This window comes from Nelumbo lutea, chromosome 4 (genome assembly GCF_056320005.1).
Source record: "Nelumbo lutea isolate HS-2025 chromosome 4, American lotus-T2T, whole genome shotgun sequence".
NCBI classification, from domain to species: domain Eukaryota; kingdom Viridiplantae; phylum Streptophyta; class Magnoliopsida; order Proteales; family Nelumbonaceae; genus Nelumbo; species Nelumbo lutea.
In genome coordinates this window covers 72,086,594-72,158,682 of record NC_142687.1, presented here as the reverse complement: position 1 = coordinate 72,158,682, position 72,089 = coordinate 72,086,594, and the positions used below count along the sequence as shown (strand labels likewise).

Below are 72,089 nucleotides of genomic sequence, written 5' to 3'. Positions count from 1 at the left end.
TTGCTTTTTTATCAGAAAATGGCAAACGGATCATTTGCAAAGCTTCTTGACGACAACAAGCTTAAGGGCCCAAACTATGCCAACTGGTACAGGAACCTTATGTTGGTCTTAACCTCTGAAAAGTTGGATAAGGTAGCCAAGAATCCTACCCCGGATCGTCAGGGAGATAGGGCTTCTGAGACCCGTAGACGAGAATACCAAGAATGGGAGGAGAAAAACTCCCTTGCCCACTGCTATATCATTGCCTCTTTGGACAATCCAATTCAGAGGCAGTTTGATCAGATCGAACTTGCCAAGGACATATTGGATATTCTTAAGACAATGAACAAAGAGCATAATCATTCTACTCGGCAGAAGGTCTTGAAACAGTTCATGACCGCGTAGATGTCCAAGAACCAACAAATTCACGACCATTGTCTCCGGATAATGGGTTATATCAATGAACTGGAGGCTCTTGGATCCGGGTTGGATCCGGTAACACAGATCGATGCTATTCTCAACTCTCTGCCTCCATCCTTTAATCCATTCATCATGAACTACAACATGAACAAGCTGAAGGTCAGCTTGCAAGAGCTCAGCAAAATGTTGCAAAGAGCTAAAGAATTGATTAAAATGGATGAGCCCATTGCCATGCTTGTTGAAACTGGCAAATCAGGCAAGAAAAGGAAGGCAAAGAGAAAGCCCCAGAAGAAGGCTGCCAAACCCAAGAGGCAGAAGAAAGACAAAGCATCGGATGCCTGTCACTTCTGCAAGAAGACCAACCACTGGAAAAAGAACTGTCCTGCCTACCTGGAATCCAAGAAAGATAATTTCGAATCTTGAGTTATAGAAACCAATTTATTGGTAGCTTCTGTGTCCTGGTGCATTGACTCCGGGGCTTCAACTCATGCGTGTAACTCACTGCAGGGGTTCAAGGTAAGCAGAAGGCTGAGTGAAGGAAAAGTTACACTTTACTTGGGGACTACTGCAACTGTTGCATCCGCGACAATAGGAACCGTGGAATTAATTTTTAGAGAAGGAATAATTGTACTCAAAGATTGTCTTTATGTACAAAATTTAAGGAGAAATTTGATTTCTATTTCAAAACAGTGTGCAAATGGTTATTCTGTCTTCTTTATTAATACGATTACTATTAAAAGAAATAGCATATTCATCGCATACGGAGAACTGAAGAACGGTCTCTATGTTCTACATCCTTCTCTAGAAACTAGCATAACTAAAACTACATCAGCTGAAATCCCCAAGAAGAGAGCCCCTGATACAGTTAATCCCACGTGTTTGTATTGACCGAATCACAAGGTTGGTAAAGGATGGTCCTTTGAATTTTCTAACTGTAGAAGATCTTCCCACCTGTGAGCCTTGCCTACAAGGCAAGATGACAAAACGGCCATTTAACGGTAAGCCTAAAAGATCTACAGGCACACTTGACCTAATACATACTAATGTATGTAGTCCCCTGAGTATTAGGACACGAAATCAACACGTGTATTTCATCACCTTCACAGATGATTTCTCACGATATGGTTACATGTACCTAATGAGACACAAGTCTGAATACTTTGAAAAGTTCAAAGAGTTTAGACAAGAGGTCGAGAAATAGTTGGGGAGAGAAATTAAAGCCCTTCAATCTGATCGAGGTGGCGAGTATCTCTCTGATGCATTCAAGGAATACTTAAAGGACAATGGGATAGTATCACAATTAGCTCCTCCTGCTACACCACAACTTATCAGTGTTTTTAGAGATGAGGAATAGGACCTTATTGGATATGGTTTGGTCACTTCTCATACACTCAGAGTTACCCACATCCTTTTGGGGTTACGCATTAGAGACTACGATTTACGTGCTGAATCGGGTTCCAACCAAATTAGTTCCGAGCACTCCATATGAACTTTGGACCGGAAAGAAACCAAGAGTCAGACACTTGAAGATTTGGGGTTGTCCAGCACACGTTAAAAGAACGAGTGCAGACAAGTTGGAATCCAAGACCAGTCGTTGCTTATTTGTAGGCTACCCAAAAGGCTCTGTAGGTTACATATTCTATGACCCAAGTGAGCAGAAAGTGTTCTACAGTCGAAATGCCCAATTCTTGGAGACCGATTACATCTTGGACACCCATCATCAGGAAATTGTTCTTGATGAGGAGAGCTCAGGAGCAGTGGGAGATCTCCCACAAGTTCTAGGTAGTGACTAACCTAGAAAATCCACTCGGGTATCCAGGCCACCAGTCCGTTATGGTTATGACCAGGATAGTTACCTGGTGAAAACCTTGACTAGTGAGGAGGATCCCATGACTTATGCGGAAACTATGTTGGACATAGATTCCCAGAAGTGGGTGGAGGCCATGAGAGCAGAGATGAACTCAATGGAGACCAATGGAGTCTGGACTCTAATAGATCTGCCCTCCGGGGTAAAAGCAATCGGTTGCAAATGGATTTACAAGAGGAAGAAGGGCACTAATGGTAGGGTTGAGACCTTCAAAGCTCGTTTGGTGGCGAAAGGGTACACTCAGAAAGAGGGCATCAATTATGAGGAAACCTTTTCGCCTATGGTCATGCTTAAATCCATTAGGAACCTGCTACCTATAGCAGCATACCATGATTATGAAATTTGGCAAATGGATGTCAAAACTGCATTCCTGAATGGTGATCTTACTGAAGATATCTATATGCAGCAGCCGCAAGGCTTCATAGATGCGGGTTAGGAAAACATGGTATATAAACTCAATAGATCCATTTATGGACTTAAGCAAGCTTCTAGAAGTTGGAACATCTGTTTTGACTCTGCTGTCAAATCGTTTGACTTTGAGTAGAATTCGGATGAACCCTGTGTTTATAGGAAGTATAGTGGAGATAAGGTTACCTTCTTGGTTCTGTATGTAGATGACATTCTACTCACCGCGTCAATGCCCTCGACCAGCGGGCTGCGAACAAGAAGATCCAGGGCGAGCTCGACCGGATCTGGGGTGAGCTCCCTCACACTCGCAAGGGGAGCGAGTCTCAAGAGCTGCTTGTCCATGACTAGGAGGCTTGAATAGTTTAGCTTTCTAAAGAGAGTGCGCGTTACAGGGAGGAGTCATCGAGGATGGCGGCGGAGAGGGAGCTCCTCAGGCAGTAGGTGCGAGACTTGGAGTGCACTCTTCTAGATCAGACTCGAAACTTTGATTAGATGGTGGAGGATGAACGAGAGAAAGTGGTCTGGGATTTTAAAGACTCTCAGGAATATCATGACCTCCAGGTGGAATATGGTTTGAGTTTTTACTACTTTGGGTTTAAGCTCTGCCGGTGGCTAGTTCAGAATAAGTTCTCCGGGCTCAATCTCGATGGCATCACTATGAAGGGTCTGTCTCCTGAGATGGTAGACCAAGCGGAGGAAGAGGAGCCTGACTCGCCAGAGGATGAGGAGGCGGATCCCTGAGGTGGTGTTTCTTTGGACTTCTGGTGGATTTTGGGTGCCATAAACCCGGTCTTTCAAAGGTCTTTGGTTGGGCGGTTGTGCCATATGACAGTCAGACTTTCCCGAGTTGTTTAGCTCGACTATTGCATTGTCATTTTTCTCTCTTTTTTTTCTTTTTTTTTGAAATGATAATGAAAGTTCTCCCTTTTTTCTTCCAAGTATGATGTGGTCTCTTTATCTTTGCTAAGGTGATCTCAACACCCAAACTATTAGAGCTACATACCCGAAGTTGGACTCCTTGATAATCGTTATCTCAAAATGTTCCTTAAATCATTTAAGGCGTCTCTATGGCGCACGACAAAGTGACTACCATGTGTGCCCAAACTATATGCTCGTTAGTTATTCTCTAGTTCGACCATCATACTAGAACAAGCTATGCTTGGTGGGGTTTAAGCCTGAACTGCTTACACTCATCACTTGAAGTTTGCCCATGTCATGGAGACGACGGGGTCTGATTGCACCAAGATCTTGTTAGCTCGGAATTTTGGCCCTTAGGCTCTGGGAGTGTCTTATAGTCCACTTTTGAAGTTTGCCCATGCCTCAAAGGTGACCGGGTCGTATTGTGCCGAGATTGTGTTAGCTCGGCATTTTGGCCCTTAGGCTTTGGGAGTGGCTCGTGGCCTACTCAGTTGTTACAGATAATATTGCCTTAAGTTGACAATATTCCATGCCCGAGGTACTTGTTTCCCTTCAAGGGTCTTGAGCTTGTACATTCCTTCCCTGAGTACTCGTTTCACTTGGTAAGGTCCTTCCCAGTTAGACCCAAGCTTTCTAGTGCCGAGCTCAGGTACCATAACCTTTTGAAGAACCAGGTCTCCAACGCGGAGGTTCCGCTTATTGACCCTGGCATTATAGTACCAAGCTACTCTCTACTGGTAGGCTACAGTACTGATATACGTGAGGTCCCTTACTTCGTCGAGTAGATCAAGGTTGGTACATAGCTCATCTTCATTTGTCTGATCACTATATGCTTCTAGTCGTAGCGTAGGGACTTTGATCTCTACGGGGATAGCTACTTCGGTACCGTAGGTGAGGTTGAAGGGTGTTTCTCTCGTGGCGGTCTTCTCTGTGGTCCAGTAGGAAATAGGATGCTAGGTAACTCATTTGCCCACAACCCTTTAGCCTGATCCAGCTGTGCCTTCAGTCCGCAGAGGATGGCTCTGTTCGTGACTTCTGCCTGACCGTTTGCTTGAGGGTGTGCGGTTGAAGTAAAATTCTGTCGGATTCCCATGTCTTGGTGCCAGTCTTGGAATTTGATGTCTTCGAGTTGCTTGTCGTTGTCAGAAATCAATACCCGAGGTAACACGAAGCGGCATACGATGTTCTTCCAAAAGAAGTTTTGGACGTTTCGGGCTGTGATCGTTACAAGGGGTTCAGCTTCTACCCACTTGGTGAAGTAGTCCACTGCTACTACTAAGAACTTCCTCCCACCCATTGCTAGAGGGAATGGCCCGAGTAGATCGGTGCCCCATTGTGCGAAGGGCCACGGGCTGGTGAGATACTTGAGATCAACGGCAGGTTGGTGTTGTATATTGGTGTGCTTCTGGCATTTGTCACATTTTTTAACAAGCTCGATAGCATCTGCCTTCTTTGTTGGCCAATAGTACCCCTGTCGAAGTGTCCTCTGGGCGAGGGCCCTACTCCCCAAGTGTCCGCCGCACAATCCCTCATGAGTGTTGTGGAGTATGAGCTCGGCTTTGGTGGGTCGCAAGCAATGCAGGTAGAGGAGCGTATATGATCTGCGGTATAGCCGTTCGTCTATCATGACATATTTGACTACCTAGCGCTGCACCCTTCTAGCTGCATTGTGATTTGTAGGGAGGGTCCTGTGTAGCAAGAAGCTCATGAGTGGATCAATCCAGCTTGGCTCTACTTGAACGACGGGAGCAATCTCCTCTGCCTCCCCGAGAATGCTAGGCCGAGGCAAGTCCTCTATGTACACGGTTCTCATGGTGATGTCGTTGGCGTTGGTTAATCTTGACAGGGCATCGGCCTTAGTGTTCTCCGACCTTAGGATTTGCCTGACAAAGTGTGACTGGAAGTTGAGCAGGGCCTCTTAGACTTTGGCTAAGTAGGCTATCATGGTTGGCTCGTGAGCTTCGTACTCACCGGTGACCTGGTCGACCACGAGATGGGAGTCGCTGTAGATAACGATGTGCTTTGCTTTTACTTCTCTGGCTAGGGCTAGTCCAGCTATCAATGACTCATACTCCACTTCATTGTTAGATGCCGTGAACTCAAAGCATAGCACATACTTCAGTTTCATGCCAATTGGGCCGTGCTGAACCATTCCGGCTCCACTGCCCTGTTGGTTCGAGGAGCCATCTACGTGAAGGATCCAGGGCTCCTCATCCCAGCTCGCGCTTGGCCGAACTAGGAGAGATGCCACACTGGCTATTACCTCACGGAGTTCAAACTCGACTGGCCTGGGAGCTTCGGGCTCACCCGAGCTGGGAGCCTCGCGCTCAACCGACCTGGGGACTTTGGAGCTGAATGTGCATTTGGCAATGAAATCTGCTAAGGCTTGGGCCTTAATAGCAGTTCATGGCTTGTACTAGAGGTCATACCCGCTGAGCTCAACAGCCCACTTCATCAACCAACCAGAGACCTCGGGCTTAAATAAGACTTGCCTCAAAGGCTTGTAAGTGAGAACAATAACAATGTGAGCCTGGAAGTATGGGCGGAGCTTCTGAGCTGCAATTACCAGTGCATATGCCAGCTTTTCTATCTCTGGGTATCTCGTCTCTACTCCTTGCAATACTTTACTAACATAATAGATGGGTCGCTGAACCCAATCTACTTCTTTTATTAGTACCGAACTTACTGATGTGTTGCTCATTGTGACACTAGCAAGTGCACTAGCCGTTCAAGTAATAAAGTAGAGAGTGAAGTATCGTTCCCACGAGGATTTAGGAAACAATTACCAATACTAAATTGAGCACTTCTTATCTGATCAACAAATAAATCAAAACTCTAATGAAAGCTAAGAAATCCTAAATTAAAATCTATCTAAATCATTGGCCCAATTGCCTTCAAATCAGGTTAGAAGAATAAGCAGTAAATGTCAATCTTAGAATTCAGCAATCTATCAATTTGGATCATTCGAATAAATCATGATTGAGCCTTGGTTTGGTGAAACCCCAAGGTCATGAACAGCCTCTCTCAAGCGCATGTTCATCCTATGCATGAGTGATGGTTCTTCTATCTCTAGCAAGAATCTAATCCCCATGCATGCATTTCTTCAAACACTTCTAAGGCATCGATTCAAATCTGAATTGATCACCAACTGAATTGTGCAAATTATCTCTAACCTTGCACTCAATTCAGTTCTTGAATAGTAGATCTGAATTCATAGAGTCTCTCTCAAGCACTCTAGGAATTCCAAGCTGTAGATTAATTCGCCCAATCTGAAATTTGCAGATCTGAATTCTCTTTCAAGCAATTCAGATCTTGCAATCTCAGATCTGAGAATTCAGATCTGAGTTTTGAAGGTTAGTTGGCCGAATTGATCTGCAATAACACCCTTATTCAAGAAACTTCAAGTACAATCCATGATCATTTGAATGAATAAAAAAGAATTAGATTGCTGAACTGAAATTTTACAAGCTGAAATACATCAAGGAAGAATGGAAACAAGGAGAAAGAAGAAAGAAAATATAACTAAGAAACTGAATTCAAATCAAAAGAGAATGAAACTACAAATGATTTATTACAAAAGATCTTTGAATCACAAACCCTCAATTCGAACTCACCTTCTTCTTCTTCTTCCTTGCGCCTAGCCTTCTTCTCTTCTCTTCTCTCAAGGTGGTCGAACCTCTAAGAGTGGGAGAGCCTTCCTCTCAAGCAATTGAACAACCTTCTCCCCTCCTAGAGGCCTCCTTATATAGTTTTTCAAGGGGGCTCTTGCCCCTTCTTGAAGCCTCTAGAATGGGGTGTATTACACCCCTCATGAACCTTCTAGAGTGCTCCTTCCTTCTCTTCAAGAAACATCTAGGAGTTGCCGCCCCTAGCTCCCTTTGGGCTGCTATTTGGGCTACAACTTAGCTTGCTTTTGAGCTCATGTGGGCTACACTGTAGGCTGTTATTTGGGCTAAAAATGGGCTGGGCCGAAATTTTCTTCTTGCTAGGCTTCTTCCTTTGGGTTTTCCAAAGAGTTAGCTTGTACTACTTGGGCCGAATGAAATTCTCTTGCTCTCATGGTTGGGCCAGGCTGAATTTGGTCTTTTTGAACCTTCTTTTCTTGCCTTTTTCCTTCATTTTCTTGGATTAATTATCCCTGAACTTATTCTTAGCATTAAGCTAAATTAAGGCAAAAATTAATAAAACCGGCATAAAAATCCATGCTAAAGTCCTCAAAAATTATAGATAAATTGTAAGTTCATCAAATACCCCCACACTTAAGCTTTTGCTTGTCCTCAAGCAAAGACATCAGCCATAAACTTAATATTCCCCCCTTCTGTTCTCACCATTTACCTAGTGAACTTTTTAGATAGAAATGCATTGAGTAGTCGGGGAACTTTTGTATGTGCTCAACTCTTATTCTTGTAAATTACCATTTAAGATATGTATCAGATCCAAGGAAAGGAGAATATGAATTTCACCATAGTCTAGCCTTTACTTCTAATTCATATATAAATCAGCTCCTTAATTGTCAAGGTTAATAATCAAATTTCACTAAGTTTCACATCTGTAACTAAATCTCAATGAGAGTTCAACTTTAGAGTGCCCCTTTGAACCTCAGCTATCACCACAATTTCTTAATTCTAGGGGTGAGTGCATCTTATGCTCCATCTCACCCTTTTCTTTTTTTTTTTTCGGTGTGAGTGCATTTTATGCTCCATCTCACACACTTTTCTCTCTCTTTTCTTTTTTTTTTTTCTTTTGGTGTGAGTGCATCTTATGCTCCATCTCACACTGGTCACTTGCTTGAGGTAGGTAAATAGGACTCATGTTCTAAGCTGCTAGTTTTACTATTCAGCTCAGAATAGCGGAGTCAATTTGGGCTTTTGTCCTTCTTTGCAATTATTGAACCTCAAGAATCAGCACTTCAGATGTGCACTAGCTCTCTTGACCATTAACCATGAAATCAAGGGCTTCCATACACATGAAGATAGTTAGGGCTAGTCATGCTGAAAAGCATATTCAGCTCCCCTTTTCTCATGCATATATCAAATTGGGTCATTCACAAGAATAAAAACTTAACAAGTACATCAGTCTCCCTCAACTCATTGAATTCCTTCTTAAAAATCATCAAATAAATAGTAATGAAATTGAGGGGTTCCAGTCTTTTTTGGTTATGTCATTGCCTGCATATGTGTGTTGGGGTGCATGGTTTCAGCCCTCATACCCTAGCCTCGGGCTCACTGCCCCACACTTAAGATGAACATTGTCCTCAATGTTCGTAGTGTTAGGCAGTAACAATAAAACTAGCAAGAGCATCATCAAGTAATAGGAGGTATTTAGAGGACTTCCCTGAAGATCATTCTTAAATTCTGCAATATGTTGTTGGTGGAAAACTTCTTCTGCTAGAAATCACTTGCAAACTAGAAGAGGAGATCAGTATCTTTATTCAATTAAATTCTAAGAAAAACTAACTAAACTTAAATGCTATGAAAAATAAAAACAAAAAGAAAGTAAGACAGTTTATGACTAAGTATCTGAATTGGGAATTCTCCCAACAGCCTCTTGTTCCCTTGGGTTTACCATGGTGTTACTAGGTAAGGTACCCGGAGCCCTTTCTGAAATCATCTGTGCCAGCTGCCCAACCTGAGTTTCCAAGTTCCTTATCGATGTTTCGTTATTCTGAAATCTATTTTCCGCACTAGCTATGATCTTGGTCATTAGCTCCTCCAAGTTAGATTTCGGTTCCGGCTGATAGAAGTTTTGGTGGAAAGGTTTAGGTGCATGCTGATTCAGGTGGCCTCTCCATCCGGGGTTATAGGCATGATGGTACTGATTTCCTGGCTGTCTTGTAAAGTTGCCTACAAAGTCTACTTGTTCTGTGGACTGAAAAGACTGACTGCCAACTTGGAATTCAGTCCTATCATGGCCTCCCCCACACTTATCATACTGTACATGCATAGCTGCCATCTGCATATCATCAATTTTTTTGCTAAGTGCTCCTATTTGTGCAGAGAGAGCTGTGTATGTATCCACATTATGAAGGCCATGCTGCTTTCTAACTGGTGTCCTTTCTGAATGCCATTGGTAGTTATTGGCTGCCATCTCCTCGATGAGTGCATGGGCAACCTCGGGAGTCTTATTGTTTATGGAGCCCCTAGCTACTGCATCTAAGATGGTCTTGTTTGAATCGATCAGACCATTATAAAATGTTTGCACTTGCAGCCAAATCGGAAGGCCATGGTGAGGAACTCTCCTTAACAGCTCCTTGTATCGTTCCCATGACTCATATAAAGATTCCCCCTCTTGCTGGAAAAAAGTAGTGATGTCATTCCTCATTTTAGCAGTTTTAGAAGGGGGAAAATATTTAGAGAGAAAACGGCTGGCCATTTCATCCCATGTGGCTATAGATCCTGCCGGTAATGAGTTCAACCAAGCTTTGGCTTTATCCTTCAAAGAAAATGGGAATAACCTCAGCCGGATGGCATCATCACTTACCCCATTGTGTTTGAAGGTGTCACAGATTTCCAAGAAGTTAGCAATATGGGCATTCGGATCCTCATGGGCCATACCACAAAACTGAACCGTATTTTGTATCATTTGGATTATGGCCGGTTTAATTTCGAAGTTATTGGCAGCAATAGTTGGCCTGATAATGCTGGAGACAGTCCCGGTGAGGGTGGGCTTGGCATAATCCATCATAGTTCTTTGTTCAGCCATTTCTTGTGCTTCTTGTCTGACTTGCTTAGCAGCTCTCAAACGGACATGGAGAGTCCGTTCAATCTCCGGGTCGTAAAGGATCTCTTCCAGTTCAGGTCTGCTTGTCATAAACTGTAAAGGTCAAAGCAATATAAAGGCCAATATTCACAAAAGAAAATAAATAACTAATCCTATTACAATTGAAAATGTAAAGTGAAGTATTGGAATATACAAACCTACATCCTAAAATAAATAAATGCAGCTAACTAAAAGCAGATCAACATCTTATTCAATATACAGAATTCAGTAGCAATTTTCAAACAGGTCTGAATTCAGTAATCTCTGATTAGAACAACAGTTTACAAATTCCTCTTCTTTATATTGCTGAAATCAGGGACGGGATTTAATTACACAGATCTAAACTACTGAGAGCTGAAATCTCAGTAGCTACTGAGAACAGTAATATACAGTTATGAAATCTTAGCAGCTACTGAGGACAGCCAAGTGCGGATCAGCAGTGATTGTGTTCAGGTCTGAGTTTCATATTAAAAGGCTCTTCTGTGCTACTGAAGGTCAATACACTAAACTGAAGTCAATGTACAAAGGATTGATAGCAATTCAGACATCAGTTCTACACAAAATTGAGATCAGCTCTGAAATCTCAGAAGCCACTGAGAACAATAATAAATATAATAGCAGCTGCTGATAACAGTACAGTTGTGCTCAGGTCTGATTTCCATATTGGAAGGCGACTAAATATCAGATCTGAGCCCACTGTTTTGATGAGCTATGCATCACCAAACACCAGATGGAGTAGCCATACTAAAACTGAGCAATTCAGCAGGATAACCTACTGATATCAGCAATGAAACATGCTGTATACAGATTTGCACAAAACCGAAATCAATCAGTAGTAAAAAGATCTGAAATCAGACCTGTATTCACCATGGTGTGGCTGCTGGGATCTGATTTTCTTTTTCTTTTCTTTTGAAATGAAATAAAACACAAAGCAGTAATGCAACTACACTACTGAACAAAATCTCCCTTTTTTTTTTTAAAGGAAGAAAACTAAAACAAAATACAGCAATGCAACCAAAATCTTTTTGGATGAGTGCAGGTCTGATTGATGAATGTAATTTAGATCTGAACTCATTTTGAGATTTATTTATTTATTTATTTATTTTTTTTAGAACCAAAAGAAGAAGAGAAATTTGATTTGCATAAGCTACATTAAAAACTGAAACTAAGGATGGAACAATCAAGTATCAAGAGAAGAAACATGGCTCCATCAATGTAGCCCTTGATGGAGTATACACTTATTGGAATGTAGTACACACGGCTGCACACACCCATTCAGATCTGCTAGACTTTCTATTCATGCACAGCTGAAATCAGAGCTATCTAACTTAAAAAAAAAAAAAATCAAAGATCAGCCCAGGACAATTCACAATGCCAATTTAGTAATGTTAATTGTAATACAAACCTGTTCAAAACCTGCCCTGGTTCAGTCTTGCTGTAGCAGGTCTGCTATAGTAGCCCTGCTATAGGTTTGAACTCTAAAAGAAAAATGGTGTGGAAGTGCCACTTTTCATGAAATCTCTTGAGGCATAAAAAAATTCTCAGATTAAATATACTTTTCTTCAACCAAATCAGCTCAGATAGATCGGAGTACAAGTTATTTAATACAGCAAAGTATGCCCTGTATCCTGCTCTGTTCACAACCCCAGTTCAGATCTAGGTAATTGCAGATCCAAATTTCTTCAACCATGACTATCCAATTGTTTTTGGGAGATAGCAGATTTTTTTTAGGGTGTATTGGGGTGAAGATAACCCCCAATTACCCTTTGAATTTATATTAGTTCAGGTCTGAGTTCAAGGGAACTCAGATCTGAACTGTTGCAAATCTGCTACAGTAAAGCTCAGATCTGAACTCAGATCTGAGTTCTAATCCGAATCCTTGGTTTCCATTCTTTCGGTTATATGGTTCTCTCTCTCTCTTTTTTTTTTCACTATCTAAATATATATTTTTTTTCTTTTTGTAATGAAAGAAAAGAATAATAATGGTCTGAGAACAGAATTTTTTTTTTCTGAGTATTGCAGTTCTGCTATAGCAGAGTTCAGGTCTGAACTCAAGTCTGAGTTCGGATCTGAAATCTCAATTGCCTTACCTTCAGTTATTTCTACCAAATTGCCTTTGAGAATAGCAGAAGTGCCCTAGGGTGAATTGGGGTGGTTATGACACCCAATTCCCCTCAAAATTGCATCAGTTCAGGTCTGAGTTCAGAGGAGCTCAAATCTGAACTGTTGCAAATCTTCTGTAGCAGAATTCAGATCTGAACTCAGATCTGTATTCTGATCCGAATTCTCAATTGCTCCTCTGGTTGTTCAAAAGATCTCCTTTTTTTTTTCATTTTATATATATATATATATATATATATTTTGTAATGGAAAAAGAAATAAAATTCTGAAACACAAGCAATTCTTTTCGGCTGAGTGCTGCAGATCTAAAATCTGCTGATCTGAGTGCCGAATGCAACTCAGATCTGCAACACTCATGTTTATGTGAATTTTTTTTTTTTCTTTTTGAAGGGAACAACACCAAGATTGAATAGAAATCAAATATGTCTTTATTAAAATGAAACTGAAACCAGAAAAAGAAAGTAATCTACTTAAGAAAGAAAAAACATAACTACAGTAGTACAGCAGTTGCAGTCCAAGCTGAAATGAAAAAAGTTAGCAAATTAACCCAACTATGAATGCAATGCGGAATGAGATCAGATTAAGAATGCTCAATGTTTCCTAATATTGCTTCTATAAATCCCCGGCAATGGTGCCAAAAACCTGATGTGTTGCTCATTGTGACACTAGCAAGTGCACTAGCCGTTCAAGTAATAAAGTAGAGAGTGAAGTATCGTTCCCACGAGGATTTAGGAAACAATTACCAATACTAAATTGAGCACTTTTTATCTGATCAACAAACAAATCAAAACTCTAATGAAAGCTAAGAAATCCTAAATTAAAATCTATCTAAATCATTGGCCCAATTGCCTTCAAATCAGGTTAGAAGAGTAAGCAGTAAATGTCAATCTCAGAATTCAGCAATCTATCAATTTGGATCATTCGAATAAATCATGATTGAGCCTTGGTTTGGTGAAACCCCAAGGTCATGAACAGCCTCTCTCAAGCGCATGTTCATCCTATGCATGAGTGATGGTTCTTCTATCTCTAGAAAGAATCTAATCCCCATGCATGCATTTCTTCAAACACTTATAAGGCATCAATTCAAATCTGAATTGATCACCAACTGAATTGTGCAAATTATCTCTAACCTTGCACTCAATTCAGTTCTTGAATAGTAGATCTGAATTCATAGAGTCTCTCTCAAGCACTCTAGGAATTCCAAGCTGTAGATTAATTCGCCCAATCTGAAATTTGCAGATCTGAATTCTCTTTCAAGCAATTCAGATCTTGCAATCTCAGATCTGAGAATTCAGATATGAGTTTTGAAGGTTAGTTGGCCGAATTGATCTGCAATAACACCCTTATTCAAGAAACTTCAAGTACAATCCATGATCATTTGAATGAATAAAAAAGAATTAGATTGCTGAACTGAAATTTTACAAGCTGAAATACATCAAGGAAGAATGGAAACAAGGAGAAAGAAGAAAGAAAATATAACTAAGAAACTGAATTCAAATCAAAAGAGAATGAAACTACAAATGATTTATTACAAAAGATCTTTGAATCACAAACCCTCAATTCAAACTCACCTTCTTCTTCTTTTTCCTTGCGCCTAGCCTTCTTCTCTTCTCTTCTCTCAAGGTGGCCGAACCTCTAAGAGTGGGAGAGCCTTCCTCTCAAGCAATTGAACAACCTTCTCCCCTCCTAGAGGCCTCCTTATATAGTTTTTCAAGGGGGCTCTTGCCCCTTCTTGAAGCCTCTAGAATGGGGTGTATTACACCCCTCATGAACCTTCTAGAGTGCTCCTTCCTTCTCTTCAAGAAACATCTAGGAGTTGCCGCCCCTAGCTCCCTTTGGGCTGCTATTTGGGCTACAACTTAGCTTGCTTTTGAGCTCATGTGGGCTACACTGTAGGCTGTTATTTTGGCTAAAAATGGGCTGGGCCGAAATTTTCTTCTTGCTAGGCTTCTTCCTTTGGGTTTTCCAAAGAGTTAGCTTGTACTACTTGGGCCGAATGAAATTCTCTTGCTCTCATGGCTGGGCCGGGCTGAATTTGGTCTTTTTGAATATTCTTTTTTTGCCTTTTTCCTTCATTTTCTTGGATTAATTATCCCTGAAGTTATTCTTAGCATTAAGCTAAATTAAGGCAAAATTTAATAAAACCGGCATAAAAATCCATGCTAAAGTCCTCAAAAATTATAGATAAATTGTAAGTTCATCACTAACCACTTTGTCGCTTGCCGAGAGGTACAGTTCTAAAATATCACCCTCCTCATGCCAGGTTAAGATTGGCACAGTAGCGAGGTATTTCTTGAGCTCTCCAAATGCGAGTTGACAGTCTCGGGTCCATTTGAAACCTTTGCTTTTGATTTCCTTAAAAAACGACAGACAACGGTCCACCGAATTGGACATGAAGCGGCTCAGGGTGACTATGCAGCCGTTCAACCTCTAAACCTCCTTCAACTTCCGGGGTGGTCTCATATCTAAGACGGCCTTAATTTTGTCTGAGTTGGCCTCAATGTCGCATCGGTTAATGATGGATCCTAGGAACTTGCCCGAGGTCTTGCCGAATACAAACTTGTTTGGGTTCAGTCTCATATTAAACTTACACAAAATTTCAAAAATAGAATGCAAGTCTTGTATTAATTCATGTGAAAATTGAGTTTTGACAACCATGTTGTCTACATAGGATTCTACTTTTCTACATTTAGTGGCGCAAACAACTTATTTACAAACCTTTGAAAGGTTGCCCCTGCATTTTTTAACCCTAAGGGCATAACCTTGTAACAGTATAGACCGAACTCAAAGGTAGTCTTTTCTTTGTCCGTCGGGTCCATCTTGATTTGGTTATAGCCCGAATAGGCATCCAAGAAACTTAGCAACCCGTGCCCTGAGGTCGTGTCCACCAAGCGGTCAATTATGGGGAGCGGGAAGCAGTTTAGGTCAGTGTAGTCGACGCAAATGCGCCACTTGCCATTGGCCTTTTTCACCAGGATGGGGTTGGCTACCCAGCTAGGGTAGTGGACTTCTCTTATGAAGTCAGCTACGAGGAGCTTCTCGACCTCATCGTCGACCGCTTTCCACCACTCTGGAGCTATGTTGCGTTTCTTCTGTCTAACGGGCCTAACTACAGGATCAGTATTCAGCTTGTGAGTTATGAGGTTGGGGTCTATACCGGGCATCTCTACCGCGGACCATGCAAAAATATCTAAATTTTGGAGTAAGAAGCTTACTAGTTTGGATCCTAGAGGTTCCTGGACGAAAGCACCGATCTGAAGCGTCCGAGCCGGGTTGGTTGCTGAGGTCAGGACTACGACTATTTCTTCCATGGGCATGGCTCGTTCCTCACTTTGCTCCATAGGCCGCTTCAGTTCGAGGTCATCGGCCACCTTGGTCTTTCCCTTCAGGGCGGCGATGTAGCACTTACGGGACTCGAGCTGGTCGCCTCGCGCTACCCCCACTCCAAAGTCTATTGGGAACTTCATAGCCAAATGGTAAGTGGAGACCACCGCCCGTAGGACATGGGTGATCGACCGACCTATTATAGCATTGTAGGGGGAGAGGGTCATGACCACCAGGAAGTCGTGTTTGAATCTGACCATGCAAGTTCATGTGCCAACTTCCACAGGTACTGTTATTTTCCCAAGGGGCTGGACTTCCTCTCTGCTGAAGCCCACCAAAGGAGTGTTTGTAGACTTTAGGTCGCTTCTTTGCAGTTGGAGCTGGTTGAACACAGCTTTGAAGAGGATGTCGGCCAAGCTGCCTGAGTCGATGAGTACACGCCTGACCTCGAAGTCATTGATCCTCAGCTTTATTACGAGTGTGTCATCGTGGGGGTAGTGGACCCCTCGCGCGTCATCTTCCATGAAGAAAATTGGCTCTTCTGTCCTCAGCCGCTTTGGGGGATTCTGCTCTTCCCGGATGGCTTCATAAACTGACGTCTGAGCTACTGCTAAAGTGCTGTTAGACAGTCTTGTATGCCCTTAGCTTCAATCGGATTTGATGTACTTTTGTTATTTAGTGGAAATAAAATAAAGTGCATGTTTGATTTAGGTTGTTTGGTATAATTCTTTGTAAGACCCTAAAACTGGACACTTATAGAAACTTGTGTTAGTTTTAAATGTTCACAGCCATTGGATAGGTCTAGGGAGATTTATCCTGTCAAGGCTGATACTGATGTGCCACCAAGTGTTGGGATGGCTTGTTTCGGCCATCAGGGTAAGACCCAAGGCACATGCAGTATGGGATTGCTTGAACCCTTGAACCGGACTAGATTTCCAGTATTGCCCTAGACCTTGGAGACAGATGGGCAAAACTAGAAAGTTACACTTGACCCCTAGACTCGATTATGACACATCACTAGGTGTTGGATCGGGCTGCCTTTGATGTGTCAATCAGTGAAATCCTTAGTGGCGGTCAAAACCTGGACATGTTAGGGCAGTCTGAGAATTCATCTGAGTGAGTGGTCATAGTGACAGGACCAGCCCCTTTGTCGGACAATGGTAATGATTGGGAATGCACTATCTCTGATGGAAACCAAACTGCCAGCAGTTGATTTCAATTGTTGGAATTTTGTTTTACAAAAATAAGATATATATATGTATATGTATGGTTTCAAAAGATTTGCAAAAAGGTTTTAATTCCCGGGATCCATGTGAGTAGAGAGTGCGGCACTGTTCCTTGCAGCCGAGAGAGAGGTCTTCTCTTGTTGGGCAGTGCTTGATCATTAAGGGCTGAGAGGTTAAGTGTAAGACCATTTAGGATAATACCTGATGGGCTAATCTTGCACCTGCCCACAGTCCCTGGGTTTTTATAAGATGGCTTGGCCCAAGGACCACTTAATGTAAGTGTTGGGCCCATAGGGTCCATGTGATGGGCTCAAGGGGGTCACTGAGTCTTTCAGTGAATTCGGCTGGGCCATGTAATAAAGGTTGGGCCAAACCCATGTGGCAGGTGTGTAGATCAATGCTTGGGTCCCACGCCATACAAAGAAGCCCAACTGGGCAGTGATGAACTTACAATTTATCTATAATTTTTGAGGACTTTAGCATGGATTTTTATGCCGGTTTTATTAATTTTTGCCTTAATTTAGCTTAATGCTAAGAATAAGTTCAGGGATAATTAATCCAAGAAAAGGAAGGAAAAAGGCAAGAAAAGAAGGTTCAAAAAGACCAATTTCAGTCCAGCCCGGTCGTGGAAGCAAGAGAGAGCACTTCGGCCCAAAAAGAGCAAGTGAATTCCTTGAGAGAACCCAAGAAAATAAAGCCTAGCTATGAGTAGAATTCGGCCCAGCAAGGAAGGCCCATTCTTAGCCCAAAAGAGCAACTCAATGTATAGCTATCATGTGCTAAGAGAGAGCCTAAGTGCAGCCCAAATAGCAGCCCTTAGGAGGCTTTCAAGAAAGCTCTAGAAAGTTCAAGAATTGGGTGTAATACACCCCATTCTAGAGGCTTCAAGAAGGGGCAAGAGCTCCCTTGAAAAATTATAGAAGGAGGCCTCTAGGAGGGGGGAGAGGTGTTCAATTGCTTGAGAGGAAGGCTCTCCCACTCTTAGAGGTTCGGCCACCTTGAGAGAAGAGAAGAGAAGAAGGCTAGGCGCAAGGAAGAAGAAGAAGAAGGGCTGAAGGAAGTTCAAGACAAGCAAGCTAGAAGAAGAAGGTGAGTTCGAATTGAGGGTTTGTGATTCAAAGATCTTTTGTAATAAATCATTTGTAGTTTCATTCTCTTTTGATTTGAATTCAGTTTCTTAGTTATATGTTCTTTCTTCTTTCTCCTTGTTTCCATTCTTCCTTGATGTATTTAAGCTTGTAAAATTTCAGTTCAGCAATTTAATTCTTTTTGATTCCTTCAAATGGTCATGCATTGTACTTGAAGTTTCTTGAATAAGGGTGTGATTGTAGATTAATTCGGCCAACTAACCTTCAAAACTCAGATCTGAATTCTCAGATCTGAGATTGCAAGATCTGAATTGCTTGAAAGAGAATTCAGATCTGCAATTTTCAGATTGGGCGAATTAATCTACAGCTTGGAATTCCTAGAGTGCTTGAGAGAGACTCTAGGAATTCAGATCTACTATTCAAGAACTGAATTGAGTGCAAGGTTAGAGATAACTTGCACAATTCAGTTGGTGATCAATTCAGATTTGAATTGATGCCTTAGAAGTGTTTGAAGAAATGCATGCATGGGGATTAGATTCTTGCTAGAGATAGAAGAACCGTCACTCATGCATAGGATGAACATGCGCTTGAGAGAGGCTGTTCATGACCTTGGGGTTTCACCAAACCAAGGCTCAATCATGATTCATTCGAATGATCCAAATTGATAGATTGCTGAATTCTGAGATTGACATTTACTGCTTACTCTTCTAACCTGATTTGAAGGCAATTGGACCAATGATTTAGATAGATTTTAATTTAGGATTTTTTTAGCTTTCATTAAAGTTTTGATTTATTTGTTGATCAGATAAGAAGTGCTCAATTTAGTATTGGTAATTGTTTCCTAAATCCTCGTGGGAAGGATACTTCACTCACTACTTTATTACTTGAACGGCTAGTGCACTTGCTAGTGTCACAATGAGCCACACATCAAGCAACAGGTTGGAAACTAGTTAAACACTAAACACTTAATGGGCCAAAAGCCCATTTCAAACTAGATTGATATGATCACCAGTTCATGGGGTGAATCTGAGATTAGTGTTAGTAAAAGGATTGGGTCTTTGACCTTATCCACTCTAAGAGACCAAATTCAAATTAGATTTGAATCTGGTAACCTTCTGATAAGATTAGGAGTTAACTAACTTAATCTACAGATAGGATTAAGATTAACATCTATCCAAATACTGATTTGGATTGGGATAACTCCCAAAATATTGGGAGGTTTCTTAATCAAGAAGAAAGAGGAGAAAACCCTAGCAGAAATATTATATTTCAAACTAAGGGGTTTGAGCAAGCAAGAAACACATCCTGCAATCTGAGATTTGATCTCTCACAGACTCCAGAGAAAAGAGACAATTCTGCCCTCTTCGTCCCTGTACTTCTCCTCCTTCAGCCACCGCCACTACCTGTTGGAAGATTGGATCTTTGCAGCAATAGGAAGTCAAGAAAGCAGTTCTTGACAATAGTCTTGCAAGACAGACACTAGGATTCGGTGTTCAAGGTTCCCAAAGGGTTCTTGTGAAGAATACAGTGTGTAGGATGCACCCTGCTGGTTTCGTTCCATCCACAACTGTGTCATCTTCAGCAGGAGCGGATCTTGGTTACTTCTTTGGGCGTGAACACCAACTTTGGGAGATATTATTTCTCCGGATCAGGTATAATCCTTCCTATTTCCTTTTGGTTCAGATCTGGTTTGTTTATGGTTCAAGTAGGATACTTGAATAATGTATTCTAAATTTATGGAATATGATTCCCAGTTGGAAGAAGGTAGGAAATTTTTTTGAAATTCGCCCCCCATTCCGCACCTTTCTTGGTGTCCATTAGATGGATCCTACCATTCTTTCAGTGGTATTAGAGCCACAGGTTTGAATCTTGAATCAAAAGAAAATCAGATCTGACCCTGCACAGATGAACAGAAAATGTTCTGCCAAGATTTGCGTAGATTGCTTTCCTTTTTTTTTTTTTTCAAGAAATGGTTTCTTGTTAAGGGTGTTTGATCTGAAATTAATTTTATTAAATCCAAAAATTTATTTAGAATTGTTCTTTATTTATTTTTGATTTAATGGATTGTTTGAACCTGGAGATTGCAGTGCAGATTTGGCGCAGATAGTCTACGCACCCTTTTTTCTTCCTTTTATTATTATTCGGTCTATAAATAATTTTTTTTATTTTTCTAGAGTAAATGTATAGGATTTGATCAAGAATGTAATTAATTAATAGAAATAGGATTTCTATTTTTTATTTATTTTCTTGATTAAAGAAGAAGGAAGAAGATGACGGTGCTGGAGATTTGCAGATGGAGAAATCGCATACTGCGATTTACAATTTATGAAACTGTAACTTTTGTGATTAACCTTTGTTTGCAGGTGGTACGAACAGTCCATATCTTTTATTTGTGATTGTCTAAAATAAAAAATTATTAATTTCAGATCTCTCTTGAATTAATTCTTGAATTGAAAATCAGTTTTGGACCATTTCGGACTAGATTGGACCAAAACTGTTTGGACTGAATTTGAGATTCGAAAGGGGCTATTTTTCAGTCCATATTTCTCACACTGGTTATTCCAAATCTGATGTTCAATTACAGGGGTTAATTCGGCCCACCTGTAAAGCCCAGTTTTAAAGGGTTAAAACTGCAAAAGCCTATTATTGTGAGAAAAGCTGTATGGGTCGAACTGCTAACTGTTATTCAGCCCATACACCTAGTAAACATTAATTGTTAATGCTTGAAGTTTTAAATGGGCCATTTGATGGGCTTTATAGTAGTTAATTGATTGGATCAATTCTTCCTCTACATGTGATGTTTGGATGTATGATGTGCTGCGACCATGGGCCATAAGCACTTGGCCCTTGTTAACTCGTTAGTGGCTCTTGCGCACACCATGGCTGAATGCACATCATTGCCATGGTGTCCCTTAAGGTCATTGGATGACCCCTCTATACTTGGTGGGCCCCACAACCCTAAAAAGGGATGCGTATGGAACCTGAAGGTCATTCGATATGGGAGGGGTTTCACTAGAAAATGGGAACTCTCTCACGGTACCTTGGCATAACCTGAATATGATGGGTGTGCACTCACTGGACAGAACGGTTTACCTGAAAATGGCTATGAACCTTGTCTGACAGAGGCCAAAGGGAAACTCATCTGATGAGTGGATATGATCTATCACAGAAAGGTGGTGGGGTTATGCAGCTGAAACAGTTGGCTTCACACACCCTATGTGATTTCCCACATTTCCAGAGACATTCCATCATCTCCATCACTGAGAAGGGAGGGAAAATCTCAAAGATGAATAAATGGGAATGGAACATAGATTAAAAGCCATATCTGTGTAGGTAACATGAATCTGACTAAGGTTGTGGACTAACGTTTTTGTTGTTTTATCAGAAAATGGCAAATAGTCAATTTGCAAAGCTTCTAGATGATAACAAGCTTAAGGGCCCAAACTATGCCGACTGGTATAGAAATCTTATGCTGGTCCTAACTTCTAAAAAGTTAGATAAGGTGGTGAAAAATCCTGCCCCGGAAAGTCTGGGTGATAGGGCTTCTGAGGCCCGTAGGAGGGACTACCAAGATTGGGAGGATAAGAACTCCCTAGCCCGCTGCTTTGTTATTGCCTCATTAGACAACTCAATACAGAGGCAGTTCGATCATATTGAACTAGCCAAGGACATATTGGACAGTCTAAGAACAATGTATGAAGAGCAGAACCGTTCTACTCGACAGAAGGTCCTGAAATTGTTCATGACCACGCAGATGTCCAAGGGGCAGAAAGTTCATGACCATTGTCTTCGAATGATGGGAAACATTAATGAACTTGAAGCTCTTGGATCCGGGCTAGATCTTGGCACGCAAGTGGATGCCATCCTGAATTCTTTGCCCTCTTCCTTCAATGCGTTCACTATGAACTACAGTATGAATAAGCTGAATGTCAGCATCCAGGAACTTAGCAATATGTTGTAGAGAGCCGAGAATCTTTTAAAGAGGGATGAGCCTGTGTTTATGCTTGCTGAAGCTAACAGATTGGGCAAGAAAAAGAGAAAGGCAAAGAAGCCCCAGAAGAAAGCTGCCAAACCCAAGAAGCAGAAGAAAAACAAGGCATCTGATGTCTGTCACTTCTGCAAACAAACCAGCCACTGGAAGACGAACTGTCCTACCTACCTGGAATCTAAGAAAGGTAACATCGAAACTTGTGTCATAGAAACTAATATGGTAGTTACTTCTGTGTCCTGGTGTGTTGACTCTGGGGCTTCAACGAATGCGTGTAACTCACTGCAGGGGTTCAAAGTTAGCAGAAGATTGAGTGATGGCAAGGTGACACTATTCTTGGAAACGACTGCAAGTGTTGCAGCTGCGGTGATAGGAACTGTAGAATTAGCTTTTAGAGAAGGAGTCCTTGTACTTAAAGATTGTCTTTATGTACAGAACTTGAGAAGATATTTAATTTCTATTTCTAAACTGTGTGCTGATGGATATACTGTTTATTTTAGTAATATGATTACTGTTAAAGGGAATAACAAATTCATCGCATGCGGGGAACTGGAGAATGGTCTCTATGTTCTACATCCTTCTATTGGAACTAACCTAACCGAAACTATGTCGATCAAAAATCCCAACCTAGAAGGTCCACCCGGGTATCCAGACCACCAGTCCGATATGGTTGTGACCATGATATCTACCTGGTGGAAGCCTTGACTAGTGAAGAGGATCCCGTGACATACGCGGAAGCTATGTTAGACATAGATTCCAAGAAGTGGGTGGAGGCCATGAGAGCTGAGATGGAGTCAATGGAGACCAATTGAGTCTGGACTCTAGTAGATCTGCCCTCCGGGGTAAAAGCAATTGGTTGCAAATGGATCTACAAGAGGAAGAAGGGCCCCGATGGCAGGATTGAGACCTACAAAGCTCGTTTAGTGGCAAAAGGGTATACTCAGAAAGAAGGCATCGATTATGAGGAAACCTTTTCGCCCGTGGCCATGCTTAAATCCATTAGGATCCTGCTAGCTGTAGCAGCATACCATAACTACGAGATTTGGCAAATGGATGTCAAAACCGCGTTCCTGAATGGAGATCTTAGTGAAGATATCTACATGCAGCAGCCGCAAGGCTTTATTGCTGCTAGTCAGGAACACATGGTATGTAAACTCAACAGATCCATATATGGACTTAAGCAGGCTTGTAGGAGTTGGAACATCCATTTTGATTCTTCCGTCAAAACGTTTGACTTTGAGCAGAATCCGGATGAGCCCTGTGTTTATAGGAAGTCCTGTGGGGATAAGATTATTTTTTTAGTATTGTACGTGGACGATATCCTACTCATTGGGAATGATGTAGGAATGTTGACTTCGGTCAAGGTATGGATGTCACAGCAGTTCTCCATGAAAGATCTTGGAGAAGCTTCATACATACTGGGTCTTCGACTCTATAGAGATAGATCGAAGCGGATAATTGGATTATCCCAGGCTGCTTACATTAACAAAATTGTCAAAAGGTACAGCATGGAAAACTCCAAGAAAGGAAATGTTCCTTTCAGACATGGAGTAACTCTCTCCAAGAAGATGTCTCCCAAGACTTCTGAGGAGATTGAGGGCATGAGAGACGTTCCCTATGCCTCAGCCGTAGGGAGCATCATGTATGCCATGCTGTGCAATCGCCCGGACATAGCTCAAGCGGTGAGTGTGGTAAGAAGATTCCAGGATAACATAGGGCAGGAGCATTGGACTGCTATGAAGAACATACATAAATACCTTCAAAGGACAAAAGAGTTTTGTCTGGTATTCGATGGTAGTTCACTACAAGTTCTGGGGTATACCGATGCCGATTTCCAGTCGGATCCAGATGATAGAAAGTCTACATCCGGGTATGTTTTCATGATAGGATCGTGTGTTGTTTGCTGGAAAAGCAACAAATAGGGGTCTACTGCAAACTCCACAACCGAGGTCGAGTACATTGCCGCAAGTGAAGCTGCCAAGGAAGCCGTGTGGATGAAGAAATTCATACACGAATTGGGAATGATTCCATCCAGCACATCACCCATCCTGTTGTTGTGTGACAACAATGGAGCGATCGCCCAGGCTAAAGAGCCTTGGGCCCACTCGCAGTCAAAGCACATCGAGAGGAAGTACCATGTACTGCGGGAGATCGTTGGTAGAGGGGACGTCCTAATTCAGAAGGTAGCATCAGCGGATAATGTGGCAGACCCATTGACTAAGCCACTGACACAGAAGGTGTTTGAGAAACACGTGGAAAGTATGGGACTCTGGCTTGTACTAGATTGGACCTAAGTGCAAGTGGGAGCTATTAGACAGTCTTGTATGCCCTTAGCTTCAATCAGATTTTATGTACTTTTGTTATTTAGTGGAAATAAATTAAAGTGCATGTTTGATTCATGTTGTTTGGTATAATTTTGTGTAAGACCCTAAAACTGGATACTTATAGAAACTTGTGTTAGTTTTAAATGTTCACATCCATTGGATAGGTCTGGGGAGATTTATCCTGCCAAGGCTGATACTGATGTGCCACTAAGTGTTGGGATGGCTTGTTTCGGCCATCAGGGTAAGACCCAAGGCACATGCAGTATGGGATTGTTTGAACCCTTGAACCGGACTAGATTTCTAGTATTGCCCTAGACCTTAGAGACAGATGGGCAAAACCAGAAAGTTACACTTGACCCCTAGACTCGATTATGACACAACACTAGGTGTTGGATCGGGTTGTCTTTGATGTGTCAATCAGTGAAATCCTTAGTGGGGGTCAAAACCTGGACATGTTGGGGCAGTCTAAGAATTCATCTGAGTGAGTGGTCATACTGACAGGATCATCCCCTTTGTCAGACAATGGTAATGATCGGGAATGCACTATCTCTGATGGAAGCCAAACTGCCGGCAGTTGATTTCAATCGTTGGAATTTATATATATATATATATATATATATATATATGTATATGTATGGTTTCAAAAGATTTGCAAAAGATTTTAATTCCTGGGATCCATGTGAGTAGAGAGTGCGGCACTGTTCCTTGCATCCGAGAGAGAGGTCTTCTCTTGTCGGGCAGTGCTTGATCATTAAGGGCTGAGAGGTTAAGTGTAAGACCATTTAGGATAATACCTGATGGGCTAATCTTGCACTTGCCCACAGTCCCTGGGTTTTTATAAGATGGCTTGGCCCAAGGACCACTTAATGTAAGTGTTGGGCCCATAGGGTCCATGTGATGGGCTCAAGGGGGTCACTGAGTCTTTCAGTTAATTCGGTTGGGCCGAACCCATGTGGCTGGTGTGTAGATCAATGCTTGGGTCCCACGCCATACAAAGAAGCCCAACTGGGCAGCAGGTTGGAAACTAGTTAAACACTGAACACTTAATGGGCCAAAAGCCCATTTTGAACTGGGCTGATGTGATCACCAGTTCATGGGGCGAATCTGAGATTAGTGTTAGTAAATGGATTGGGTCTTTGACCTTATCCACTCTAAGAGACCAAATTGAAATTAGATTTGAATCTGATAACCTCCTGATAAGATCAGGAGTTAACTAACTTAATCTGCAGATAGGATTAAGATTAACCTCTATCCAAATACTGATTTGGATTGGGATAACTCCCAAAATATTGGGAGGTTTCTTAATCAAGAAGAAAGAGGATAAAACCCTAGCAGAAATATCAGATTTTGAACTAAGGGGTTTGAGCAAGCAAGAAACACATCCTGCAATCTGAGATTTGATCTCTCACAGACTCCAAAGAGAAGAGACAATTTTGCCCTCTTCATCCCTGGACTTCTCGTCCTTTAGCCGCCGCCACTACCTGTTGGATGATTGGATCTTTGCAGCAACAGGAAGTCAAGAAAGTAGTTCTTGACAATAGTCTTGCAAGAAAGACACTAGGATTCGGTGTTCAAGGTTTACAGAGGGTTCTTGTGAAGAATCCAGTGTGTAGGGCGCACCCTGCTGGTTCCGTTCCATCCACAGCTGTGTCATCTTCAGCAGGAGCGGATCTTGGTTACTTCTTTGGGCATGAACACCAACTTTGGGAGATATTATTTCTCCGAATCAGGTATAATCCTTCCTATTTCCTTTTGGTTCAGATCTGGTTTGTTTATGGTTCAAGTAGGATCCTTGAATAATGTATTCTAAATTTAGGGAATATGATTCCCAGTTGGAAGAAGGTAGAAAATTTTTTTGAAATTCACTTCCGCACCTTTCTTGGCATCCATTAGATGGATCCTACCATTCTTTCAAGTGCAACCCGCAATGATCGAACCTCCCACTATCATGTGAATGGTCCCCCGAGCTTCCCACAAACGACGCCAAATGATGTAGCACGATCCAATCACTCCTCCTGAGGCTGCCTCTGTGGCTGTTCGGCTGGCCTACTGCTGGGCTTGAGAGCATCCTTATCGTGCTCCCCTTGCCAACCTACTTTATTTTTACTATTACTACTATTATTTTGCACAAAATTTCTTAAATATCCACAACGGATGAGCTCCTCAATCTCGTCGCGGAGGTTTTTACAACTCTCGGTACTGTGATTGTGACCTTTATGGAAACTATAGTACAGATTCTTATTTCTTTCATTGGGATTTCCCCTCAAACGAGGTGGCCATTTCACATACAGGGCCTCCTTGATCGCCATCAAGATTTTGGCCTGCTTCGAATTCAGTGGAGTGTAATAAGTTCGGTCCGCTATAGGAGCTCGGATTGACTGACCTGGCTTTGCCCTCCAAGCTGCATCCTTTTCCTTTTGGTTGTCCCCTTGACTGGAAGGCTCTACTTCCCTCTTCCTCTTTTCGAACGCGCCCTCACCCTTCTGGTTGATCTGTTCCTCGGTCGCTATAAACCTGTCCTTATATGTCACGCCTTTCTTGGCTGCTGCAAGGCGCACGACGAGGTCCAGGCGTGATATTTGCATACAAGCATCGTTGAACCACTTGATGTAGCTCCAGATGAACTCTCCCTCTTTTTGCACTATACTGAGGAGACTCTCTTCAGTTCGCGAACACCGCTTGCTGGTGACGAAGAGGGACGTGAAGGCTTGTGCAATCTGTGCCCAACTTCTTATCTTCCCAGGTGCCAAGTTCCGGTACCACGTACGGGCTACTCCTCTAAAAGTGGTGGAGAAGGCCACGCAAATGCATGACTCGCTGGCTCTTGCCAAGTGCTGAAGGGATAGGAAATCCATCACATGGACGCCCAAAATTGCGGAATAAAGGGGGTGGATTTCAAAATTTTTTCTCTCCCTTCAACTGGGAATCGAATTCTCTATTTAGAAAATCATATTTTCAAAGATCATTCTTGAACCATAAACTGAACTAGATCTGAACCAAAAGGAGGAGAGAGAGATAATACCTGATACAGAGAAATGTTATCTCTCAATGGAGTTGTTCACGCCCAAGGAAGGATCCAAAATCTGCTCCCACTGAAGATGGCACAGTGCAGGGTGGAGCAGAATCAGTTGTGTTCTTCCAAAAGAACTTGATCCTTCTCATTTAGATCTTGGACTCTCTGAGTGGATAGGGTGTGGGTCCAATCCTATCAGCTGATCTTATCTTAGAATTCACCCCTTAAAGACTAACCAAATTAGCCCAGCTCGAAATGGGCTTAAGGCCCATTTAAGGTTATGTATTCATTTATCCTTCCAAACTGCTGCCCAATTGTGCTTCTTTGAATGGCGTGGGACCCAAACATTGATCTACACATCAGCCACATGGGTTCAGCCCAACCTATGTTACAAGGCCTAGCCAAATATACTGTTATGGACAGTGCACCCCCTGAAAACCCATCAGATGGGCTCTATAGGCCCAACAATTACTCTATGTGGTCCCTGGGCCAAGCCACCTTGTAACACCCAGGGACTGTGGGCAGATGCAAGATTAGCCCATCAGGTATTATCCTCAATGGCCTTACACTTAACCTCTCAGCCCATAATGATCATACACTGCCCGACAAAAGAGGACCTCTCCCTCGACTACAAGGAACAGTGTTGCACTCTCTCAAGTATGGATCCCGGGAATTCAAACCTTTTGCAAATCATTTCGAAACCATAATTTATATATACTTTTATATCTCACATAAAATATATTTTACAAAACAAATTTCAACGATTGAAATCGGATGCCGGCAGTCTTGATTTCCATCAGTGAGAGTGCATTCCCGATCATTACCTTTGTCCGACAAAGGGCTGATCCTGTCACTATGATCACCCTCTCAGATGAATTCTTAGATTGTCCCAACATACCTAGGTTTAGACCCCTACTAAGGATCTCATTGATTGGTACATCAAAGACAGCCCAATCCGACACCTAGTGCAGTATCATAATCAAGTCTAGGGGTTGGGTGTAACTTTCAATTCTTGCCCATCAATCTCCAAGGTCCAGGGCAATACTGGAAATCTAGTCCAGTTCAAAGATTCAATTAATCCCACACTGTATATGCCTAGGGTCTCACCTTGGTAGCTGAGACAAACCACCCCAACCGACTTGGTGGCACCACAGTGTCAACCTTGTCAGGATAGGTCTCCCCAGACTGACCCACTGGCTGTGAACATTCTAAACTAACACGAGTCTCATTAAGTGTCCAGTTTAAGGGTATTGCACAGAAACATACCAAGGGAAAATGAATCAAATATGCACTTTTATTCACTTACAATAAACTCATAAAGTACATCATTTTGATTGAAGCTAAGGGCATACAAAACTGTCTAACAGCTCCCACTTGCACTTAGGTCCAATCAGGTACTAGCCGGAGTCCCATACTTTCCACGTGTTTCTCAAACACTTTCTGTGTCAGTGGCTTACCACATTCTCCACTGAATTCCAAATTCAGGAATGAACACCTTCATTCATAAGGCAGCCTCACTTACGACAATGCGCTCGGTTTGGGTTGTGGACTATTAATTTGCTACTTAGGACCCCTGTTTGCTGACATTCAGGAAACAACACATGATCCTATCGTGAAAACATATCCGGATGTAGACTTTCTATCATCTGGATCCGACTGGAAATCGGCATCCGTATACCCTTGGATCTGTAGTGAGCTACCATCGAATACTAGACAAAACTCATTTGTCCTTCGAAGGTACTTAAGTATGTTTTTCACAGCAGTCCAATGCTCCTGCCCGGGGTTGGCCTGAAATCTGCTTACTACACTCACTGCCTGAGCAATGTCAGAGCGAGTGCACAGCATGGCATACATGATGCTCCCTACGGCAGAGGCATAGGGAACATCTTTCATGCCATCAATCTCATCAGAAGTCTTGGAGACATCTTCTTGGAGAGGTGACTCCATTCCTGAAAGGAACATTTCCTTTCTTGGAAATTTCCATGTTGTATCTTTTGACTATTTTGTCAATGTAGGCAGATTGGGACAATCCTATTATCCACTTCGATCTATCTCTATAGAGTTGAAGACCTAGTATATAGGAGGCTTCTCCAAGATCTTTCATGGAGAATTGCTGTGAAAGCCTTACTTTCACCGTAGTCAACATTCCTACATCATTCCCAATGAGTAGAATGTCATCTACATACAGAACCAAGAAGGTAACCTTATCTCCTGTACTTCCTGTAAACATAGGGTTCATCCAGATTCTACTCGTAGTCAAATGATTTGACGACAGAGTCAAAACGGATGTTCCAACTTTTAGAAACTTGCTTAAGGCCATAAATGGATGTATTAAGTTTACATACCATGTTTTCCTGACCCGCAACTATGAAGCCTTGCGGCTGCTGCATATAGATATTTTTAGTAAGATCTCCATTCAGGAATGCAGTTTTGACATCGATTTGCAAAATCTCATAATCATGGTATGCTGCTACAGTTAGCAGGATCCTAATGGATTTAAGCATGGCCACAAGCGAAAAGGTTTCCTCATAATCGATGCCCTCTTTCTGAGTGTACCCTTTCGCCACCAAACGAGCTTTGAAGGTCTCAACCCTACCATCGGGGCCCTTCTTCCTCTTGTAAATCCATTTGCAACTGATTGCTTTTACCCCAGAGGGCGGATCTACTAGAGTCCTGACTTCATTGGTCTCCATTGAGTCCATCTCTGCTCTCATGTCCTCCACCCACTTCTGGGAATCTATGTCCAACATAGCTTCCGCATAAGTCACGGGATCCTCTTCACTAGTCAAGCTTTCCACCAGGTAACTATCTTGGTCATAACCATAACGGACTGGTGGCTTGGATACCCGAGTGGAACTTGTGGGACATCTCCCACTGCTCCTGAGCTCTCCTCATCAAGAACAATTTCCTGACGATGGGTGTCCAGGATGTAATCGGTCTCCAAGAACTGGGCATTTTGACTGCAAACACTTTCTGCTCACTTGGGTCATAGAAAAGGTAGCCTACAGAGCCTTTTGGATAGCCTACAAATAGGCAATGGCTGGTCATGGATTCCAACTTGTCTGCACTCGTTCTTTTAACATGTGCTGGACAACCCCAAATCTTCATGTATCTGACACTTGGTTTCTTTCCGGTCCAAAGTTCATATGGAGTGTTCGGAACCGATTTGGTTGGAACCCGATTCAGCATGTAAATTGTAGTCTCTAATGTGTAACTCCAAAAGGATGGGGGTAACTTTGAGTGTATGAGAAGTACCAGACCATATCCAATAAGGTCCTATTCCTCCTCTCTGAAACACCGTTAAGTTGTGGTGTAGCAGGAGGAGCTAATTGTGATTCTATCCCATTGTCCTTTAAGTAGTCCCTGAACTCGTCAGAGAGATACTCGCCACCTCGATCAGATCGAAGGGCTTTAATTTCTCTCCCAAACAGTTTCTCGACCTCTTGTCTAAACTCTTTAAACTTTTCAAAGGATTCAGACTTGTGCCTCATTAGGTACACGTAACCATATCATGAGAAATCATCTATTAAGGTGATGAAATACACGTGTTGATTCCGTGTCCTAACACTCAGGGGACTACATACATCAGTATGTATTAGGTCAAGTGTGCATGTACATCTTTCAGGCTTACCGTCAAATGGCCGTTTTGTCATCTTGCCTTATAGGCAAGGCTCACAGGTGGGAAGATCTTCTACAGTTAGAAAATCCAAAGGACCATCCTTTACCAACCTTGTGATTCGGTCAACATCGATGTGGCCAAGTCGGTAGTGCCACAGACACGTGGGATTAACTGTTTCACGAGCTCTCTTCTTGGGGATTTCTGCCAACGTAGTTTCAGTTATGTTAGTTTTTAGAGAATGATGTAGAACATAGAGACCATTCTCTAGTACCCCGTATGCGATGAATCTGTTATTTCTTTTAATAGTAACCATATTACTAAAGAAGACAGAATAACCATCTGCACACAGTTTTGAAACAGAAATAAAATTTCTTCTTATGTTTTGTACATAAAGACAATCTTTGAGTACAATTTTTCCTTCTCTATAAATTAACTCCACGGTTCCTATTACCGCGACTGCAACAGTTGCAGTAGTCCCCAAGTAGAGAGTGACTTCTTCACTCAGCCTTCTGCTTACCTTGAACCCCTGCAGTGAGTTACACGCATGAGTTGAAGCTCTGGAGTCAATACACCAGGAAGCAGAAGCTACCAATAAATTGGTTTCTATAACACAAGTTTCGAAATTACCTTTCTTGGATTCCAAGTAGGCAGGACAATTCCTTTTCCAGTGGCCGGTATTCTTGCAAAAGTGACAGGCATCCGATGCTTTGTCTTTCTTCTGCCTTTTGCTCTTAGTGGCTTTCTTTGGAGGCTTCTTTGCCTTCCTCTTTCTCTTGCCTGTTTTGCTAGCTTCAAAAAGAATAGCTACAGGCTCATCCTTTTTAATCAGTTCTTCAGCTCTTTGCAACATATTGCTGAGCTCTTGCAAGCTAACATTCAGTTTGGTCATGTTATAGTTCATGATGAACGGATTAAAGGATGGAGGCAAAGAATTAAGGATTGCATCTATCTGGGTTGTGAGGTCCAGCCCGGATCCAAGAGCCTCCAGTTCGTTGATGTAACCCATAATCCGAAGACAATGGTCATGAACTTGTTGGCCCTTGGACATTTGAGTGGTCATGAACTGTTTCAAGACCTTTTGCCGAGTAGAACGATTCTACTCTTCATACATCATCCTTAGGCTGTCCAATATGTCCTTGGCAAGTTCGATCTGATCGAACTACCTCTGTATTGGGTTGTCCAAAGAGGCGATGATGTAACACCAGGCTAGGGAGTTTTTCTCCTCCCATTCCTGATAGTCTATCCTTCGGGCCTCATAAGCCCTGTCTCTCGGACGCTCCGGGGCAGGATTCTTTGCCACTTTGTCCAGCTTTTCTAAAGCTAGGACCAGCATAAGGTTCCTGTACCAGTTGGCGTAGTTTGGGCCCTTAAGCTTATTGTCATCAAGAAGCTTTGCAAAAGATCCGTTTTCCATTTTCTGATAAAAGAGCAAACATCAGTCCACAACCATATTTGATTCATGTTCATTTCATAGATATGGCTTTTAATCAATGATCCATTTCCATTTATTCATCTCTGAGATTTCCCTCCTTTCTCAGTGATGGAGACTACGGGTTGTCTCTGGAAATGTGGGAAATCACATAGGATGCATGGAGCCAACTGTTTTAGCTGCATAACCCCACTATCTTTTTGTGAAGGATCATATCCACTCATCATATGAGTTTTCCCTTTGGCCTCTGTCAGACAAGGTTCAGAGCCATTCTTAGGTAAACCTTTCTGTCCAGTGAGTGCTTACCCATCATATTCGTGAATGCCAAGATACCATGAGAGAGTTCCCATTTTCTGGTGAAGCCCCTCCCACATTGATCTATGACGCCCCTATCATCTTATAAAACACTCAGACAAGCCCAACAGCAAATGGATAGCCCATTTTCTAGTGTGTTTCCTCATTACTGAAGGACCCATCCTCATGCTAATGATGGAAGGCCTTTAGAGAGTTCCTCATATGAATCTCCCTATCACTTGCACTCATATTAGCTGGAGGGAACAAATAATTATGCCCTAGTTTGATTTAGGTCAAACCAAAGTGCCTCCCACTGTCTTTCATAAAGCCAGATTTCGGTGGGCCTTAAATCAGTTAGGGTTCTGCACATAACCTCTTGATGAGGTGTGGGGCCCACCACTGAGGGAGGTCATCCAATGACCAAAAGGGACACCATGGCAATGATGTGCATTCAGCCATGGTGTGCGTAAGAGCCACTGTCGAATGAGCATGGACCAAGTACTTATGGCCCATGTACGCAGCACATCACACATCCATACATCTCATGCAGGGATAAATTGATCCAATCAATTAATTATCTGTAAGGCCCATTGGAAGCCCGTTAAAATTCCATAATATTAACCATTAATATTATCTAGGTATATGGGCTGAATTAGGGTTACCCAGTTCGGTCCATATAGCTTTGTCCTTTAAAATGGGCTTTTGCAGTTTTAACTATTTAAAATTGGGCCTTTACAGGTTCGGTCGAATTAACCATTTAATTAAATATCAATCCTCAGGCCCATTTGTGGGAAAAATTAGGGCTGACTTTCAGCCTTGATTAAACCCTTGAATTGGTCCAAACAGTTTGAACCAATCTTGGTTCGAATGGGTCTAGGGTTTGATTTTTAATTAAATCCTTAATTCAAGAAAATAATCTAAAATTAAATAACTGATAAAAGAAAAACAAAAATCAGTTAATCCAGGCTGTTCGCACACTCCATCCTGCAAAACAGAGGTTAGATCACAGATTGCAGTTTCTTAAACTGCAAATCGCAGATAGGGAATCTCCCATCTGTGAAATCTTCTTCTCTACGCCGCATCTTCGATCCAAAATTAAAATAAATAGAAATCCTATTTGATGAACCTACAATTTATCTATATTTTATGAGGTTTTTGCATGAAATTTTATGCTGGTTTAATTAGATTTTGCCCTATTTTAGCTTGATTGCAAGAAAGATTTCAGGGGGAGCCAAATCAACAAAAAGAAGGCAAAAGCAAGAAAAGAAAGCCCAAAATTTATCAAGTTCAGCCCGGCCCAGCCATGAGAGCAAGAGAATTTCATTCGGCCCAAGAAGAGCAACTGAAACTCTTTGGAAAATCCAAGGGAAGAAGCCTAGCAAGAAGGAAATTTCGGCCTAGCCCATTTTTAGCCCAAATAACAGCCTAGAGTGTAGCCTACATGAGCTCAAAAGCAAGCTAAGTTGTAGCCCAAATAGCAGCCCAAAGGGAGCTAGGGGCGGCAACTTCTAGGAGTTTCTTGAAGAGAAGGAGGGAGCACTCTAGAAGGTTCATGAGGGGTGTAATACACCCCATTCTAGAGGCTTCAAAAAGGGGCAAGAGCCCCCTTGAAAAACTATATAAGGAGGCCTCTAGGAGGGGAGAAAGTTGTTCAATTGCTTGAGAGGAAGGCTCTCCCACTCGTAGAGGTTCGGCCACCTTGAGAGAAGAGAAGAGAAGAAGGCTAGGCGCAAGGAAGAAGAAGAAGAAGGGCTGAAGGAAGTTCAAGACAAGCAAGCTAGAAGAAGAAGGTGAGTTCGAATTGAGAGTTTGTGATTCAAAGATCTTCTGTAATAAATCATTTGTAGTTTCATTCTCTTTTGATTTGAATTCAGTTTCTTAGTTATATGTTCTTCCTTCTTTCTCCTTGTTTCCATTCTTCCTTGATGTATTTCAGCTTGTAGAATTTCAGTTCAGCAATCTAATTCTTTTTGATTCATTCAAATGGTCATGCATTGTACTTGAAGTTTCTTGAATAAGGGTGTGATTGTAGATTAATTCGGCCAACTAACCTTCAAAACTCAGATCTGAATTCTCAGATCTGAGATTGCAAGATCTGAATTGCTTGAAAGAGAATTCAGATCTGCAATTTTCAGATTGGGCGAATTAATCTACAGCTTGGAATTCCTAGAGTGCTTGAGAGAGACTCTAGGAATTCAGATCTACTATTCAAGAACTGAATTGAGTGCAAGGTTAGAGATAACTTGAACAATTCAGTTGGTGATCAATTCAGATTTGAATTGATGCCTTAGAAGTGTTTGAAGAAATGCATGCATGGGGATTAGATTCTTGCTAGAGATAGAAGAACCGTCACTCATGCATAGAATGAACATGCGCTTGAGAGAGGCTGTTCATGACCTTGGGGTTTCACCAAACCAAGGCTCAATCATGATTTATTCGAATGATCCAAATTGATAGATTGCTGAATTCTGAGATTGACATTTACTGCTTACTCTTCTAACCTGAATTGAAGGCAATTGGACCAATGATTTAGATAGATTTTAATTTAGGATTTCTTAGCTTTCATTAGAGTTTTGATTTATTTGTTGATCAGATAAGAAATGTTCAATTTAGTATTGGTAATTGTTTCCTAAATCCTGGTGGGAACGATACTTCACTCACTACTTTATTACTTGAACGGCTAGTGCACTTGCTAGTGTCACAATGAGCCACACATCAAGTTTTTGCCGCCGTTGCCAGGGATTTATAGAAGCAATATTAGGAAACATTGAGCATTCTTAATCTGATATCATTCAGCATTGCATTCATAGTTGGGTTAATTTGCTAACTTTTTCATTTCAGCTTGGACTGCAACTGCTGTACTACTGTAGTTATGTTTCTTCTTTCTTAAGTAGATTACTTTCTTTTTCTGGTTTCAGTTTCATTTTAATAAAGGCATATTTGATTTCTATTCAATCTTGGTGTTGTTCCCTTCAGAAAGAAAAAAAAAAGAAAAAAATTCACTTAAACATGAGTGTTGCAGATCTGAGTTGCATTCGGCACTCAGATCAACAGATTTCAGATCTGCAGCACTCAGCCGAAAAGAATTACTTGTGTTTCAGAATTTTATTTCTTTTTCCATTACAAAAAGAAAAAAAATATATATATATAAAATGAAAAAAAAAGGAGATCTTTTGAACAACCAGAGGAGCAATTGAGAATTCGGATCAGAACTCAGATCTGAGTTCAAATCTGAATTCTGCTACAGCAGATTTGCAACAGTTCAGATTTGAGTTCCTCTGAACTCAGACCTAAACTGATGCAATTTTGAGGGGAATTGGGTGTCATAACCACCCCAATTTACCCTAGGACACTTCTGCTACTCCTCGATGACAATTTGGTAGAAATAACTGAAGGTAAGGCAATTGAGATTTCAGATCCGAACTCAGACTTGAGTTCAGACCTGAACTCTGCTATAGCAGAACTGCAATACTCAGAAAAAAAAAAAAAAAAATCTGTTCTCAGCCCTTTATTATTCTTTTCTTTCATTACAAAAAGAAAAAATATATATATATTTAGATAGTGAAAAAAAAAAGAGAGAGAGAGAAAGAACCATATAACCGAAAGAATGGAAACCAAGGATTCGGATCAGAACTCAGATCTGAGTTCAGATCTGAGTTCTGCTGTAGCAGATCTGCAACAGTTCAGATCTGAGTTCTCTTGAACTCAGACCTGAACTGATGTAAATTTAAACGATAATTGGGGGTTATCGTCACCCCAATACACCCTACAAAAAAATCTGCTATCTCCCAAAAACAATTGGATAGTCATGGTTGAAGAAATTCGGATCTGCAATCACCTAGATCTGAACTGGGGTTGTGAACAGAGCAGGATACAGGGCATACTTTGCTGTATTAAATAACTTGTACTCCGATCTATCTGAGCTGATTTGGTTGAAGAAAAGTATATTTAATCTGAGAATTTTTTATGCCTCAAGAGATTTCATGCAAAGTGGCACTTCCACACCATTTTTCTATTAGAGTTCAGACCTATAGCAAGGCTACTATAGCAGACCTGCTACAGCAAGACTGAACCAGGGCAGGTTTTGAACAGGTTTGTATTACAATTAACATTACTAAATTGGCATTGTGAATTGTCCTGGGCTGATCTTTGAAATTTTTTTTTTCAAGTAAGATAGCTCTGATTTCAGCTGTGCATGAATAGAAAGTCTAGCAGATCTGAATGGGTGTGTGCAGCCGTGTGTACTACATTCCAATAAGTGTATACTCCATCGAGGGCTACATTGATGGAGCCATGTTTCTTCTCTTGATACTTGATTGTTCCATCCTTAGTTTCAGTTTTAATGTAGCTTATGCAAATCAAATTTCTCTTCTTCTTTTAGTTTAAAAAAAAATAAATAAAATAAAATAATAAATAAATAAATAAATCTCAAAATGAGTTCAGATCTGAATTGCATTCATCAATCAGACCTGCACTCATCCAAAAAGATTTTGGTTGCATTGCTGTATTTTGTTTTAGTTTTCTTCCTTTAAAAAAAAAAAAAAGGGAGATTTTGTCAGTAGTATAGTTGCATTACTGCTTTGTGTTCTATTTCATTTCAAAAGAAAAGAAAAAGAAAATCAGATCTCAGCAGCCACACCATGGTGAATACAGGTCTGATTTCAGATCTTTTTACTACTGATTGATTTCGGTTTTGTGCAGATCTGTATACAGCATGTTTCATTGCTGATATTAGTAGGTTATCCTGCTGAATTGCTCAGTTTTAGTATGGCTACTCCATCTGGTGTTTGGTGATGCATAGCTCATCAAAACAGTGGGCTCAGATCTGATATTTAGTAGCCTTCCAATATGGAAATCAGACCTGAGCACAACTGTACGGTTACCAGCAGCTGCTATTATATTTATTGTTGTTCTCAGTGGCTTCTGAGATTTCAGAACTGATCTCAATTTTGTGTAGAACTGATGTCTGAATTGCTATCAATCCTTTGTACATTGACTTCAGTTTAGTGTATTGACCTTCAGTAGCACAGAAGAGCCTTTTAATATGAAACTCAGACCTGAACACAATCACTGCTGATCCGCACTTGGCTGTCCTCAGTAGCTGCTAAGATTTCATAACTGTATATTACTGTTCTCAGTAGCTACTGAGATTTCAGCTCTCAGCAGTTTAGATCTGTGTAATTAAATCCCGTCCCTGATTTCAGCAATATAAAGAAGAGGAATTTGTAAACTGTTGTTCTAATCAGAGCTTACTGAATTCAGACCTGTTTGTAAATTGCTACTGAATTCTGTATATTGAATAAGATGTTGATCTGCTTTTAGTTAGCTGCATTTATTTATTTTAGGATTTAGGTTTGTATATTCCAATACTTCACTTTACATTTTCAGTTGTAATAGGATTAGTTATTTATTTTCTTTTGTGAATATTGGCCTTTTTATTGCTTTGACCTTTACAGTTTATGACAAGCAGACCTGAACTGGAAGAGATCCTTTACGACCCGGAGATTGAACGGACTCTCCGTGTCCGTTTGAGAGCTGCTAGGCAAGTCAGACAAGAAGCACAAGAAATGGCTAAACAAAGAACTATGATGGATTATGCCAAGCCCACCCTCACCGGGACTGTCTCCAGCATTATCAGGCCAACTATTGCTGCCAATAACTTCGAAATTAAACCGGCCATAATCCAAATGATACAAAATACAGTTCAGTTTTGTGGTATGGCCCATGAGGATCCGAATGCCCATATTGCTAACTTCTTGGAAATTTGTGACACCTTCAAACACAATGGGGTAAGTGATGATGCCATCCGGCTGAGGTTATTCCCATTTTCTTTGAAGGATAAAGCCAAAGCTTGGTTGAACTCATTACCGGCAGGATCTATAGCCACATGGGACAAAATGGCCAGCCGTTTTCTCTCTAAATATTTTCCCCCTTTTAAAACTGCTAAAATGAGGAATGACATCACTACTTTTTTCCAGCAAGAGGGGGAATCTCTCTATGAGTCCTGGGAACGTTACAAGGAGCTACTAAGGAGAGTTCCTCACCATGGCCTTCCGATTTGGCTGCAGGTGCAAACATTTTATAATGGTCTGACCGATTCAAACAAGACCATCTTAGATGCAGCAGTTGGGGGCTCCATAAACAATAAGACTCCCGAGGTTGCCCATGCACTCATCGAGGATATGGCAGCCAATAACTACCAATGGCATTCAAAAAGGACACCAGTCAGAAAGCAGCATGGTCTTCATAATGTGGATACATACACAACTCTCTCTGCACAAATAGGAGCACTTAGCAAAAAATTTGATGAGATGCAGATGGCAGCTATGCATGTACAGTATGATAAGTGTGGGGGAGGCCATGATAGCACTGAATTCCAAGTTGGCAGTCAGTCTTTTCAGTCCACAGAACAAGTAGACTTTGTTGGCAACTTTACAAGACAGCCAGGAAATCAATACCATCATGCCCATAACCCCGGATGGAGAGGCCACCTGAATCAGCATGCACCTAAGCCTTTCCACCAAAACTTCTATCAGCCGGAACCGAAATCTAACTTGGAGGAGCTGATGACCAAGTTCATAGCTAGTGCGAAAAATAGATTTCAGAAAAATGAAACATCGATAAGGAACTTGGAAACTCAGGTTGGGCAGCTGGCACAGATGATTTCAGAAAGGGCTCCGGGTACCTTACCTAGTAACACCATGGTAAACCCAAGGGAACAAGAGGCTGTTGGGAGAATTCCCAATTCAGATACTTAGTCATAAACTGTCTTACTTGCTTTTTTATTTTTAAGTTTAGTTAGTTTTTCTTAGAATTTAATTGAATAAAGATACTAATCTCCTCTTCTAGTTTGCAAGTGATTTCTAGCAGAAGAAGCTTTCCACCGACAACATATTGCAGAATTTAAGAATGATCTTCAGGGAAGTCCTCTAAATACCTCCTATTACTTGATGATGCTCTTGCTAGTTTTATTATTACTGCCTAACACTACGAACATTGAGGACAATGTTCATCTTAAGTGTGGGGGAGTGAGCCCGAGGATAGGGTATGGGGGCTGAAACCATGCACCTCATTCACCCCAACACACATATGCAGGCAATGACATAACCAAAAAAAAAAAAAAAAGACTGGAACCCCTCAAGTTCATTACTATTTATTTGATTTTTTTTAAGAAGGAATTCAATAAGTTGAGGGAGACTGATGTACTTGTTAAGTTTTTATTCTTGTGAATAACCCAGTTTGATACATGCATGAGAAAAGGAGAGCTGAATATGCCTTTCAGCATGACTAGCCCTAACTTCCTTCATGTGTATGGAAGCCCTTGATTTCATTGTTAATGGTCAAGAGAGCTAGTGCACATCTGAAGTGCTGATTCTTGAGGTTTAAAAGCCCAAATTGACTCCGCTATTTTGGAGCATAAGATGGAGCATCAAGTAAGTGACCAGTGTGAGATGGAGCATAAGATGCACTCACACCAAAAAAAAAAAAAAAAAAGAGAGAAAAGTGTGTGAGATGGAGCATAAAATGCACTCACACTGAAAAAAAGAAAAAGAAAAAAGGGTGAGATGGAGCATAAGATGCACTCACCCTTAGAAATAAGTAATTGTGGTGACAACCGAGGTTCAAAGGGGCACTCTAAAGTTGAACTCTCATTGAGATTTAGTTACAGATGTGAAACTTAGTGAAATTTGATCATTAACCTTGACAATTAAGGAGCTGATTTATATATGAATTAGGAGTGAAGGCTAGACTATGAGAAAATTCATATTCTCCTTTCCTTGGATCTGATACATATCTTAAATGGTAATTTACAAGAATAAGAGTTGAGCACTTACAAAAGTTCCCCGACTACTCAATGCATTTCTATCTTAAAAAGTTCACCAGGTAAATGGTGAGAACAAAAGGGGGGAATGTTAAGTTTATGGCTGATGTCTTTGCTTGAGGACAAGCAAAAGCTTAAGTGTGGGGGTATTTGATGAACCTACAATTTATCTATATTTTATGAGGTTTTTGCATGAAATTTTATGCTGGTTTAATTAGATTTTGCCCTATTTTAGCTTGATTGCAAGAAAGATTTCAGGGGGAGCCAAATCAACAAAAAGAAGCCTAGCAAGTGAAACTCTTTGGAAACTCTTTGGAAAATCCAAGGGAAACTCTTTGGAAAATCCAAGGGAAGAAGCCTAGCAAGAAGGAAATTTCGGCCCAGCCCATTTTTAGCCCAAATAACAACCTAGAGTGTAGCCCACATGAGCTCAAAAGCAAGCTAAGTTGTAGCCCAAATAGCAGCCCAAAGGGAGCTAGGGGCGGCAACTTCTAGGAGTTTCTTGAAGAGAAGGAGGGAGCACTCTAGAAGGTTCATGAGGGGTGTAATACACCCCATTCTAGAGGCTTCAAGAAGGGCAAGAGCCCCCTTGAAAAACTTTATAAGGAGGCCTCTAGGAGGGGAGAAAGTTGTTCAATTGCTTGAGAGGAAGGCTCTCCCACTCTTAGAGGTTCGGCCACCTTGAGAGAAGAGAAGAGAAGAAGGCTAGGCGCAAGGAAGAAGAAGAAGAAGGGCTGAAGGAAGTTCAAGACAAGCAAGCTAGAAGAAGAAGGTGAGTTCGAATTGAGAGTTTGTGATTCAAAGATCTTCTGTAATAAATCATTTGTAGTTTCATTCTCTTTTGATTTGAATTCAGTTTCTTAGTTATATGTTCTTTCTTCTTTCTCCTTGTTTCCATTCTTCCTTGATGTATTTCAGCTTGTAAAATTTCAGTTCAGCAATCTAATTCTTTTTTATTCATTCAAATGGTCATGCATTGTACTTGAAGTTTCTTGAATAAGGGTGTGATTGTAGATTAATTCGGCCAACTAACCTTCAAAACTCAGATCTGAATTCTCAGATATGAGATTGCAAGATCTGAATTGCTTGAAAGAGAATTCAGATCTGCAATTTTCAGATTGGGCGAATTAATCTACAGCTTGGAATTCCTAGAGTGCTTGAGAGAGACTCTAGGAATTCAGATCTACTATTCAAGAACTGAATTGAGTGCAAGGTTAGAGATAACTTGCACAATTCAGTTGGTGATCAATTCAGATTTGAATTGATGCCTTAGAAGTGTTTGAAGAAATGCATGCATGGGGATTAGATTCTTGCTAGAGATAGAAGAACCGTCACTCATGCATAGGATGAACATGCGCTTGAGAGAGGCTGTTCATGACCTTGGGGTTTCACCATACCAAGGCTCAATCATGATTTATTCGAATGATCCAAATTGATAGATTGCTGAATTCTGAGATTGACATTTACTGCTTACTCTTGTAACCTGAATTGAAGGCAATTGGACCAATGATTTAGATAGATTTTAATTTAGGATTTCTTAGCTTTCATTAGAGTTTTGATTTATTTGTTGATCAGATAAGAAGTGTTCAATTTAGTATTGGTAATTGTTTCCTAAATCCTCGTGGGAACGATACTTCACTCACTACTTTATTACTTGAACGGCTAGTGCACTTGCTAGTGTCACAATGAGCCACACATCACTATTTCTATTAATTATTACATCAGATCGAATACCTATACATTGAGTCTAAAAATAAAAAAAAAAATATTTACAGACAAATTGTAATAAATAAATTCAATAAACTTCAAATCTTGTAGTTCTCCCTGCGCAAACCAAGATTTCGATCTCCTCTCATACGAACAGCCCATAAATCACGAAAATTATAAAGAACTATTCTAAATAATAATCAGATTTATTTAAAATTAAATTCAGATTATTTGCCCATCTGTTTTGGGAACAAATTTCCCAAAACCCATATCTGCGCAAATTGGGTAGAACGCCTTCTCCCTATTTGCGTAGGTTCAAATCTGAAACAGAATGGTTCAAGATTTGAACCATGGCTCTGATACTACTGAAGGGATATGAAATCCATCACATGGACGCCCAAGATTGCGGAATAAAGGGGGCGAATTTCAAAATTTTTTCTCTCCCTTCAATTGGGAATCGAATTCCCTATTTAGAAAATCATATTTTCAAGGATCATTCTTGAACCATAAACTGAACCAGATCTGAACCAAAAGGAGGAGAGAGAGATAATACATAATACAGAGAAATAGTATCTCTCAATGGAGGTGTTCACGCCCAAGGTAGGATCCAAAATCTGCTCCCACTGAAGATGGCGCTGTGTAGGGTGGAGCAGAATCAGCAGTGTTCTTCCAAAAGAACTTGATCCTTCCAAAGAATCACCTGGACGGCTAGTGAATACAACTCCTACCAATCTTTTCTCCAAAAGATTGGAATCAAGATCCAATATTGATTTCTCCCAAGGAATGGAGATCGAACTGCTGTAGGCGGCGGCTGCAGGAAGGAGGCGGCTAGAGAGTATTTGCAGGGTGCAGAATTCTCTCTTCTATGATCTCAGCTCTGAAGACAAGACTAGTGGTTGTCTGTTGTGATGTATCTAAAGGCTGCCGCCCCCTCTTCCTTTTATAGACTTAAAGGGATCAGCTCCTAATCCCATTAGGAGTTGCTAACACAAATCATATCTGGATTACAAGTCCCTTTAAGATAAGGGATAATCCTTATCTTATCTGCAGATGAGATCAGCCAGCTCCTTTTCTAATTAGGAAGTTTCCAAATCTAAATCTCATTTAGATCTTGGACTCTCTGAGTGGATAGGGTGTGGGCCCTATCCTATCAGCTGATCTTTTCTTAGAATTCGCCCTTAAAGACTAACCAAATTAGCCCAATTCGAAATGGGCTTAAGGCCCATTTAAGGTAATGTATTCATCTAGCCTTCCAAACTGGTGCCCAGTTGGGCTTCCTTGTATGGTGTGGGACCCAAATATTGATCTACACATCAGCCACATGGGTTCAGCCCAGCCTATGTTACAAGGCCTGGCCGAATACACTGTTATGGACAGTGCACCCCTTGAAAACCCATCAGATGGGCTCTATGGGCCCAACACTTACTCTAAGTGGTCCATGGGCCAAGCACCCTTGTAACACCCAGGGACTGTGGGCAGATGCAAAATTAGCTCATCAGGTATTATTCTCAATGGCCTTACACTTAACCTCTCAGCCCATAATGATCATACACTGCCCGACAAGAGAGGACCTCTCCCTCGACTGCAAGGAACAGTGTTGCACTCTTTGCTTATACCGATCCCGAGAATTAAAACCTTTTGAAAATCATTTCAAAACCATAATATATATACTTTTATATTTCATATAAAATATATTTTGCAAAACATATCTCAACGATTGAAATCGGCTTCCGGTAGTCTTGGTTTCCATCGGTGAGACTGCATCCCCGATCTTTACCTTTGTCTGACAAAGAGGCTGATCCTGTCACTATGATCACCCACTCAGATGAATTCTCAAATTGTCCCAACATACTGAGGTTTTGACCCCCACTAAGGATCTCACTGATTGGTACATCAGAGACAGCCCAATCCAACACCTAGTGCAGTATCATAATCGAGTCTAGGGGTTTGGTGTAATTTCCAGTCTTGCCCATCAATCTCCAAGGTCCAGGGCAATACTGGAAATCTGGTCCAGTTCAAAGATTCAATTAATCCCACACTGTATGTGCCTAGGGTCTCACCCTGGTAGCAGAGACAATACACCCCAACCGACTTGGTGGCACCACAGTGTCAGCCTTGTCAGGATAAGTCTCCCTAGACCGACCCACTAGTTGTGAACATTCTAAACTAACACGAGTCTCATTAAGTGTCCAGTTTAAGGGTATTACTGATGAGACCAAAATGAACCCTAAATTTATCCCCTAATATTCACTCTTTTACATTTATTTATCACTTAAATGGACTCATTACTCTTGTATTTCGATTCAGGGCAATAAAAAAGGCAATTGGAAGAAAACAGGGCAAATCGGGTGATTTTGCACAATTTCGGCGACAGTCAGTAATTTGGGCCTAACTCTCAATTCTGGTCATCGAATTAGACAATTCAAGAAGAATTAGAAATATGAAAGGAACGCCCACAACTTTTATGTTTTGAATTTTGATAGATTCAGCACGCATCGTGTACAAAAATGAGCCCAAATTCGGAGAAAGTTCGCAGCCAGGCCCATTTCACAACTTAAGCCCAATTCGCAGAAGTACCTTGAAGCAGCCCAACTCGAATTCAAGAGTTAAGAGTCTGAATTTCAAATGTAATCTCCAAGGAGAGAGTTTTATCAGATCTAAAGTCTTGAATGTAATCCTAGAGAGATAAGAAGATTGAGATTAGAGCATTAGATAAGAGATAGGATAGGATTAGTTCAAGATAAGATCAAAACACCCTAAGGATAAGATGATCTCCTAGAAGGAGTTGGAAAACAGCCCTCTCTTTTGGCTATATAAAGAGGGGGGCGAACCAGCTCCAGCAATCACTCATTCCAAGATCCAAGAGATCATCAAGAAGACCAATAAGCAAGAAGGCAGTTCGGCTATGGAGAAGAAGAGCATGGAGATTGCGCAGATCATGAGTAGCTAAGCTTCTTTTTCTGGTTCAAGGGGGGAGGTTCGATTGTGTCATTGTGAGGTTCTATAGTTACTTTATTTTCTTTCTTTTTAATTCAAGTATTCATTGGTACTTGTGCACATTTTTATTGGATGTTAATGTTAATTAGTCTGACAAGCTAAATTAATGTTGATTTTCCTACTGCTATCCATGATTTCGGTGATCCGTAATTGTCATGAATAATGGTACAAGTAGCAATTATGTTGTTATCTTTTTTGGGTCAATTGTTCGTGACAGCCTTTGAACAATGTTTTAACATGGTTCAACCTAAAAGAATCGATGAAACAAAATTCAGTAATTGTAGCTATCTCAATTATTGTTATTTTGGTTTAACTGTTTTCACAAATCTTAATGCTATCACTGTTTAACATGGAACGCTATCGTACCCAGTTGAGTGGTGATAAGTGTTGATCGAATGCTGGGTTTGGTCAACTGAATTAGGAAAACACAAGGTTTATTATGGCTATCTTAATAAATCTAAGGTTAAATGCTTGAATTGCAAGAGTGCTAAATTGTACCTAGGATCGATGGCCAATCGATTCAACCCAAACCCTTGAACCAGAATTCGGTAAGACTGATTTTCTCTTGTTTGTTTAGTTTGTTATTCTTTTAATTTTAGTTATTTAATATTTCCACACAATTACTTTATCCATTCGGCTAAGAGATTACTGATTTGCTCCCTGTGGGATTCGACCTAGAACCACTTTTATTGCAAATATTTTATTGTGGGACTAGTACTAATTTTGAGGGCTTCGACAAACCCGTCAAAATTTTGGTGTCGTTGCCGGGGAGCAAATTTAATTTCTTAGCTATTACCTTCCTCTTGTTAACCTCTTTCATTTTATGACTCGTGCTTCTCAACGAGGTGAACTCGAGTACAACCCTGAAATTGAGAGGACCACCCGTCGTTTAAGAAAGGAGGCGAAGCAAAGGAAGGATCGTTTACCAAAGAAGGTGAATTCAGATTGTGATCTTCCCATCTTCGAAAAAGTAGAAAGAATGGCTGACAGAGAGAGGACATTAAGGGAGTTTGCTGCACCAATTATGAACCAACAACCTTTATGCATCACGTACCCCACTCTTGAGGTAGCCTTTGAACTCAAATCTGGTTTGATTCAATTATTACTTCTGTTTCATGGTTTCCCAGGTGAGGACCCTCACAAACATCTAAAGGAATTTCATGTCGTCTGTTCAAGCATGAAGTCTCAAGGTATGACCGGGGACCAGGTAAAACTCATAGCCTTTCCATTTACTTTAAGAGATAAAGCAAAGGATTGGTTGTATATTCTTCCTCCCGGATCAATACTTACATGGGACGAGATGAATAGGATATTTTTAGATAAATATTTTCCTGCATCCCAGGCTGCAAATATAAGAAAAGAAATATGTGGAGTTCGGCAATTTGGTGGTGAGACACTATACGAATATTGGGAAAGATTTAAACAACTTGTTGCTAGCTGTCCACATCACCAAATACCTGAACAACTATTAATCCAATACTTCTATGAAGGGCTGCAGCCCATGGATAGAAGTATGGTCGATGTAGCCAATGGAGGAGCCTTGGTGAACAAGACACCCGAAGCGGCCAGGGAGTTAGTCTCCAACATGGCCGAAAATTCACAACAGTTTGGTGCAAGGACAGATGGTACCATTAGACGGGTTAATGAGGTAAGCCATGTAATTTTAGAAAATCATATTTCTGATCTAACTACTTTGGTAAGACAACTCGCTGCAGGACAAGTACAAACTGCCAGGGTGTGTGGTATCTGTTCGATTCCTGGCCATCCTACGGACATGTGTCCATCATTGCAAGATGGTTCGATGCAGCAAGTCAATGCCGTAGGAGGATTACCGGGCTAGCCCCAACGAAAGTATGATCCCTACTCCACATATTACAATCCGGGGTGGAGAGATCACCCAAACCTATGCTACGGGAACCAAGGAGGACAGCAGCAATACCAGCACCATTTTTTCAGTCAACAGCTCCAGTTTTCAACACCCATCACAGCGCAAGGCCAACCCTCGAATTCTGGTACATCATTAGAAGATATAGTTAAGGCTCTAGCTACTAATACTCAGCAATTTCAACAGAAAACAAGAGCCAGCATTCAGAATTTGAGGAACCAAATCAGCCAACTTGCCACTGCCGTTAGCAAGTTGGAGGTGTAGAGCTCCGGGAAACTACCATCACAAACGGTAGTCAACCCCAAGGAGAATGTAAATGCAGTGGTGCTGAGAAGCGGGAAGGAACTGCAGCTAGAACCTACCTCACCAAGGAAGGTGGATAAAAGACAAGAAGAAGACAAGGTGCAGGACTCAAGAGTTAGAGAGAACGTTTCAGCCATGATCAAGAGGACCATACCAGAAAAACATGCTGATCCAGGTATGTTCACCCTACCCTATGTGATTGGCAATAAGCAAATCGAGTATGCCATGCTGGACTTAGGTGCATCTATCAACGTCATGCCATACTCGATTTACTATGCTTTGAGATTAGGTCCTTTAAGGGAAATTAAAGCTGTTATCCAATTAGCTGATCGTTCTAACGCCTTCCCAGAAGGGATTGTTGAGAATGTAATGGTGCAGGTTAACGATTTAATTTTCCCAGCTGATTTTTACATTTTGAAGATGGAGGAGGACACGATCGAAAGTTCAGCCCCACTTCTATTAGGCAGGCCATTTATGAAAATGGCCAAGACCAAAGTAGATGTGGATGAGGGTACCCTCTCCGTCGAAATCGGCGGGGAGACTATTAAATTTAATATTTTTGAAGGTATGAAGTACCCAAATGAAGACCATTCGGTTGATACTATTGATCCAACTATGCAGGAATTTTTTGAAAAAGTTATGAATGAGGAGCTAGATTCGAGTGCACAATTGGATACGAAGGCCCCTATTCCAAATTTGAACAAGCTCATGATGGTTGGAAGGGGAGCACACCGAAAGCTGAAACCACGAGAGCTAAAGTAGCAAAGGAGGACGTCGAGCATAATGACGTTAAACAATTGCGCTTGTGGGAGGCAACCCATTGTGTTTAGTTAATTTTGTTATTTTGTTTGGATTTGATTTTTGTGTTTAGCAGGAACCCAACAAAACAAACAGGGAAGTACCCCCAAATCCTTCTACTTTATGCATAATCACATACACTAGGAACAATGTATAACTTAAGTGTGGGGGGATTAGGAAAATCTGATGGAAATTTGGGATACTTTACCTTCTTCAAATTTCTGCTCCTGGAAACTTATCCTTGAACGATTTCAACTTATCAGGAATCATGTGCTTAGGCTGAATAGATAAGATAGGATGCAAGCATGAATAACTGAATCTTTCTTGGCTGCATATGGTACCTCATGATTTTAATCGATCAATAGGCAAGATGCATAAGGGTTTGATTGATTTTCACATAATTATTTGTCAAACATGGGTTGATTATTCTAGAACTTGTTGTGTTAGGCATATAGAGACCACGATCAATGAATTCATGGATCAGGCGGTGAAACCCTGTGATTCTTGTGAAAAAAAAAAAGAGGGAGTTTGAAACTAAAATCGTGATTAATGTGAGATGGAGCATAAAATGCACTCACATCTAGAAACAAAAAACAAGTGTGAGATGGAGCATAAAATGCACTCACATCTACAAATAAAAACAAGTGTGAGATGGAGCATAAAATGCACTCACATCTTGAAAAGAAGGCAAGGGTGAGATGGAGCATAAGATGCACTCACCCTAGAACCCCAACCCCATTCTCACAATCAGATCCTAGGAATTCACACTAAGTGATGAAGATGTGATACATAGCAAGTTTATGGCAATAAGCACACCTTGTTTTGATTCAAAGGAAAGTATTTACATCTGGCCGAATTGGTTTGTTAAAAGCAATGAGCACCCGTGCAGTCTAAGGAGTTTCAGCCCTGGAAGGCTTGTCTCCTTGACTATCGATTTAACTTGGGACCATGAGGAATGGTGATTTGCGATCACTCTTGGACAAGAAAAAGGGGAGAAAGAGATGAAAAGGGAAAGGTTACCAAGTCTGAACTAAAGCATGAAATGAACCAGGCCTCATGTAGAGAAAAAGAAAGATTGAAAATGAATAGTTAGTCTCTCTTGTGTTACTTGAGTTTTTGCCTTGCCCGAGGACGGGCAAAGTTTAAGTGTGGGGGGATTTGATGAGACCAAAACGAACCCTAATTTTATCCCCTAATATTCACTCCTTTACATTTATTTATCACTTAAATGGACTCATTACTCTTGTATTTCGATTCAGGGCAATAAAAAAGGCAATTGGAAGAAAACAGGGCAAATCGGGTGATTTTGCACAGTTTCGGCGACAGTCAGTAATCTGGGCCTAACTCTCAATTCCGGACACCGAATTAGACAATTCAGGAAGTATTAGAAAGATGAAAGGAAGGCCCACAACTTTTATGTTTTGGATTTTGACAGATTCGGCCCGCATCGAGTATGAAAACGAGCCCAAAGTCAGAGCAAGTTTGTAGCCAGGCCCATTTCACAACTTAAGCCCAACTCGCAGAAGTACCTTGAAGCAGCCCAACTCGAATTCAAGAGTTAAGAGTCCGAATTTCGAATGTAATCTCCAATGAGAGAGTTTTATCAGATCTAAAGTCTTGAATGTAATCCTAGAGAGATAAGAAGATTGAGATTAGAGCATTAGATAAGAGATAGGATAGGATTAGTTCAAGATAAGATCAAAACTCCACAAGGATAAGATGATTTCCTAGGAGTTGGAAAACAGCCCTCTCCTTTGGCTATATAAAGAGGGGGGTGAACCAGATCCAGCAATCACTCATTCCAAGATCCAAGAGATCATCAAGAAGACCAAGAAGCAAGAAGGCAATTCGGCTATGGAGAAGAAGAGCATGGAGATTGCGCAGATCATGAGTAGCTAAGCTTCTTTTCCTGGTTCAAGGGGGGAGGTTCGATTGTGTTATTGTGAGGTTCTATAGTTACTTTATTTTCTTTATTTGTAATTCAAGTATTCATTGGTTCTTGTGCACATTTTTATTGGATGTTAATGTTAATTAGTCTGACAAGCTGAATTAAGTTTGATTTTCCTACTGCTATCCATGATTTTGGTGATCCGTAATTGTCACGAATAATGGTACAAGTAGCAATTAGGTTGATATCTTTTTTGGGTCAATTGTTCGTGACAGCCTTTGACCAATGTTTTAACATGGTTCAACCTAAAAGAATCAATGGAACAAAATTCAGTAATTGCAGCTATCTCAATTATTGTTACTTTGGTTTAACTGTTTTCACAAATCTTAATGCTATCACTGTTTAACATGGAACGCTATCGTACCCAGTTGAGTGGTGATAAGTGTTGATCGAATGCTGGGTTTGGTCAACTGAATTAGGAAAACACAAGGTTTTATATGGCTATCCTAATAAATTTAAGGTTAAATGCTTGAATTGCAAGAATGCTAAATTGTACCTAGGATCGATGGCCAATCGATTCAACCCAAACCCTTGAACCAGAATTCGGTAAGACTGATTTTCTCTTGTTTGTTTAGTTTGTTATTCTTTTAATTTTAGTTATTTAATACTCCCACACAATTACTTTATTCATTCGGCTAAGAGATTACTGATTTGCTCCCTGTGGGATTCGACCTAGAACCACTTTTACTGCAAATATTTTATTGTGGGACTAGTACTAATTTTGAGGGCTTCGACAAACCCGTCAATTACACAGAAACATACCAAGGGAACATGAATCAAATATGCACTTTTATTCATTTACAATAAACTCATAAAGTACATCATTTTGATTGAAGCTAAGGGCATACAAAACTGTCTAACAGGTGCATCTACGATTGGAAGGCATCTACGTGATCATTTGGGTCGAATGACCCATCCTACTTGTCAAGAGGGGGAAGCTTGAAGTCTTTAAGCATTGGGCTACTAATAGCTTGGGAGACAGGGGGATTGAACTGAAAGGATGGGAGCCTTGGCTTCACCCAAGCTTATTTCTTCTTTGCCTCCAAGCTCAGATAGGTCGTGGGTGGCAGACCGATGAGCTCGGCAGCAGTGTCTCTGTTTCTTGGTGGGCTCGGAATTTGTACTATTCACCTCTGTGCTGTCCGGGATGGTGTGTGCAGGAAGTAGCTCAAGCCATTGGTGATGACTGTGGACAGAAGGATCCTACTTAGAGCCTGTGGCTAGAATCTCGAACTAGTTCTCCAAGAATGGGGTATCAGGCTTGGATGGCTGAGAGGATATGGACTTGGCGAGCTGGGGTCCTTCCGACCTGACCGCCTGTGCCGAGGTCGGAGTGACCAGTCTTTCCTGTCTGCTGCAGGAGGAGGCCTGACTTCTTGGAGGGTTCTGGGGGGCCTTTCCTGGGCGAGAAAGTTGCTCCTCTTAACGATGGGACCTAGCCCGCTGTGAGGCTGGGTGCCGAGGAGGGAGGTGCGATTGCTGAAGCTGAGGCTATGGTAGCTGGGGAAATTGCTGTTGGTACTGGTATTGGGAGACCCAGTGTAGCATGTGCTATTGATAGATCTGAAACTGCTGAAACTGTTGCATTTGAGCATGCATGACCCACATGCATTGCACCAAATCTTCAGTCGGCTCAGGCTAGCCATTGGGGGCACAACCAAGGGTTCAGTGAAGGTTGTTCCAACTGTGGTAGGGAGTGGAGCAACAATGGGTGCCCCTACAAGAGTCACGTTCAAACTAGGGATCCCGTCCGCTAAGAGGGGGACGGTAAACTATCCGATACAGATAGTAGGGAGCTGGGGCTGTTCTGTGGAGTTATTCATCTCTATGTTTCATCCGATATTGCTTGAGGATGCCATGAGTGTCGAGTTTTTGGAGAGTAAAGAGATGTGAAAGTTTCAGGAAAGGATTTTTGAAGCGTTTCCCACAGACAGTGCCAAATGATGTAGCGCGATCCAGTCACTCCTAACTGGCACTCACGTGGCTCCTTGAAGGTACCTGAGGTGAAGAAGAAGAAGAATAGAACACTTCAGGAGTACCCTTAATATAATTGGTCCTTGGGATGACTTGTCTGCTTGGGAGCTCAGGCGAGCTAGTTCCCCTAGCTCGCGAGCTAAAGTTGCCTAGAAGTATCCCTTCAAAGGTAGCTCGGGGAACCCGGAGCTCGCATTGTGGCGAGCTCCTCCTTTTGTGAGCTACAATGTAGCGAGCTGCTTTATGGGCCCGTCACTTAGTAGCACTAGGCAACAATGCTGAGCTATCGCTCGTGCTGAGTTAGTGTCCATGTGTCACCATTTCATAGGTGGGGTTAAATCGTACTCCATCACACACTATTACTTGCCCACGATCTGTACACTTGCAGAAATCGTACAACATTTATGTCCCATTAGGTACACATACCCATTACCGAGAGTATCCATTGGTAAAAGCTATAAAATATGAATGTGAATTGTGTCCTATCATTCAAGGGATCACATACATCTATATGTATAAGGCCAAGTGCACCTATACTTCTTTTAGGCTTACCTATAAATGTATTCTTGGTCATCTTTCCTTAAAGGCAAGGTTCATAAGTTGGTAGATATTCTATTGTAACAAAATCTAGAGGATCGTCCTTCACCAATCTTGGTCATCTTTCCTCCTCACTAGTCAAGGTTTCCACCAGGTAACTATCTTGGTCATAACCATAACGGATTGGTGGCCTGGATACCCGAGTGGATCTTCTAGGTTGGTTACTACTTGGAACTTGTGGGACATCTCCCATTTCTCCTGAGCTCTCCTCATCAAGAACAATTTCCTAACGATGGGTGTCTAGGATGTAATCGGTCTTCAAGAATTGGGCATTTTTGACTGCAGAAAACTTTCTGCTCACTTGGGTCATAGAATAGGTAACCTACAGAGCCTTTTGGGTAGCCTACAAATAGGCAACGGCTGGTCTTGGATTCCAACTTGTCTACACTCGTTCTTTTAACGTGTGCTGGACAACCCCAAATCTTCAAGTGTTTGACACTTGGTTTCTTTCCGGTCCAAAGTTCATATGGAGAGTTCATAAACGATTTGGTTGGAAACTGATTCAGCATGTAAATCACAGTCTCTAATGCGTAACCCCAAAAGGATGTGGGTAACTCTGAGTGTATGAGAAGTGACCAGACCATATCCAATAAGGTCCTATTCCTCTTCTCTGAAACATCGTTAAGTTGTGGTGTAGCAAGAGGAGCTAATTGTGATACTTGAAAGAATGGTAGGATCCATCTAATGGACGCCAAAAAGGTTACGGAATGGGTGGGCGAATTTCAAAAATTTCCTACCTTCTCTCAACTGGGAATCATATTCCCTAAATTTAGAATACAGTATTCAAGGATCCTACTTGAACCATAATCAAACCAGATCTGTACCAAAAGATAAATGGGAGGAATATACCTGATCCGGAGAAGCAGTATCTCCCAAAATTGGTGTTCACGACCAAAGAATGTTCCAAGATCCGTTCCTGCTGAAGATGACACAGCTGTGAATGGAACAGAACCAGTAGGGTGCGTCCTTCACACTGGATCCTTCACAAGAATCCTCTGGAAGTACTAAACACTGAATCCTTTTCAATCTTTCTTGCAAGACTGGTGTCAAGAACAGATTTCTTGACTTTCTTCTCTGCAAAGATCTAATCTTCCAAAGGCAGATGGCGGCGGCAGGAGGAGATTTCCAAAACAAAAAGGCTGAACTGTTTTTCTGTTTTTTTTTGGAGAGTATGAATCAGATCAGATCTGAATTCGCAGGAGGTATCCTATACCTCTTCAAGGCGGTTCGAAATCTCCTCCTTTCTTCTTCATTAAGAAACCTCCTTTTTAGGAGTTATCCCAATCCAAATTAGTATTTGGATAGGGGATAATCTTAATCCTTTTCTGTAGATAGAGTTAGCTTACTCCTGATCTTATCAGGAGGTTACCTGATTCAAATCTAATTTGAATTTGGTCTCTAAGAGTGGATAAGGCTAAAAGGCCCAATCCTTTTACTAACTTTAATCTCAAATTCGCCCCATGGATGGGTGATCATATCAGCCCACCTCAAAAATGGGCTTTTGGCCCATTAAGTGTTCAGTGTCTAATTACTTTCCAATCTGCTGCCCAGTTGGGCTTCTTTGTATGGCGTGGGACCCAAGCATTGATCTACACACCAGCCACATGGGTTTGGCCCAGCCTTTAATACAAGGCCCAGCCAGATTCACTGAAAAACTCAATGAACCCCTTGAGTCCATCATATGGACCCTATGGGCCCAACACTTACATTAAGTGGTCCCTGGGCCAAGCCATCTTATAAAAACCCAGGGACTGTGGGCAGGTGCAAGATTAGCCCATCAGGTATTATCCTCAATGGTCTTACACTTAACCTCTCAGCCCTTAATGATCAAGCACTGCACGACAAGAGAGGACCTCTCCCTCGGCTGCAAGGAACAGTGCCGCACTCTCCTCTCACATGGATCCCGGGAATTAAAACCATTTGCAAACAATTCGAAACCGTACATATATATATAAATATATTAATTTTGCAAAACAAAATTCCAACGATTGAAATCAACTGCCGGCAGTTTGGTTTCCATCAGAGAGAGTGCATTCCCGATCATTACCCTTTGTCCGACAAAGTGGCTTATTCTGTCACTATGATCACCCACTCAGATGAATTCTCAAACTGCCCCAACATACCCAGGTTTTGATCCCCGCTAAGGATCTCACTGAATGGCATATCAAAGGCAGCCTGATCCAACACCTAGTGAAATGTCATAATCGAGTCTAGGGGTCAGGTGTAACTTTTCAGTTTTGCCCATCTATCTCCAAGGTCCAGGGCAATACTGGAAATCTGGTCCGGTTCAGGGATTCAAGTAATCCCATACTGCATGTGCCTCGGGTCTTACCCTGATGGCTGAGACAGGCCATCCCAACACTTGGTGGCACACCAGTATCAGCCTTGGCAGGATAAATCTCCCCAGACTTATGCAACAGCTGTGAACATTTAAAACAAACATGAGTCTCTATAAATGTCCAGTTTTAGGGTTTTACACAGAATTAAACCAAACAACATGAATCAAACATGCACTTTATTTATTTCCACTAAATAACAAAAGTACATCAAATCAGATTGAAGCTAAGGGCATACAAAACTGTCTAACAGCTCCCACTTGCACTTAGGTCCAATCTGGTACAAGCCGGAGTCCCATACTTTCCACGTGTTTCTCAAACACCTTCTGTGTCAGTGGCTTAGTCAATGGGTTTGCCACATTATCCGCTGATGCTACCTTCTGAATCAGGACGTCCCCTCTACCAACGATCTCCCGTAGTACATGGTACTTTCTCTCGATGTGCTTCGACTTCGAGTGAGCCCGAGGCTCTTTAGCCTGGGCGATCGCTCCATTGTTGTCACACAACAACGGGATGGGAGATGTGCTGGATGGAATCACTCCCAATTCGTGTATGAACTTCTTCATCCACACGGCTTCCTTGGCAGCTTCACTTGCGGCAATGTACTCGGCCTCGGTTGTGGAGTCTGCAGTGGACCCCTATTTGCTGCTTTTCCAGCAAACAGCACACGATCCTATCGTGAAAACATACCCAGATGTAGACTTTCTATCATCTGGATCCGACTGGAAATCGGCATCGGTATACCCTAGAACTTGCAGTGAACTACCATCGAATACCAGACAAAACTCTTTTGTCCTTCGAAGGTATTTGAGTATGTTCTTCACAGCAGTCCAATGCTCCTGCCCTGGGTTTGCCTGGAATCTGCTTACTACACTCACCGCCTGAGCAATGTCAGGGCGAGTGCACAGCATGGCATACATGATGCTCCCTACGGCTGAGGCATAGGGAACGTCTCTCATGCTCTCAATCTCCTCAGAAGTCTTGGGAGACATCTTCTTGGAGAGAGTGACTCCGTGCCTGAAAGGAACGTTTCCTTTCTTGGAGTTCTCCATGCTGTACCTTTTGACAATTTTGTCAATATAAGCAGCCTGGGATAATCCAATTATCCGCTTCGATCTATCTCTATAGAGTCGAAGACCCAGTATGTATGAAGCTTCTCCAAGATCTTTCATGGAGAACTGCTGTGATAGCCATACCTTGACCGAAGTCAACATTCCTACATCATTCCCAATGAGTAGGATATCGTCCATGTACAACACCAAAAAGGTGATCTTATCCCCACTGGACTTCCTGTAAACACAGGGCTCATCCGGATTCTGCTCAAAGTCAAACGTTTTGACTGCAAAATCAAAACGGATGTTCCAACTCCTAGAAGCCTGCTTAAGTCCATATATGGATCTATTAAGTTTACATACCATGTGTTCCTGACCAGCAGCAATGAAGCCTTGCGGCTGCTACATGTAGATATCTTCACTAAGATCTCCATTCAGGAACGCGGTTTTGACATCCATTTGCCAAATCTCATAGTCATGGTACGCTGCTACAGCTAGCAGGATCCTAATGGATTTAAGCATGGCCACGGGCGAAAAGGTTTCCTCATAGTCGATGCCTTATTTCTGAGTATACCCTTTCACCACCAAGCGAGCTTTAAAGGACTTAATCCTGCCATCGGGGCCCTTCTTCCTCTTGTAGATCCATTTGCAACCAATTGCTTTTACCCCGGGGGGCGGATCCACTAGAGTCCAGACTCCATTGGTCTCCATTGAGTCCATTTCAGCTCTCATGGCCTCCACCCACTTCTGGGAGTCTATGTCTAACATAGCTTCCGCGTAAGTCACGGGATCCTCTTCACTAGTCAAGGTTTCCACCAGGTAACTATCCTGGTCATAACCATATCAGACTGGTGGTCTGGATGCCCGGGTGGTTCTTCTAGGTTGGTCATTACCTGGAATTTGTGGGACATCTCCCACTGCTCTTGAGCTCTCCTCATCAAGAACTATTTCTTGACGATGGGTGTCCAGGATGTAATCGGATTCTAAGAACTGGGCGTTTCGACTGCAGAACACTTTCTGCTCACTCGGGTCATAGAATAGATAACCCACCGAATCCTTTGGGTAGCCTATAAATAGGCAATGACTGGTTTTAGATTCCAACTTGTCCGCACTTGTTCTTTTAACATGTGCAGGACAACCCCAAATCTTCAAGTGTCTTACACTTGGCTTCCTTCCGGTCCAAAGTTCATATGGAGTTTTAGGAACTGATTTGGTTGGAACCCGATTCAGCACGTAGATAGCAGTCTCTAATCCGTATCCCCAAAAGGATGTGGGTAATTGTGAGCGTACGAGAAGTGACCGGACCATGTCCAACAAGGTCCTATTCCTCCTCTTTGAAACACCGTTGAGTTGAGGTGTAGCAGGAGGAGCTAATTGTGACACTATCCCATTGGCCTTTAAGTAGTCCCTGAATTCGTCAGAGAGATACTCGCCACCTCGATCTGATCGAAGGGCCTTAATTTCTCTCCCTAACTGTTTCTCGACTTCCTGTCTGAACTCTTTGAACTTTTCAAATGATTCAGACTTATGTCTCATTAGGTACACGTAACCATATCGTGAAAAATCATCAGTAAAGGTGATGAAGTAAACGTGTTGATTCCGTGTCCTAACACTCAGGGGACCACATACATCAGTATGTATCAGGTCAAGTGTGCCTTCAGATCTTTCAGGCTTACCGTCAAATGGCCGCTTAGACATCTTACCTTGAAGGCAAGGTTCACAAGTGGGAAGATTTTCTACGGTTAGAAAACCCAAAGGACCATCCTTTACCAGCCTTGTGATTCGGTCAATACCGATATGGCCAAGTCGGTAATGCCAGAGGCACGTGGGACTTACTGTATCACGATTCCTTTTCTTGGGATTTTCGACTGACGTAGTTTCGGTTAAGTTAGTTTCCAGAGAAGGATGTAGAACATAGAGACCGTTCTCTTGTTCCCCGCATGCGATGAATTTATTATTCCGTTTAACAGTAATCACATTACTAAAATAAACAATATATCCATCAGCACACAGTTTTGAAACAGAAATCAAATTTCTTCTCAAGTTCTGTACATAAAGACAATCTTTAAGTACAAGTATTCCTTCTTTAAAAACTAATTCTACGGTTCCTATTGCCGCTGCTGCAACACTTGCAGTTGTTCCCAAGAATAATGTCACTTCACCTTCACTCAACCTTCTGCTAACTTTGAACCCCTGCAGTGAGTTACACGCAAGAGTTGAAGCCCCGGAGTCAACACACCAGGACACAGAAGTAACTAACAAGTTAGTTTCTATGACACAAGTTTCGATGTTACCTTTCTTAGATTCCAGGTAGGCAGGACAATTCCTCTTCCAGTGGCCGGTCTGCTTGTAGAAGTGACAGACATCAGATGCCTTGTTCTTCTTCTGCTTCTTAGGATTGGTAGCCTTCTTCTGAGGCTTCTTTGCCTTTCTCTTTTTCTTGCCCGATTTGTTAGCTTCAGCAAGCATAACCACAGGCTCATCCTTCTTGAGTAGATCCTCGGCTCTCTGCAACATATTGCTGAGTTCCTGGACGCTGACATTCAGCTTATTCATATTGTAGTTCATTGTGAACGCATTGAAGGAAGAGGGCAAAGAATTGAGGATGGCATCCACTTGCGTGCCAAGATCTAGCCCAGATCCAAGAGCTTCAAGTTCGTTAATGTAACCCATCATCCGAAGACAATGGTCATGAACTTTCTGCCCTTTGGTCATCTGCGCGGTCATGAACAATTTTAGGACCTTCTGTCGAGTAGAACGGTTCTGCTCTTCATACATTGTTCTTGGACTGTCCAATATGTCCTTGGCTAGTTCGATGTGATTGAACTGCCTCTGTATTGAGTTGTCTAATGAGGCAATGACAAAGCAGCGGGCTAGGGAGTTCTTATCCTCCCACTCTTGGTAGTCCCTCCTACGGGCCTCAGAAGCCCTATCACCCGGACGTTCCGGTGCAGGATTTTTCACCACCTTGTCTAACTTTTCGGAAGTTAGGACCAGCATAAGATTTCTATACCAGTCGGCATAGTTTGGGCCCTTTAGCTTGTTATCGTCTAGAAGCTTTGCAAATTGACCGTTTGCCTTTTTCTGATAAAATAGCAAAATCATTAGTCCACAACCTTAGTTTCATTCATGTTACCTACATAGATATGGCTTTTAATCTATGTTCCATTCTCATTTGTTCATCTCTGAGATTTCCCTCCTTTCTCAGTGATGGAGACGGCAAAATGTCTCTGGAAATGTGGGAAATCACATGGGGTGCGTGAAGCCAACTGTTTCAGCTGCATAACCTCACCACCTTTCTGTGACGGATCATATCCACTCATCAAATGAGTTTCCCTTTGGCCTCTGTCAGACAAGGTTCATAGCCGTTTTCAGGTAAACCTTTCTGTCCAGTGAGTGCTTACCCATCATATTCAGGTTACGCCAAGGTACCGTGAGAGAGTTCCCATTTTCTGGTGAAGCCCCTCCCACATCGGTCTATGACGCCCCTATCATCTTATGAAACACTCTAATAGATCCAACAGCAAATGGATAGCCCAATTTTATGGTGCGTTTCCTCATTACTGAAGGACCCATCATTGTGCTAATGACGGAAGGCCTTTAGAGAGTCCATCATATGGGTCTCCCTATCACATGCATTCATATTTGCTGGAGGGAACAAAAACGCCCTAGTTTTAATTTAGGTCAAACCAGAGTGGCTCCCACTGACTTTCATAAAGTCAGATTTCTTGTGGGCCTTAATCGGCTAGGGGTTCCGTACGCATCCCTTTTCAGGGTTGTAGGGGCCCACCAAACAAAGAGGGGTCATCCAATGACCTTGAAGGACACCATGGCAATGATGTGCATTCAGCCATGGTGTGCGCAAGAGCCACTAACGAGTCTTCATGGGCCAAGTACTTATGGCCCATGGTCGCAGCACATGAAACATCCAAACATCACATGTAAAGGAGGAATTGATCCAATCAATTAACTGCTGTAAAGCCCATTGAATAGCCCATTTAAAAACTAAGTCATTAACAATTAATGACTACTAGGTGTATGGGCTGAATCGCAGATAGCAGTTTGGCCCATACAGCTTATCTCACAGTAATGGGCCTTTTGCAGTTTTAACCCTTTCAAACTGGGCTTTACAGGTGGGCTGAATTAATCCTTGTAATTGAACATCAGATCTGGAACAGCAAGTGTGAGAAATACAGACTGAAAACAGTCCCTATCGAACCCCTGATTCGGTCCAAACAGTTTTGGTCCAATCTAGTCCGAGAGGATCCAAAACTGATTTTCAATTCAAGAATTAATTCATGAAAGATCTGAAATTAATAATTTTGATTTCAAACAATCACAAATCAAACTATGGACTGTTCGCATCACCTGCAAAACAGAGGTTAATCACAAGGGTTGCAGTTTCACAAACTGCAAATCGCAGAAAATGATTTCTTCAACTGCAAATCTCCAGTGCCGCCTTCTTCTTCCTTCTTCTTTAATCAAGAAAAATAACAGAAATCCTATTTCTATTAATTACATTCTTGATCAAATCCTATACATTTAGTTTAAAATAAAAAAAATTATTTACAAACCGAATATAAATAAGAGGAAAGTAAAAGGGTGCGCAGACTATCTGCACCAAATCTGCACTGTGATCTCCAGGTTCGAACAGTCCATTAAATCAAAATAAATAAAGAACAATTCTAAATAAATTTTGGATTTAATAAAATTAATTTCAGATCAATCGCCCTTAACAAGAAACAGTTTCTTGAAAAAGAAAACAATCTGTGCAAATCCTGAAAGAACACCTTCTATCCATCTGCACAGGGTCAGATCTGATTTTCTTTTGGTTCAAGATTCGAACCTGTGGCTCTGATACCACTGAAAGAATGGTAGGATCCATCTAATGGATGCCAAAAAGGTTGCGGAATGGGTGGGCGAATTTCAAAAATTTCCTACCTTCTCTCAACTGGGAATCATATTCCCTAAATTTAGAATACAGTATTCAAGGATCCTACTTGAACCATAATCAAACCAGATCTGTACCAAAAGATAAATGGGAGGAATATACCTGATCCGGAGAAGCAGTATCTCCCAAAGTTGGTGTTCACGCCCAAAGAATAATCCAAAATCCGTTCCTGCTGAAGATGACACAGCTGTGAATGGAACAGAACCAGCAGGGTGCGTCCTACACACTGGATCCTTCACAAGAATCCTCTGGAAGTACTAAACACTGAATCCTTTTCAGTCTTTCTTGCAAGACTGATGTCAAGAACAGATTTCTTGACTTTCTTCTCTGCAAAGATCTAATCTTCCAAAGGCAGATGGCGGCGGCAGGAGGAAATTTCCAAAACAAAAAGGCTGAACTGTTTTTCTATTTTTTTTTTTTCTTTTGGAGAGTATGAATCAGATCAGATCTGAATTCGCAGGAGGTATCCTATACCTCTTCAAGGCGGTTCAAAATCTCCTCCTTTCTTCTTGATTAAGAAACCTCCTTTTTAGGAGTTATCCCAATCCAAATCAGTATTTGGATAGGGGATAATCTTAATCCTTATCTGCAGATAGAGTTAGCTTACTCCTGATCTTATCAAGAGGTTACCAGATTCAAATCTAATTTGAATTTGGTCTCTAAGAGTGGATAAGGCTAAAAGGCCCAATCCTTTTACTAACTTTAATCTCAAATTCGCCCCATGGATGGGTGATCATATCAGCCCACCTCGAAATGGGCTTTTGGCCCATTAAGTGTTCAGTATCTAATTACTTTCCAATCTGCTGCCCAGTTGGGCTTCTTTGTATGGCGTGGGACCCAAGCATTGATCTACACACCAGCCACATGGGTTTGGCCCAGCCTTTAATACAAGGCCCAGCCGAATTCACTGAAAAACTCAATGAACCCCTTGAGTCCATCATATGGACCCTATGGGCCCAACACTTACATTAAGTGGTCCCTGTGCCAAGCCATCTTATAAAAACCCAGGGACTGTGGGCAGGTGCAAGATTAGCCCATCAGGTATTATCCTCAATGGTCTTACACTTAACCTCTCAGCCCTTAATGATCAAGCACTGCCCGACAAGAGAGGACCTCTCCCTCGGCTGCAAGGAACAGTGCCGCACTCTCCTCTCACATGGATCCCGGGAATTAAAACCATTTGCAAACAATTCGAAACCGTACATATATATATAAATATATTAATTTTGCAAAACAAAATTCCAACGATTGAAATCAACTGCCGGCAGTTTGGTTTCCATCAGAGAGAGTGCATTCCCGATCATTACCCTTTGTCCGACAAAGTGGCTGATTCTGTCACTATGATCACCCACTCAGATGAATTCTCAAACTGCCCCAACATACCCAGGTTTTGATCCCCGCTAAGGATCTCACTGAATGGCATATCAAAGGCAGCCTGATCCAACACCTAGTGAAATGTCATAATCGAGTCTAGGGGTCAGGTGTAACTTTCCAGTTTTGCCCGTCTATCTCCAAGGTCCAGGGCAATACTGGAAATCTGGTCCGGTTCAAGGATTCAAGTAATCCCATACTGCATGTGCCTCAGGTCTTACCCTGATGGCTGAGACAGGCCATCCCAACACTTGGTGGCACACCAGTATCAGCCTTGGCAGGATAAATCCCCCCAGACTTATCCAACAGCTGTGAACATTTAAAACAAACATGAGTCTCTATAAATGTCCAGTTTTAGGGTTTTACACAGAATTAAACCAAACAACATGAATCAAACATGCACTTTATTTATTTCCACTAAATAACAAAAGTACATCAAATCAGATTGAAGCTAAGGGCATACAAAACTGTCTAACAATACTATCCCATTGTCCTTTAAGTAGTCCCTGAATTCATCAGAGATATACTCGCCACCTCGATCAAATTGAAGGGCTTTAATTTCTCTCCCCAATTGTATCTCGACCTCTTGTCTAAACTCTTTATACTTTTCAAAGGATTTAGACTTGTGTCTCACACGTACCCAAGTGTGAGATGGAGCATAAAATGCACTCACACCGAAAAGAAAAAAAAAAAAGGTGAGATGGAGCATAAAATGCACTCACCCTTAGAAATAAGTAATTGTGGTGACAACCGAGGTTCAAAGGGGCACTCTAAAGTTGAACTCTCATTGAGATTTAGTTACAGATGTGAAACTTAGTGAAATTTGATTATTAACCTTGACAATTAAGGAGCTGATTTATATATGAATTAGGAGTGAAGGCTAGACTATGTTGAAATTGATATTCTCCTTTCCTCGGATCTGATACATATCTTAAATGGTAATTTACAAGAATAAGAGTTGAGCACTTACAAAAGTTCCCCGACTACTCAATGCATTTCTATCTTAAAAAGTTCACCAGGTAAATGGTGAGAACAGAAGGGGGGAATGTTAAGTTTATGGCTGATGTCTTTGCTTGAGGACAAGCAAAAGCTTAAGTGTGGGGGTATTTGATGAACTTACAATTTATCTATAATTTTTGAGGACTTTAGCATGGATTTTTATGCCGGTTTTATTAATTTTTGCCTTAATTTAGCTTAATGCTAAGAATAAGTTCAGGGATAATCAATCCAAGAAAATGAAGGAAAAAGGCAAGAAAAGAAGGTTCAAAAAGACCAATTTCAGTCCAGCCCGGTCATGGAAGCAAGAGAGAGCACTTCGGCCCAAAAAGAGCAAGTGAATTCCTTGAGAAAACCCAAGAAAATAAAGCCTAGCTATGAGGAGAATTCGGCCCAGCAAGGAAGGCCCATTTTTAGCCCAAATAATAGCCTAGAGTGTAGCCCACATGAGCTCAAAAGCAAGCTAAGTTGTAGCCCAAATAGCAGCCCAAAGGGAGCTAGGGGCGGCAACTTCTAGGAGTTTCTTGAAGAGAAGGAGGGAGCACTCTAGAAGGTTCATGAGGGGTGTAATACACCCCATTCTAGAGGCTTCAAGAAGGGGCAAAAGCCCCCTTGAAAAACTATATAAGGAGGCATCTAGGAGGGGAGAAAGTTGTTCAATTGCTTGAGAGGAAGGCTCTCCCACTCTTAGAGGTTCGGCCACCTTGAGAGAAGAGAAGAGAAGAAGGCTAGGCGCAAGGAAGAAGAAGAAGAAGGGCTGAAGGAAGTTCAAGACAAGCAAGCTAGAAGAAGAAGGGGAGTTCGAATTAAGAGTTTGTGATTCAAAGATTTTCTGTAATAAATCATTTGTAGTTTCATTCTCTTTTGATTTGAATTCAGTTTCTTAGTTATATGTTCTTTCTTCTTTCTCCTTGTTTCCATTCTTCCTTGATGTATTTCAGCTTGTAAAATTTCAGTTCAGCAATCTAATTCTTTTTGATTCATTCAAATGGTCATGCATTGTATTTGAAGTTTCTTGAATAAGGGTGTGATTGTAGATTAATTCGGCCAACTAACCTTCAAAACTCAGATCTGAAATCTCAGATCTGAGATTGCAAGATCTGAATTGCTTGAAAGAGAATTCAGATCTGCAATTTTCAGATTGGGCGAATTAATCTACAGCTTGGAATTCCTAGAGTGCTTGAGAGAGACTCTAGGAATTCAGATCTACTATTCAAGAACTGAATTGAGTGCAAGGTTAGAGATAACTTGCACAATTCAGTTGGTGATCAATTCAGATTTGAATTGATGCCTTAGAAGTGTTTGAAGAAATGCATGCATGGGGATTAGATTCTTGCTAGAGATAGAAGAACCGTCACTCATGCATAGGATGAACATGCACTTGAGAGAGGCTGTTCATGACCTTGGGGTTTCACCAAACCAAGGCTCAATCATGATTCATTCGAATGATCCAAATTGATAGATTGCTGAATTCTGAGATTGACATTTACTGCTTACTCTTCTAACCTGAATTGAAGGCAATTGGGCCAATGATTTAGATAGATTTTAATTTAGGATTTCTTAGCTTTCATTAGAGTTTTGATTCATTTGTTGATCAGATAATAAGTGCTCAATTTAGTATTGGTAATTGTTTCCTAAATCCTCGTGGGAACGATACTTCACTCTCTACTTTATTACTTGAACGGCTAGTGCACTTGCTAGTGTCACAATGAGCGACAGGGGACCACATACATCAGTTTGTATTAAGTCAAGTTTTCCTGTACATCTTTCAGGCTTACCGTCAAATGGCCGTTTGAATAATAACAGAGAGTAAAGTTTGAAGAAAAGGTAAAATCTTGAATAGAAGTTGATTGAGGGGAACTCCTCGCCCTTGAATCTTCAATTGTCCTCTTCGCCACCTTTCTTCTCCTCCTAGGTTACTGACTATTTCCTTGGAGGCTGAAGCCCCTTTGGAAGATTTCTCCTTGCTCCCTTGATTCATTCCCCAATGCTAGTCCTGAAGGGATAGGATATCCATCACATGGACACCCAAAGATTGCGGAATAAAGGGGCAAATTTCAAAAATTTTTCACTCCCTTTAACTGGGAATCGAATTCCCTATTTAGAAAATCATATTTTCAAAGATCATTCATGAACCATAAACTGAACCAAATCTGAACCAAAAGGAGTAGGAAGGGATTATACCTGATACAGAGAAACAGTATCTCCCAATGGAGGTGTTCATGCCCAAGGAAGGATCCAAAATCTGCTCCCACTGAAGATGGTGCAGTGCAGGGTGGAGCAGAATTAGCAGTGTTCTTCCAAAAGAACTTGACCCTTCTCAAGAATCACCTGAACAGCTTGTGAATACAACTCCCACCAATCTTTTCTCCAAAAGATTGGTATCAAGATCCAATCTTGATATCTCCCAAGAACTGGAGATCGAACTGCTATAGGCGGCGGCTGCAGAAAGGAGGCGGCAAGAGAGTATTTACAGGGTGCAGAATTCTCTCTTCTAATAATCTTAGCTCTAAAGACAAGAGTGTGTACCTTGCATGTAATGTCTAAAGGCTGCCGCCCCCTCTTCCTTTTATAGACTTAAAGGGATCAGCTCCTAATCGCATTAGGAGTTGCTAACCCAAATCATATTTGGATTAAAAGTCCCTTTAAGATAAGGGATAACCCTTATCTTATCTACAGATTAGATCAGCCATCTCCTAATCTAATTTGGAGGTTTCCAGATCTAAATCTCATTTAGATCTTGGACACTCTAAGTGGATAGGGTCTGGGCCCAATCCTATCAACTGATCCATCTCAGAATTTTCCCCTTAAGTGGCTAATCAAATTAGCCCAGTTTGAAATGGGCTTAAGGCCCATTTAAGGTTATGTATTCATTTAGCCTTCCAAACTGCTACCCAGTTGGGCTTCCTAATATGGCGTGGGACCAAACATTGATCTACACATCAGCCACATGGGTTCAACCCAGCCTTTGTTGCAAGGCCTTGCCGAATACACTGTTATGGATAGTGCACCCCCTAAGACCCATCAAATGGGCTCTATGGACCCAACACTTACCCTAAGTGGTCCCTAGGCCAAGCCACCTTGTAACACCTAGGGACTGTGGGCAGAAGCAAGATTAGGCCATTAGGTATTATCCTCAATGGTCTTACACTTAACCTCTCAACCCATAATGATCATACACTGCACGACAAGAGAGGACCTCTCCCTCGGTTGCAAGGAACAGTGTTGCACTCTCTGCTTATATGGATCCCGGGAATTAAAACCTTTTTGCAAATCATTTCAAAACCACAATTTATATACTTTTATATCTCATATAAAATATATTTTGCAAAACAAATCTCAACGATTGAAATCGGCTGCTGGTAGTCTTGGTTTCCATCAGTGAGAGTGCATCCCCGATCATTACCTTTGTCCAACAAAGGGGCTGATCCTGTCATTATGATCACCCACTCAGATGAATTCTCAGACTGTCCCAACATACCCATGTTTTGACCCCCACTAAGGATCTCAATGATTGGTACATCAAAGATAGCCCAATCCGACACCTAGTGCAGTATCATAATCGAGTCTAGGGGTCGAGTGTAACTTTACAGTTTTTGCCCATCAATCTCCAATATCCAGGGCAATACTAGAAATCTGGTCCAGTTCAAAGATTCAATTAATCCTACACTGTATGTGCCTAGGGTCTCACCCTGATAGCTGAGACAAGCCACCCCAACCGACTTGGTGGCACCACAGTGTCAGCCTTGTCAGGATAGGTCTCCCCAAACCGACCCACTGGCTGTGAACATTCTAAACTAACACGAGTCTCATTAAATGTCCAGTTTAAGGGTATTACATAGAAACAACCAAGGGAACATGAATCAAATATGCACTTTCAGTCATTTACAATAAACTCATAAAGTACATCATTTTGATTGAAGCTATAGGCATACAAAACTGTCTAACAACTACCTCTTTCGAATCACACCTCCATCTGCATCAATCGCTCAAACCCATTCAAAGTCATCATTATTGAGGATGAATGATCTACAGTTAAATCTTGTCAAGAATTTCTTATCATAGCGACTGATTCAGACGCAGTAGTACTCTTCATTGAAATATTTGTCACTGCTTCGTCTCATAAGTTGGAGAAGAGACTAGCTGAAAATCCCCTAATACGTCAATCTAACGGAATCGGTGACTCCTAGGTTATAATTTTCTTTCTACTCTTAGTTCTCAGAGGTTTTCTCTACTACGTTCTCATCAGTCCGAAGGTAGATGGGAAACTCCTTTGTTCTACCCAACTTTGTCATTTGCACATAAGTTATCCCCAGATCTCTACGTGCTAACGGTAGAAGCCAGTTACAGCTCCAGTTCGTAGCATTAAACCTCTAGTCAGGACATCCTTCATGTAATCCACACCAACCTCTCTCAGTTAATTTTGGTAGTGAGGGTTCAAGGCTAGGAATCAGACTGGTGGAATAGACTCCATCAGATTCATTCATGTAGGTCTATTTCCCAACCGAACCTGACCTAGAATTTATTACTGCGTTAAGTGATGAGTATGTATATATATATATTCGTCTGTTCATCTTCCATCTACCTTCAATATTGTTTTCTTTTGGATTTAGCACTAATAAGAGCTTGGATTTTAATTCGGTAGATGTTTCGAACTAATAATATTATGAATGTGATTTTGTTTCTTCGTTAGATTTCTCCTCTCCCTATTTTGAATTTGTTAATGTTAAGATGAGTTTTTTTCGGAGCATGTTTATTGAATCCTTTCGCTGATATCTTTTCTATGGTGTGATGCTATTTTTGATTTCTTCAAAACCCTTGTTGATGTTTTTAGTGGTATATTTTTTATTAGTTTACCGTTCATTGTAGTAATAGAATCCCTTCTCTTTACTTGTTTTTAGTTTTATTTGTTTTCTTTTTTAAGATTTTCTTACTCATGTTTAAACTAGTCTTTAGCTTAGGAAAATAATAATAATAATAATATAATGATATTTTCAAATTGTTAAAAAAGGAAAAATAATTGTGTGCTCACCACTTGGAGTAATTTGTTTGCTGATTTTTTCTTGTCGTTTAATGACATCCTCTGATTAATTAGTATCATTTATTTAAGTAGCTTTCCTTGTTATTTTTGTTTCATATTAAATGCCAATGAGCCCCATGTGGGCCCTACCTATTGGATCCATGAGAAGTGTGCTCTCTCCCATTTAAGTCTCACTCAGATTGGTGTAACCGATGCCTTGGGCTTTGGAGTCACTATTAAAACAAAGTGGTATTGAAAATCACTCTAAAAGGTCCCGTCACCTCTATTTTCTAATCTAATGGGTGGTGACTCCATTTCTAGCCCAAGTGGTGAAGGGATAGGAAATCCATCATATGGACGCCCAAAGATTGCGGAATAAGGGGGTGAATTTCAAAAATTTTTCTCTCCCTTCAAACGGGAATCGAATTCCCCATTTAGAAAATCATATTTTCATGGATCATTCTTGAACCATAAACTGAACCAGATCTGATCCAAAAGGAGTAGGGAGAGATAATACCTGATACAGAAAAGTAGTATCTCTCAATGGAGGTGTTCACGCCCAAGGAAGGATCCAAAATCTGCTCCCACTGAAGATGGCACAGTGCAGGGTGGAGCAGAATCAACAGTGTTCTTCCAAAAGAACTTGATCCTTCTCAAGAATCACCTGGACGGCTTGTGAATACAACTCCCACCAATCTTTTCTCCAAAAGATTGGAATCAAGATCCAATCTTGATTTCTCCCAAGAACTGGAGATCAAACTGCTATAGGCGGTGGCTGTAGGAAGGAGGTGGCAAGAGAGTATTTGCAGGGTGCAGATTCTCTCTTCTTTGATTTCAGCTCTGAAGATAAGACTATGTATTGCTTGCTTGTGATGTCTAAAGGCTGCCGCCCCCTCTTCCTTTTATAGACTTAAAGGGATCAGCTCCTAATCCCATTAGGAGTTGCTAACCCAAATCATATCTAGATTAGAAGTCCCTTTAAGATAAGTGATAACCCTTATCTTATCTGTAGATTAGATCAGCCATCTCCTAATCTAATTAGGAAGTTTCCAGATACAAATCTTATTTAGATCTTGGACTCTTTAAGTGGATAGGGTGTGGGCCCAATCCTATCAGCTGATCCATCTTAGAATTCACCCCTTAAGTGACTAATCAAATTAGCCCAGTTTGAAATGGGCGTAAGGCCCATTTAAGGTTATGTATTCATTTAGCCTTCCAAACTGCTGCCCAGTTGGGCTACCTTGTATGGCGTGGGACCCAAACATTGATCTACACATCAGCCACATTGGTTCAGCCCAGCCTTTGTTACAAGGCCTGGCCGAATACACCGTTATGGATAGTGCACCCTCTGAAACCCATCAGATGGGCTCTATGGGCCCAACACTTATCCTAAGTGGTCCCTAGGCAAAGTCACCTTGTAACACCTAGGGACTGTGGGCAGATGCAAGATTAGCCCATTAGGTATTATCCTCAATGGTCTTACACTTAACCTCTCAACCCATATTGATCATACACTGCCCAACCCGAGAGGACCTCTCCCTTGGCTGCAAGAAACAGTGTTGCACTCTCTCTAGTATGGATCTCGGGAATTAAAACCTCTTGCAAATCATTTCAAAACCATAATATATATACTTTTATATCTCATATAAAATATATTTTGCAAAACAAATCTCAATGATTGAAATCGGTTGCTGGCAGTATTGGTTTCCATCAGTGAGAGTGCATCCCCGATCATTACCTTTGTCCGACAAAGGGGCTGATCCTGTCACTATGATCACCAACTCAGATGAATTCTCAGACTGTCCCAACATACCCAGGTTTTGACCCCCGCTAAGGATCTCACTGATTGGTACATCAAAGACAACCTAATCTGACACCTAGTGCAGTATCATAATCGAGTCTAGGGGTTGGGTGTAATTTTTCTGTTTTGCCCATAAACCTCCAAGGTCCAGGGCAATACTGGAAATCTGGTCCAGTTCAAAGATTCAATTAATCCTACACTGTATGTTCCTAGGGTCTCTCCCCAGTAGCTGAGACAAGCCACCCCAACCGACTTGGTGGCACCACAGTGTCAGCCTTGTCAGGATAGGTCTCCCCAAACCGACCCACTGGCTATGAACATTCTAAACTAACACAAGTCTCATTAACTGTCCAATTTAAGGGTATTACACAGAAACATACTAAGGGAACATGAATCAAATATGAACTTTTATTCATTTACAATAAACTCATAAAGTACATCATTTTGATTGAAGCTAAGGGCATACAGAACAGTCTAACAGCTCCCACTTGCACTTAGGTCCAATCAGGTACTAGCCAGAGTCCCATGCTTTCCACGTGTTTCTCAAACACTTTCTATGACAGTGACTTAGTCCAAGGGTCTGCCACATTCTCCGCTGCTGCTACCTCTCAACATCAACCTCCTGTTGTCACACAACAATGGAATGGGTGATGTGCTAAATTCCAAATTCAAGAATGAACACCATCATTCATAAGGCAGCATCTCTTACGGCAATGCATTCGGCCTGGGTCGTGGACTTATTAATTTGCTACTTAAGACCCTTGTTTGTTGACATTCAGGAAACAACACACGATCTTATCGTGAAAACATATCCAGATGTAGACTTTCTATCATCTGGATCCGATTGGAAATCGCCATCTGTATACCCTTGGATCTATAGTGAGTTACCATCGAATACTAGACAAAACTCTTTTGTCCTTCGAAGGTACTTAAGTATGTTTTTCACAACAGTCCAATGCTCCTGCCCTGGGCTGGCCTGAAATCTGCTTATTACACTCACTGCCTAAGCAATGTCAGGACGAGTGCACAGCATGGCATATATGATGCTCCCTATGGTAGAGGCATAGGGAATGTCTTTCATGCCATCAATCTCCTCAGAAGTCTTGGGAGACATCTTCTTGGAGAGAGTGACTCCGTTCCTGAAAGGAACATTTCCTTTCTTGGAGTTTTCCATGCTGTATCTTTTGACTATTTCGTCAATGTAGATAGATTGGGATAATCGTATTATCCGCTTCGATCTATCTCTATAGAGTCGAAGACCTAGTATATAGAAGGCTTCTCCTAGATCTTTCATGGAGAATTGTTGTGAAAGACATACTTTAATCGTAGTCAACATTCCTACAACATTCCCAATGAGTAGAATCTCCACTGTACTTCCTGTAAACACAGGGTTCATCCGGATTCTGCTCGAAGCCAAACGATATTATAGCAGTCAAAATGGATGTTCCAGCTTCTAGAAGCTTGCTTAAGTCCATAAATGGATCTATTGAGTTTACATACCATGTTTTCTTGACCCACAGCTATGAAGCCTTGCGGCTGCTGCATATAGATATCTTCAGTAAGATCTCCATTCAGGAATGCAGTTTTGACATCCATTTGCCAAATCTCATAATCATGGAATGCTGCTATAGCTAGCAGGATCCTAATGGATTTAAGCATGGCCACAGGCAAAAAGGTTTCCTCATAATTGATGCCCTCTTTCTGAGTGTACCCTTTCACCACCAGACGAGCTTTGAACGTCTCAACCCTACCAT

The 72,089-nt window shown here is 41.5% G+C and overlaps 2 non-coding genes across 2 annotated transcripts; one reads left to right on the top strand and one right to left on the bottom strand.

Moving 5' to 3' along the window:
* Nucleotides 1-9,809: 9,809 nt before the first annotated feature.
* LOC148861053 (small nucleolar RNA R71) lies at nt 9,810-9,916 on the top strand. The gene has a single exon (XR_016095221.1). It is a non-coding gene; the product is annotated as a small nucleolar RNA R71 (small nucleolar RNA).
* A 28,806-nt stretch (nt 9,917-38,722) lies between these two features.
* On the bottom strand, nt 38,723-38,829 carry LOC148861052 (small nucleolar RNA R71). The gene has a single exon (XR_016095289.1). It is a non-coding gene; the product is annotated as a small nucleolar RNA R71 (small nucleolar RNA).
* Nucleotides 38,830-72,089: the final 33,260 nt, after the last annotated feature.